Below are 72,089 nucleotides of genomic sequence, written 5' to 3' on the forward strand. Positions count from 1 at the left end.
ACTATACTGACACTTCACACAGACTATAAGTTACTATACTGACACTTCTTCACACAGGCTATAAGTTACTATACTGACACTTCACACAGACTATAAGTTACTATACTGACACTTCTTCACACAGGCTATAAGTTACTATACTGACACTTCACACAGGCTATACGTTACTATACTGACACTTCACACAGACTATAAGTTACTATATTGACACTTCACACAGACTATAAGTTACTATATTGACACTTCACACAGGCTATAAGTTACTATACTGACACTTCACACAGGCTATAAGTTACTATACTGACACTTCACACAGACTATAAGTTACTATACTGACACTTCACACAGGCTATAAGTTACTATACTGACACTTCACACAGACTATAAGTTACTATACTGACACTTCACACAGACTATAAGTTACTATACTGACACTTCACACAGGCTATGAGTTACTATATTGACACTTCACACAGGCTATAAGTTACTATACTGACACTTCACACAGGCTATAAGTTACTATACTGACACTTCACACAGACTATAAGTTACTATACTGACATTTCACACAGACTATAAGTTACTATACTGACATTTCACACAGACTATAAGTTACTATACTGACACTTCACACAGGCTATGAGTTACTATGACACATCTTCACTCATGCATTCATAAAACTTCACAGCCAAATATCAAACGTAAACATGACATGTAAGGCCTACCTCTACAGTTTTGAAGGAGCTGTACTGAAGCAGGTTGATGGCCACGATGACATCACAGGCGCTGTGTGGAAGGCCCGCCCACTTCTCCCAGGGTTCGCTGACGTCCAGGTGCACAGGCTGCAGCACAGACTTCACTTTGGTTGCCACTATGTAGGATCTGATACTGCAAAATAACATCACACCCACTGGAGCCTTAACTCCATATTTTCCATAGATAGTATGAAATGTATGAACAAGTGCAGCTATGCAAAATATGACATCTCATGGCTTGATAATAATAAACGCTCACGGTCAGAAAATAGCATTATTATTACATTGTAATTACCTCATAGAAAATGTAATTACAATGTGAGCCTATTTAGTGCGTTGGGATATAATATGGATATGAGGAATGCATATACGAAAGCATGTGGCAACAACTACCTTTTATATAGAATCAGAGATGAGAGGGTCCAGAGTAATGTATAGTTCTAGTATCTACCTCTATATCATGGTATACAGTTGAAGTCGGAAGTTTACATACACCTTAGCCAAATACATTTAAACTCAGTTTTTCACAATTCCTGACAATTAATCCTAGTAAAAATTCCCTGTCTTAGGTCAGTCAGGATCACCACTTTATTTTAAGAATGTGAAATGTCAGGATAATAGTAGAGAGAATGATTCATTTCAGCTTTTATTTATTTCATCACATTCCCAGTGGGTCAGACGTTTACATACACTCAATTAGTATTTGGTAGCATTGCCTTTAAATTGTTTAACTTGGGTCAAACGTTTCGGGTTGCCTTCCACAAGCTTCCCACAAGCGCCGTGCTCAGCTGGTAGAGCACGGCGCTTGTAACGCCAAGGTAGTGGGTTCGATCCCAGGGACCACCCATACACAAAAATGTATGCACGCATGACCGTAAGTCGCTTTGGATAAAAGCGTCTGCTAAATGGCATATTATATTATTATATTATATTATAATGAGTTGGGTGAATTTTGGCCCATTCCTCCTGACAGAGCTGGTGTAACTGAGTCAGGTTTGTAGGCCTCCTTGCTCGCAGGCGCTTTTTCAGTTCTGCCCACAGAATTTCTATAGGATTGAGGTCAGGGCTTTGTGATGGCCACTCCAATACCTTGACTTTGTTGTCCTTAAGCCATTTTGCCACAACTTTGGAAGTATGCTTGGGGTCATTGTCCATTTGGAAGACCCATTTACAACCAAGCTTTAACTTCCTGACTGATGTCTTGAGATGTTGCTTCAATATATCCACATAATTTTCCTTCCTCATGATGCCATCTATTTTGTGAAGTGCACCAGTCCCTCCTGCAGCAAAGCACCCCCACAGCATGATGCTGCCACCCCTGTGCTTCACGGTTGGGTAGGTGTTCTTTGGCTGGCAAGCAACCCCCTTTTTCCTCCAAACATAACGATGGTCATTATGGGCAAACAGTTCTATTTTTGTTTCGTCAGACCAGGGGATATTTCTCCAAAAAGTAAGATCTTTGTCCCCATGTGCAGTTGCAAACCGTAGTCTGGCTTTTTTTATGGCGGTTTTGGAGCAGTGGCTTCTTCCTTGCTGAGCGGCCTTTCAGGTTATGTCGATATAGGACTCGTTTTACTGTGGATATAGATACTTTTGTACCCATTTCCTCCAGCATCTTCACAGGGTCCTTTGCTGTTGTTCTGGGATTGATTTGCACTTTTCGAACCAAAGTACGTTCATCTCTAGGAGACAGAACGCGTCTCCTTCCTGAGCGGTATGACGGCTGCATAGTCCCATGGTGTTTATACTTGCATACTATTGTTTGTACAGATGAACGTGGTACCTTCAGGCGTTTGGAAATTGCTCCCAAGGATGAGCCAGACTTGTGGAGGTCTACAATTGTTTTCTGAGCTCCTGGCTGATTTCTTTTGATTTTCCCATGATGTCAAGCAAAGAGGCACTGAGTTTGAAGGTAGGCCTTGAAGTACATCCACAGGTACACCTCCAATTGACTCAAATTATGTCAATTAGCCTATCAGAATTGTGATACAGTGAATTATGAGTGAAATAACCTGTCTGTAAACAATTGTTGGAAACATTTCTTGTGTCATGCACAAAGTAGATGTCCTAACCGACTTGCCAAAACTATAGTTTGTTAACAAGACATTTGTGGAGTGGTTGAAAAACGAGTTTTAATGACTCCAACCTAAGTGTATGTAAACTTCCGACTTCAACTGTATATATAAATATAGACTACCAGTCAAAAGTTTGAACACACCTACTCATTCAAGGGTTTTTCTATATTTTTACTATTTTCTACATTGTAGAATAATAGTTAAGACATCAAAACGATGAAATAACACATATAGAATCATGTAGCAACTAAAAAAGTGTTAAACAAATCAAAATATATTTTATATTTGAGATTCTTCAAATAGCCACCCTTTGCCTTGATAACAGCTTTGCACACTCTTGGCATTCTCTCAACCAGCTTCACCTGGAATGCTTTTCCAACAGTCTTGAAGGAGTTCCCACATATGCTGAGCACTTGTTGGCTGCTTTTCCTTCACTCTGCCGTCCGACTCGTCCCAAACCATCTCAATTGGGTTGAGGTCGGGGGATTGTGGAGGCCAGGTCACCTGATGCAGCAGTCCATCACTCTCCTTCTTGGTCAAATAGCCCTTACACAGCCTGGAGGTGTGTTGGGTCATTGTCCTATTGAAAAACAAATGATAGTCCCACTAAGCCCAAACCAGATGGGATGGCGTATCGCTGCAGAATGCTGTGGTAGCCATGGTGGTTAAGCGTGCCTTCAATTCTAAATAAATCACAGACAGTGTCACCAGCAAAGCACCCCCACACCATAACACCACCTCCTCCATGCTTTACAGTGGGAACTACACATGCGGAGATCATCCGTTCACCCACACCGCATCTCACAAAGACACGGCGGTTGGTATCAAAAATCTCAAATTTGGACTCCAGACCAAAGAACACATTTCCACCGGTCTAATGTCCATTGCTCGTGTTTCTTGGCCCAAGCAGGTCTCTTCTTCTTCTTGGTGTCCTTTAGTAGTGGTTTCTTTGCAGCAATTCGACCATGAAGGCCTGATTCACACAGTCTCCTCTGAACAGTTGATGTTGAGATGTGTCTGTGACTTGAACTCTGTGAAGCATTTATTTGGCCTGCAATTTCTGATGCTGGTAACTCTAATGAACGTATCCTCTGCAGCAGAGGTAACTCTGGGTCTTCCATTCCTGTGGTGGTCCTCATGAGAGCCAGTTTCATCATAGCGCTTGATGGTTGTTGCTACTGCACTTGAAGAAACTTTCAAAGTTCTTGAAATGTTCCGTATTGACTGACCTTCATGTCTTAAAGTAATGATGGACTGTCGTTTCTCTTTGCTTATTTGAGCTGTTCTTGCCATAATATGGACTTGATCTTTTACCAAATAGGGCTATCTTCTGTATACCCCCCCTACCTTGTCACAACACAACTGATTGGCTCAAACGCATTAAGGAAAGAAATTCCACAAATTAACTTTTAAGAAGGCACACCTGTTCATTGAAATGCATTCCAGTTGACTACCTCATGAAGCTGGTTGAGAGATTGCCAAGAGTGTGCAAAGCTGTCATCAAGGCAAAGGGTGGCTATTTGAAGAATCTCAAATCTCAAATATATTTTAATTTGTTTAACACTTTTTTTGGTTACTACATGTGTTATTTCATAGTTGTCTTCACTATTATTCTACAATGTAAAAAATAGTAAAACTAAAGAAAAACCCTTGAATGAGTAGGTGTACTTTTGACTGGTAGTGTATATATTAGACTTCATATAGTTGTAGTATCTACCTTTATATCATGGTATATATATATACATACACAGTGCTATGAAAAAGTATTTGCCCCCTTTCTAATTTTCTCTACTTTTGCATATTTGTGATACTGAATTATCAGATCTTCAACCAAAACCTAATATTAGATAAAGGGGACATAAGTGAACAAATAACACAACAATTACATATTTATTTCATAAACAAAGTTACGCAACACCCAATTCCCCTGTGTGAAAAAGTAATTGCCCCCTTACACTCAATAACTGGTTGTACCACCTTTAGCTGCAATGACTCCTACCAAATGCTTCCTGTAGTTGTTGATCAGTCTCTCACGTTGCTGTGGAGGAATTTTGGCCCACTCTTCCATGCAGAACTGTTTTAACTTAGTGATGTGTGGGTTTTCAAGCATGAACTGCTCGTTTCAAGTCCTGCCACAATATCTCAATTGGGATTAGGTCTGGACTTTGACTAGGCCATTCCAAAACTTCCAATTTGTTGCTTTTTTAGCAATTTTCATGTATACTTGATTGTGTGTTTTGGATCATTGTCTTGCTGCATGACCCAGCTGCGCTTCAGCTTCAGCTCACAGACGGATGGTCTGACATTCACCTGTAGAATTCTCTGATACAGAGCAGAATTCATGGTTCCTTCTATTAAGGCAAGTCGTCCAGGTCCAGAGGTAGCAAAGCATCCCCAAACCATCACACCACCACCACCATGCTTGACCTTTGGTATGATGTTCTTACTGTGGAATGCAGTGTTTGGTAGTTCTAGTATCTACCTCTACATCATGGTATATATATATATATATATATATATATATATATATATATATATATATATATATACAGTGAGGGAAAAAATTATTTGATCCCCTGCTGATTTTGTACGTTTGCCCACTGACAAAGAAATGATCAGTCTATAATTTTAATGGTAGGTTTATTTGAACAGTGAGAGACAGAATAACAACAAAAAAATCCAGAAAAACGCATGTAAAAAATGTTCTAAATTGATTTGCATTTTAATGAGGGAAATAAGTATTTGACCCCCTCTCAATCAGAAAGATTTCTGGCTCCCAGGTGTCTTTTATACAGGTAACGAGCTGAGATTAGGAGCACACTCTTAAGGGAGTGCTCCTAATCTCAGCTTGTTACCTGTATAAAAGACACCTGTCCACAGAAGCAATCAATCAATCAGATTCCAAACTCTCCACCATGGCCAAGACCAAAGAGCTCTCCAAGGATGTCAGGGACAAGATTGTAGACCTACAAGGGGCTACAAGACCATCGCCAAGCAGCTTGGTGAGAAGGTGACAACAGTTGGTGTGATTATTCGTAAATGGAAGAAACACAAAATAACTGTCAATCTCCCTCGGCCTGGGGCTCCATGCAAGATCTCACCTCGTGGAGTTGCAATTATCATGAGAACGGTGAGGAATCAGCCCAGAACTACACGGGAGGATCTTGTCAATGATCTCAAGGCAGCTGGGACCATAGTCACCAAGAAAACAATTGGTAACACACTACGCCGTGAAGGACTGAAATCCTGCAGCGCCCGCAAGGTTCCCTGCTCAAGAAACCACATATACATGCCCGTCTGAAGTTTGCCAATGAACATCTGAATGATTCAGAGGAGAACTGGGTGAATGTGTTGTGGTCAGATGAGACCAAAATGGAGCTTTTTGGCATCAACTCAACTCGCTGTGTTTGAAGGAGGAGGAATGCTGCCTATGACCCCAAGAACACCATCCCCACCGTCAAACATGGAGGTGGAAACATTATGCTTTGGGGGTGTTTTTCTGCTAAGGGGACAGGACAACTTCACCGCATCAAAGGGACGATGGACGGGGCCATGTACCGTCAAATCTTGGGTGAGAACCTCCTTCCCTCAGCCAGGGCATTGAAAATGGGTATTCCAGCATGACAATGACCCAAAACAGACGGCCAAGGCAACAAAGGAGTGGCTCAAGAAGAAGCACATTAAGGTTCTGAAGTGGCCTAGCCAGTCTCCAGACCTTAATCCCATAGAAAATCTGTGGAGGGAGCTGAAGGTTCGAGTTGCCAAGCATCAGCCTCGAAACCTTAATGACTTGGAGAAGATCTGCAAAGAGGAGTGGGACAAAATCCCTCCTGAGATGTGTGCAAACCTGGTGGCCAACTACAAGAAAGGTCTGACCTCTGTGATTGCCAACAAGGGTTTTGCCACCAAGTACTAAGTCATGTTTTGCAGAGGGGTCAAATACTTATTTCCCTCATTAAAATGCAAATCAATTTATAACATTCTTGACATGCATTTTTCTGGATTTTTGTGTTGTTATTCTGTCTCTCGCTGTTGAAATAAACCTACCATTAAAATTATAGACTGATCATTTCTTTGTCAGTGGGCAAACGTACAAAATCAGCAGGGGATCAAATACTTTTTTCCCTCACTGTATATATATATATATTAGACTTTATATAGTTCTAGTATCTACCTCTGTGTCATGGTATCTATCTATCTATCTATCTATCTATCTATCTATCTATATATATATATATTAGACTTTATATAGTTATAGTATCTACCTCTGTATCATGGTATCTATATTTTAGACTTTATATAGTTCTAGTATCTACCTATATATCATGGTATCTATATATATATATATTAGACTTTATATAGTTATAGTATCTACCTCTATATCATGGTATACATATATATACTGTATTTGGTCCTAGCAGGCCCCACCTGTCACGGGACTCCTCTTTGATGTCTGACGGTTGCCAGGTGATGAAGGGCATGGCCATGGCGAAGTTGACCACATGCTGTCCGGTGCCAGAGCCAAGCTCTAAGGCAAACAGTTCCCTGTGAGACTGCTCCTCCAACACATCACTCAACACTGAACACAACTCCTTCTGGTTCCTGTCTGCTAGAGGAGAGATTAGCATGGTCTGGAGGGGGGGGGAGATGGAGAGACAGATAGAGGGGGGGAGGGGGGGGGGAGATGGAGAGACAGATAGGGGGGGGAGATGGAGAGACAGATAGAGGGGGGGGGGGGAGATGGAGAGACAGATAGAGGGGGGGAGATGGAGAGACAGATAGAGGGGGGGGGGGGATGGAGAAAGAGAGGGAACAGATAGAGGGGGGAGATGGAGAGAGATATTATAATGCATAGACTTATCAACCCACACAGTCCAATATGTGCTACACGAGCGAAGAGGAAGGGAGAGAGAGAACCTACAACAATTACGGACTAATGTATATCATCATTATACAGCTGTTGTTATGGTGTAAATAGTACTGTTTGACACTCACCTTTTCTTCAGCTGGCTAAGGACATTACATATTGGTGTAGGCTGGGACTGGGAGGTGGCTGATGGGTAATAGCCGATAGCCTATAAGGCAGATGGGTTATGAGATTACCTGGTTAAGAGGATTCGGAAAGCACTAGTGAACAACACTCCTCCCCAAAATGGGAGATATTTTTAGACAGAAGGCTATAACTTTGAGCACTCGGGGAAAAGAACAGACCAACAGACCGACACACACACACACACACACACACACACAAACACACAAACACACACACACACACACACACACAGACACACACACACAGACACAAAAATTGACAAAAGCTCCTTTGTTAATAAAGTTATGTAGTCCAACTACAAAGCGTTTGTGGCGCAATGCATTGTGGGTAGGTCAGTAACAGAGAGTGGAGGACGCCATGTGCTTTTGAGGGAGAAGGTCCAGGACTGACAGGCTGCATTGTGACTGTGAATTGGACGTATCTCGAGGAGATCCGGGGGCACAAATAATAAACATGTACTGCACAAGACATTGCATTCGGACCGCACTGCGGATTACCGCACAGACGCATCGGTAAGCGGGTGTCATAACCGGGGAGCGCGGCTGGAACTGTGCTTGTGTAAATTCTAGAACAGTGGGACACGGGAGTTAGATGGTTTGCTAGCTCTAAAAGACTGAAGGGCAGAGAATTGCTAGCTAATTTGCCATGCATTAACCATTCATGTTCCCCAAATAGTCTGAATCACATAGTCACATAGAAATGTTAACATAACCCTTGGCTCATTCATTTGCTTTGTGAAGGAACGGATTTTATGATCAGCCGGCTAACTATGCTAGCTAGCAACCGCAATGCCACCAATTCCTCGTTAGTTAGTGAGGAACAATCTTGCAGCCAAATGGATTCATCTGTCACGGGGAGTTAGTTATAAAACCAGCTAACTAGCTTGTTAACTAGAGCGAGTAGGCTCAGCTAGTAGGAAATAACGTTAGCTAGTTCCATGGACCGAATGCCCGCTGTTCGTTCATTCCTTATGAGATGTGCCAGCCAAGGTCATGTGTTTCTGGTATGGCATGCGTGTTTAACTTTGACAAATGATTGTCATCTCCTGCACCTTGCTAAAGATTTCCTCCTGGTTCTGATTGCTGATTTGTATAGATTTTCCCCATTGTATAATGATCTTGTCAACCTTACGGTGGCAGTTGTACAACTGATTCAGAGGGGTTGGGTTAAATGCGGAAGACACATTCTGGTTGGATGCGTTCAATTGTGCAACTGACTAGGTACCCCCTTTCTCAATTGAACCAGGCGGAAAATTAGGATGAGGAATAGTAGCTAGCTAGTGCTAGATTACTAGCTGGTGGGGGATTTGAAGAATCTTTGAGAGATCTATGAGAACATTGAATCAGTCATTCCCCTAGGCCTAGATGTTTTTCCAGATGGGACTCAAAAGGCCCCTAAAGCAACATCCAGGCCCTCTGAATGTGTAGCGGCACAAAGGAGCCTGAGTCTTATAAACTGGTGCATAGTTGCAAATGAACTGGCACCAAAATGGTCAATTTAAACCAATAGAAACCAAACTATCTTAGGCGGACTGCCTGCCCCCTCTATACAATGGCAGAGGAAACACTGCATTGAATGATACGTAAGTCTTAACCGTATGACACGTTTCCACAGGCAGGCGCTCCAGACACCAACGCTATGTGCCCTCATCCGAACACTTGGGACCAGCCCAGCCAACCTTTCTGATGTCATCGCTGCCCCCGCTCTGGATGGAGCCCCTAAACAGTACCCCCCCAAAATCACCCAGCTGGTAAACGACATCACCAGCCTCACCTTGTTAGAGGTGTCAGACCTCAACGAGCTGCTCAAGGTATGGAACTGGAACATGTAGATTTACATTAGGCCACATTTACATTTGACATTTTAGTCATTTAGCAGACGCTTTTATCCAGAGCGACTTACAGTTAGTGAGTGCATACATTTTCATACTGGCCCCCGTGGGAAACAAACCCACAACCCTGGTGTTGCAAGCGCCCTTGCTCTACCAACTGAGCTAGTCATTTAGCAGACGCTCGTATCCAGTGCCACTCAGTCAGTGCCATAAATTATAGCACATTGGTCTATATATAACACATAGTACATAGCCATGCATATAGCACATTGGCCTGTACTTGAGTATAATTAGGCAAATCTGACAACACATTTTTTTATTTATTTAGCACACACTCTTATCCAGAGCGACTTACAGGAGCAATTAGGGTTAAGTGCCTTGCTCAAGGGCACATCAGCAGATTTTTCACGTAGTCGGCTCAGGGATTCAAACCGGCGACCTTTCGGTTACTGGCCCAGCGCCCTTAACTGCTAGGCTACCTGTACAATAGGCTACAACTCCATTTGTCCAACTGTTACATCGAGGGTTGTGCGTACGGCCCAGTACATCACTGGGGTCGAGCTCCCTGCCATCCAGGACCTCTATACCAGGCGGTGTCAGAGGAAGGCCCTAAATGTAACTGTCTGCCTTGACCCTTTTTACACTATCTCTTTTGATTCATCACATGCTGCTGTACTGTTTATTATCTATCCAGTTGCCTAGTCACTTTGTTCCTAGTTATATGTACATATCTACCTCCATTACCTCGTACCCCTGCACATCGACTCGGTACTGGTACCCCTTGTATAAAGCCAAGTTATCGTTACTCATTATATATCTATTATTACATGTTTTACTTTTCTATTATTTCTCTATTTTTCTCTCTGTATTGTTGGGGAGGGCCCGTAAGTAAGCGCTTCACTGTTGGTCTACACCTGTTGTTTACGAAGCATATGGCGAATAAAATTAGATTTGACTTGAACACTTATCTTGTTGAATGACTTCTATATAAAGTATGTTTAATTTTTGTCCCAGAAAACCCTGAATATCCAGGATGTTGGGATGATGCCAATGGGAGCCATGGCTGCAGGAGCAGCACCTGCAGCTCTGGTAAAACAGGGATTATTTCAGTGTGTTTAGGTGTTCTATTCAATAGGTTAATAAAGCTTATTTCTTTACCTGTATTGGTTAGCCTGCCCTTACATGATGCCCCATGGTTACCCCTTACCCCACCCTTACATGATGCCCCATGGTTACCCCTTACCCCGCCCTTACATGATTCCCCATGGTTACCCCTTAACCCGCCCTTACGTGATGCCCAATAGTTACCCCTTTCCCCGCCCTTACATGATGCCCGATGGTTACCCCTTACCCCGCCCTTACGTGATGCCCAATAGTTACCCCTTACCCCGCCCTTACATGATGCCCCATGGTTACCCCTTACCCCGCCCTTACATGATGCCCCATGGTTACCCCTTACCCCGCCCTTACATGATGCCCCATGGTTACCCCGCCCTTACATGATGCCCCATGGTTACCCCTTACTCCACCCTTACATGATTCCCCAATAGTTACCCCTTACCCCGCCCTTACATGATGCCCCATGGTTACCCCTTACCCCGCCCTTACATGATGCCCCATGGTTACCCCTTACCCCACCCTTACGCGATGTCCCATGGTTACCCCTTACCCCGCCCTTACATGATGCCCCATGGTTACCCCTTACCCCACCCTTACGTGATGCCCAATAGTTACCCCTTACCTGCCCTTACATGATGCCCCATGGTTACCCCTTAACCCGCCCTTACGTGATGCCCAATAGTTACCCCTTTCCCCGCCCTTACATGATGCCCGATGGTTACCCCTTACCCCGCCCTTACGTGATGCCCAATAGTTACCCCTTACCTGCCCTTACATGATGCCCCATGGTTACCCCTTAACCCGCCCTTACGTGATGCCCAATAGTTACCCCTTTCCCCGCCCTTACATGATGCCCGATGGTTACCCCTTACCCCGCCCTTACGTGATGCCCAATAGTTACCCCTTACCCCGCCCTTACATGATGCCCCATGGTTACCCCTTACCCCGCCCTTACATGATGCCCCATGGTTACCCCTTACCCCGCCCTTACATGATGCCCCATGGTTACCCCTTACCCCACCCTTACATGATGCCCCATGGTTACCCCTTACCCCACCCTTACGTGATGCCCAATAGTTACCCCTTACCCCGCCCTTACGTGATGTCCCATGGTTACCCCTTACCCCACCCTTACGTGATGCCCAATAGTTACCCCTTACCCCGCCCTTACATGATGCCCCATGGTTACCCCTTACCCCGCCCTTACATGATGCCCCATGGTTACCCCTTACCCCACCCTTACATGATGCCCCATGGTTACCCCTTACCCCACCCTTACGTGATGCCCAATGGTTACCCCTTACCCCACCCTTACGTGATGCCCAATAGTTACCCCTTACCCCACCCTTACATGATGCCCCATGGTTACCCCTTAACCCACCCTTACGTGATGCCCTATGGTTACCCCTTACCCCGCCCTTACATGATGCCCCATGGTTACCCCTTACCCCACCCTTACATGATGCCCCATGGTTACCCCTTACCCCGCCCTTACATGATGCCCCATGGTTACCCCTTACCCCGCCCTTACATGATGCCCCATGGTTACCCCTTACCCCGCCCTTACATGATGCCCCATGGTTACCCCTTACCCCGCCCTTACATGATGCCCCATGGTTACCCCTTACCCCACCCTTACATGATGCCCCATGGTTACCCCTTACCCCACCCTTACATGATGCCCCATGGTTACCCCTTACCCCACCCTTACGTGATGCCCCATGGTTACCCCTTACCCCGCCCTTACATGATGCCCCATGGTTACCCCTTACCCCACCCTTACGTGATGCCCTATGGTTACCCCTTACCCCGCCCTCATTGGCCTTCTATCAAAAAATGCTTTAACCTGGTTTAGTTTCAATGGAAAATGTAAGCTTCTTTACTGCAATGCAATCTTTCTGCTTGACTGTACACATAAGGATGTAATACAGTGGCCTCAGGGTTGTAACCTTCCATTGTATTCATTCTGCTCCTATAGGCAGTGGAGGAGGAGATGGCGCCAGTCAAGAAAGAGAAGACTCACTTCACAGTAAAACTGACAGAACTGAAGGCAGCAGAGAAAGTCAAACTCATAAAGGAAGTGAAGAACTGCATCCAAGGCTTGAACCTGGTGCAGGTAAGATGCTGTTCTGTTTTTTTCTCTATGATGTCACAGCCAGACAATGTATTATTTTGTTCTTTCCTGTCTTTGTAATCGTTTGTCCTTTCCACCTATTACCACACATGCTCCAGTGTCCGCGCTTAAAGGACACACAGTCAAATCAATCTGCGACGTAGGATAGCTTTGCATTGGGTTGGAGGCCTTTCACTCTGTGATACTGCACTCTTTATGTATATGATCGTCTTAAGAAGTTGGTTGACTTCTCTGTTCTCTCTATAATCATCCTTCTGTTTCTTACTCTAGAAGACATCAAGTCATGTCCGTCTAGGAGGTCACTTTGTGTTAATGTTACTATAGGTCACTGATCCCCTCTCCTCTGTCCTCCACCAGGCTAAGAAGTTGGTGGAGTCCCTCCCCCAGGAGATCAGAGCCAATGTGTCTAAAGAGGAGGCGGAGAAGCTGAAGGCCGCCCTGGAGACAGCAGGAGGCACTGTGGTGTTGGAGTAGAGACCTGGAGGAGACCATCCCTGCCTCCACCCGACTGACCCCATCTCCATCCATCCACCGTCTGGCTGCGGTTACTCCTCCTCTCCCCGTTCTGTCTATTCTTCTGTTTTATACAGCAGTATAAATGGAAGAAAGGAACCAATACCTTGGAAAAGGAAACTAAAATATTGCCTTTTGACAACGTTGCTGTACTAGCTACCAACTGGACGGTGTGAGGCGGGTCGGGAGAAACTAACTCAGACTGAACTCCTCAGGCTCAGAGCCTGAACACACCCGCCGGCCGCTCATCAATCTGCTCGTCCATTTGTCGTGTTTGTCTGTCTGTCTGTCTGCGTCCCGATTCTCCAATCCTTCTCCCGAAGTGTGCACTTGTCTTGCGTTCTTTTTTCACATTGATTTAACAACGGTGGAAACTCAAACTCTCTAAAGCCAATGTTTACGTCAACCCTATGCTTTTAAGTCCATGACGTGGAGTATGAGGGCACAGTACGGGAGAAGGGTGGAGAATGGAAACCAGCCTGTCTATCAGCCTGGTACTTTTGCCCATTGGGCTGCAGTCAAGCTGGCCCTGGGCCAGTCTGTCTCTGTCAGTCTGTTTGTCTGGGGGTGAGTTGCCCTGAAAGCCTCGTTGCTAACGTGGCATGTTATTTCTCCTGACAACCCAGCCTCCACAGTGACCATTACAATATCTATGTTTGACTGTCTGTATTCGCCAGTGGAAGCTGGTGGGAGGAGCTATAGGAGGACGGGCTCATTGTAATGGCTGGAATGGAATTATGGAACGGAGTCGAACAGGTGGTTTCCATATGTTTGTGTTTGATACCGTTCCATTGGGCTCCCGAGTGGCGCAGCGGTCTAAGGCACTGCATCTCAGTGCTTGAAGCGTCACTACAGACCCCCTGGTTCGATTCCAGGCTGTATCACAACCGGCCGTGATTGGGAGTCCCGTTGGGCGTCGTCCGGGTTTGGCCGGTGTAGGCCGTCATTGTAAATAAGAATTTGTTCTTAACTGACTTGCCTAGTTAAATAAAGGTAAAATAAAAAATTCCATTCCAGCCATTACAATGAGCCTGTCCTATAGCTCCTCCCACCAGCCGCCACTGGTATTTTATGTGCGTTAATGAACCAAATTCGTCAAATTAAGCACTTTGCTCGTTGTTCTGTGAGTGGTGTGAGTCTGGGTCATTGAGAGGAGTGAGGTACCACGTTCGCGACAAAGCTTTTTGAGAAACCCTCCTGTGTATGGAGACATGGTTACCAAGGTTACCATGTTATCTAGTACCAGGGTAACTGAGCTGTGTCCTCCATTAGGGGTTGGAACCGATTCAGAGAACAGATCCATTTTTCAAGGAACAGAAACGGAAACGGAACGAAAGTGATCCATGGTGTTCTGGAACAGAACCATTATTTTAAACGCATGGGAACCGGTTAATAACGTTCTTTTACATTCCAGGTGTTTTTTCTACTCCCACAAACAAAACGCAACAAAGTGCTTATGCAAAGCCCTCCCTCTGTCACTCAAAGCCCTCCCTCTGTCACTCAAAGCCCTCCCTCTGTCACTCAAAGCCCTCCCTCTGTCACTCAAAGCCCTCCCTCTGTCACTCAAAGCCCTCCCTCTGTCACTCAAAGCCCTCCCTCTGTCACTCAAAGCCCTCCCTCTGTCACTCAAAGCCCTCCCTCTGTCACTCAAAGCCCTCACTCTGTCACTCAAAGCCCTCCCTCTGTCACTCAAAGCCCTCCCTCTGTCACTCAAAGCCCTCCCTCTGTCACTCAAAGCCCTCCCTCTGTCACTCAAAGCCCTCCCTCTGTCACTCAAAGCCCTCCCTCTGTCACTCAAAGCCCTCCCTCTGTCACTCAAAGCCCTCCCTCTGTCACTCAAAGCCCTCCCTCTGTCACTCAAAGCCCTCCCTCTGTCACTCAAAGCCCTCACTCTGTCACTCCAACTTATTCCAGCGTCTGCCTGCCAGCTGAAAGTCTTTACCAGTGGGTGTGTTTAGGCTACCTGCCCCTTCCCTCTCTGAAGCAGAGGCTACTGTACTGACCTTACAATTGTGATTCAGAAGATGGGCAGAGAGATTTGTAATTAGCTAGAGAAGAATAGATTAACTTTTTTGATGCTAGTTAAGGATACTATTGACCTAGTTATCACATTTAACATTGGGTTTATTAACTACAAAATGGTAAGACGTGTTTTTAGTTCTGGTGCAGCTCTGCACACACAAGCTTGTTAGCCAGCTAGCTCAAAGGACATTCAAAGTTCCTCCAAGTCGTTCATCCTAGGTATAATCCTGTGGACCTAATTCAGATAAGGCATGTCATAACAAGATGCCCAGTGCTTCAAGCCTCCTCCTCAACCCTCTCTTGCTCTCTCCCCACCCTCAAAATGTCAGTCACATCTTGTGCCATAGGCTACACTTGTCTGTCCAACACCCATGGAAACAACTAGCTAGCCTGCTCTATCCACACTGATTGTTGAAGTCATTTATTGCGCTAAATGTACAAAGAAACTAACAGATTTCAGGTTAAAAAAGGAACCTAAAGGAATGATATACAGTGAGGGAAAAAAGTATTTGATCCCCTGCTGATTTTGTATGTTTGCCCACTGACAAAGACATGATCAGTCTATAATTTTAATGGTAGGTTTATTTGAACAGTGAGAGACAGAATAACAACAAAAAATAACAGAACAACGCATGTCAAAAATGTTATAAATTGATTTGCATTTTAATGAGGGAAATAAGTATTTGACCCCTCTGCAAAACATGACTTAGTACTTGGTGGCAAAACCCTTGTTGGCAATCACAGAGGTCAGACGTTTCTTGTAGTTGGCCACCAGGTTTGCACACATCTCAGGAGGGATTTTGTCCCACTCCTCTTTGCAGATCTTCTCCAAGTCATTAAGGTTTTGAGCCTGACGTTTGGCAACTCGAACCTTCAGCTCCCTCCACAGATTTTCTATGGGATTAAGGTCTGGAGACTGGCTAGGCCATTCCAGGACCTTAATGTGCTTCTTCTTGAGCCACTCCTTTGTTGCCTTGGCCGTGTGTTTTGGGTCATTGTCATGCTGGAATACCCATCCACGACCCATTTTCAATGCCCTGGCTGAGGAAAGGAGGTTCTCACCCAAGATTTGACGGTACATGGCCCGTCCATTGTCCCTTTGATGCGGTGAAGTTGTCCTGTCCCCTTTGCAGAAAAACACCCCCAAAGCATAATGTTTCCACCTCCATGTTTGACGGTGGGGATGGTGTTCTTGGGGTCATAGGCAGCATTCCTCCTCCTCCAAACACGGCGAGTTGAGTTGATGCCAAAGAGCTCGATTTTGGTCTCATCTGACCACAACACTTTCACCCAGTTCTCCTCTGAATCATTCAGATGTTCATTGGCAAACTTCAGACGTCCTGTATATGTGCTTTCTTGAGCAGGGGGACCGTGCGGGCGCTGCAGGATTTCAGTCCTTCACGGCGTAGTGTGTTACCAATTGTTTTCTTGGTGACTATGGTCCCAGCTGCCTTGAGATCATTGACAAGATCCTCCCGCGTAGTTCTGGGCTGATTTCTCACCGTTCTCATGATCATTGCAACTCCACGAGGTGAGATCTTGCATGGAGCCCCAGGCCGAGGGAAATTGACAGTTCTTTTGTGTTTCTTCCATTTGCGAATAATCGCACCAACTGTTGTCACCTTCTCACCAAGCTGCTTGGCGATGGTCTTGTAGCCCATTCCAGCCTTGTGTAGGTCTACAATCTTGTCCCTGACATCCTTGGAGAGCTCTTTGGTCTTGGCCATGGTGGAGAGTTTGGAATCTGATTGATTGATTGCTTCTGTGGACAGGTGTCTTTTATACAGGTAACAAACTGAGATTAGGAGCACTCCCTTTAAGAGTGTGCTCCTAATCTCAGCTCGTTACCTGTATAAAAGACACCTGGGAGCCAGAAATCTTTCTGACTGAGAGGGGGTCAAATACTTATTTCCCTCATTAAAATGCAAATCAATTTATAACATTTTTGACGTGTTTTTCTGGATTTTTTTGTTGTTATTCTGTCTCGCACTGTTCAAATAAACCTACCATTAAAATTATAGACTGATCAGTTCTTTGTCAGTGGGCAAACGTACAAAATCAGCAGGGGATCAAATACTTTTTTCCCTCAATGTAAACCGGTTCAGAACTGTTGCTGGTCGGAACAGTGGAACGAAAATGTTTGTTCTGTTCAGAACGAAACGATTGGAAAATAATTTTGGTTCCAACCCCTGGTCTTTATTCTGTATGGCTGATATAGGATCAATGATGAAGTGATTAAAATAAATAAAAATACAAGTTACATTTCTTTGGTTGTTTGAATATGTTCTTACATTGGATCACATTTGTCAGATTAGAAGGTGCTGTAAAGACTATGAAGGATTATTAAATAGTACCTATGAAAAAAGTATTAATAATGTTGAGATTACATATTTATATTTGATGTAAAGCTTTGTTTGGTGTTAGAAATCCATATTTTGAATTAATTCGAATTTGAAACAAGTGGAGTTTAATAAGTAAAAGAGCCACTAGGAGGCAGAAGAGAGCTGTGCTGATTCTCCCAGACCAGGGACTGGCAACTGGTGGCCCCACCCCGCTTTTGTAGTCCCACGGATCAATTTCCCCCCCACGCTTTTATCCAGAGTTATAATAGTAGAATACACAAGGTACAATTTAGAAATGGGGTTTTGCATCAGCAGTTTTTCTCATGTCGGTCACTGACATTCACTCAATTAGCCATGTCAACTAACATTTCTTAGATGGGTAAATTAGTCTAGAGGCCAGCTAGTAATCATGGTCAAATTACCGACTGGGGGCCTCCTTGATTTTGTTAGTTACTCTCACTCAAATATATTAAAAACTGCAAACATTTCTCTATACACTATGGCAAAATCTGCAGAATTGTAGGAAATCAGCTTTTAAAAACAGCACGTTTCTCTCTCCAACTAGAGCTGTTGTGTTGAGCATATTACTGCCCCACCAGCAGTCATGAGTCAAGAAGACCACAGTCAAATTCCATGTGAGTCACGGTAAATCTCCTCTTATGCGCTCTGGACATGCCTTGGTTGTACCCAAAACATGGTATTTGTGGATGTTGTTTCAAAGCCTAACACAACAAAATGGACAGCGCTTTCTAAGGTGGTTATTAATTCAAAACACCCATAAGCATATTAGAGCTAATGTATACGGATAGGGCTATATATGTAAGATGTCTTTGCTACATAATTGGGATAGCCTATACAAATTCTAGTAATAGCCTCTTGAGTGTGGACAGTATTATTATTATGCATAATGGATGGACTGCTTTCCTTATGCTGTGTTCCAAACGTTCTATCCATGAGTCTGGGAGGGAACGTGTAGGCTATCCTGTTGATTCATTGATTGTGCAGGGTGGCTTGATTTTGAATAGCCTAGTGATAGGGCATTTAAAAAATATATTTTCATGATTGATAGGCTAACATATTACCTTTAGCTACAGAATATCTCACCATCGTGTGTTTCCATCTCATCCTCTCCTTCAATCCTTTATTGAGCGCGCAGAGAGAGGGGCTGTCAACAGTTTCATTATGTTTCGTGAAAACATTTTACTGTCAATGGGCGGAAAATCACTTGTCGAACAACTAGGGGCTGCGTGCATGGAGTGACGTAACCGGCGGAGCCTACCAGGCATGATTGAAAAGCGGCCTCAGTTAGCTATTCCAGTGCATACAGATCCCTGTTCCTGCCCATTTGATTATGGGCCATTCTAAATCTAAACGCATTTTACATATTAGTAAAGATAAGATTAAATTGAGAATAGCCTGATGGGTGAAAATATGATCACTTGATGAGAGAACAGGGTGTGTAGCCTGAGGCAAGGAACTGAGCACAAGCTTTTTTTGCTACAATCTCAAATCATCAATAGCCTATAGCCGCACCATGCAGCCCATATATGTTTTGATTTCTAAGACATTCTAATGTTTGTATCATTCACTACTAAAGTTGCCAAATAACTCTAAATGTAGGATATTATAGTCCCTGTTTCAAATGATCACTTTTACGTTCAACATGGCCACTTCATATGAGCACTCGCTCTGGAATGTGAAAAATATCCTTTCTATTTTATTCAACCAAGTTCAGTTATATTCTTCTAACTATGAAATCATATAAAATAATGGCATGGGATTTATAGGCCTATCTTGTCTGCTTAATGAACAAGCCTACAGCCTATGGCACGGAGCATAGAGAGATAACATACAGTAGGCCACTCATATTCTGTTCTTCAGAAATACATTTTCTTCATATCATAATGTATCTTTAGACCTGCCTAAAATAATATAAATAATCAGTTGGTAGAGCGTGGCGCTTGCGTCGCCAGGGTTGTGGGTTCGATTCCCACAGGGGACCAGTGTGAACATGTATGTACATTTTAGTCATTTAGCAGACGCTCTTATCCAGATTGGCCCCCTGTGGGAATCAAACCCACAACCCTGGCGTTGCAAGCACCATGCTCTACCAACTGAGCTACAGAAGGCCTGTACTCACTACTGTAAGTCTCTGGATAAGAGCGTCTGCTAAATGACTAACAATGTAAATAATATTTGTGATTTTGTTATTACTCTCATTGCGCGTGTGCAACCCCAACAGAGCTCCCCAGCTGGAGGGAGGCGGTGTTTCACTGTGTTTGGTTCAAGGCTCAGGTAGAACTCTACCCTCCTGTAGGATCCTCTTGTCACCCGCACACAGAGCCCCAGCCTCTCTCTCTCTCTCTCTCTCTCAGGCCAGGCTAGGGTAGGCTAGGGTGGGGAGGAGTGGTGTGGTGTGGTGTGTCACTGCTCTTCATACAGTGACAGTCAGTGGTGGGAGAGAAGGAGTGGGTGTCTAGTTACTGTTCCTGCCCTGCTCTCCTGCCCTGCTCTCCTGCTGCCCTCTGATTCAGCAGAACTGCCGAGTCGCCCCATACTACTGACAGCTCAGGGAAACCATATTAGTCTTAACCAGATGGGCTCCAACCCCAATTCAACACGGATCGATGACATGTTGCAGTTGTATTAAATCTAAACACAATATAGTCATAGCTGTGTAAGAATATGAGAAGTGACAGTTGTTGTTTGCGATAACATTTGACCTCTGTCAAGCCGGGTTCAGAATGTTTTTCTGAACCCTTGACATCTTTGGGTCCACAGTCTGACCGGAAACAAAAATTGATAAATTGGTTAATAGGTTTAAGTTACAGTGGGGAAAAAAAGTATTTAGTCAGCCACGAATTGTGCAAGTTCTCCCACTTAAAAAGATGAGAGAGGCCTGTCATTTTCATCATAGGTACACGTCAACTATTACAGACAAAATGAGGAAAAAAATTCCAGAAAATCACATTGTAGGATTTTTTATGAATTTATTTGCAAATTATGGTGGAAAATAAGTATTTGGTCAATAACAAAAGTTTCTCAATACTTTGTTATATACCCTTTGTTGGCAATGACACAGGTCAAACGTTTTCTGTAAGTCTTCACAAGGTTTTCACACACTGTTGCTGGTATTTTGGCCCATTCCTTCATGCAGATCTCCTCTAGAGCAGTGATGTTTTGGGGCTGTCGCTGGACAACACAGACTTTCAACTCCCTCCAAAGATTTTCTATGGGGTTGAGATCTGGAGACTGGCTAGGCCACTCCAGGACCTTGAAATGCTTCTTACAAAGCCACTCCTTCGATGCCCGTGCGGTGTGTTTGGGATCATTGTCATGCTGAAAGACCCAGCCACGTTTCATCTTCAATGCCCTTGCTGATGGAAGGAGGTTTTCACTCAAAATCTCACGATACATGGCCCCATTCATTCTTTCCTTTACACGGATCAGTCGTCCTGGTCCCTTTGCAGAAAAACAGCCCCAAAGCATGATATTTCCACCCCCATGCTTCACAGTAGGTATGGTGTTCTTTGTCCTCCAAACACGACAAGTTGAGTTTTTACCAAAAAGTTCTATTTTGGTTTCATCTGACCATATGACATTCTCCCAATCCTCTTCTGGATCATCCAAATGCACTCTAGCAAACTTCAGACGGGCCTGGACATGTACTGGCTTATGCAGGGGGACACGTCTTGCACTGCAGGATTTGAGTCCCTGGCGGCGTAGTGTGTTACTGATGGTAGGCTTTGTTACTTTGGTCCCAGCTCTCTGCAGGTCATTCAGTAGGTCCCCCCGTGTGGTTCTGGGATTTTTGCTCACCGTTCTTGTGATCATTTTGACCCCACAGGGTGAGATCTTGCGTGGAGCCCCAGATCGAGGGAGATTATCAGTGGTCTTGTATGTCTTCCATTTCCTAATAATTGCTCCCACAGTTGATTTCTTCAAACCAAGCTGCTTACCTATTGCAGATTCAGTCTTCCCAGCCTGGTGCAGGTCTACAATTTTGTTTCTGGTGTCCTTTGACAGCTCTTTGGTCTTGGCCATAGTGGAGTTTGGAGTGTGACTGTTTGAGGTTGTGGACAGGTGTCTTTTATACTGATAACAAGTTCAAACAGGTGCCATTAATACAGGTAACGAGTGGAGGACAGAGGAGCATCTTAAAGAAGAAGTTACAGGTCTGTGAGAGCCAGAAATCTTGCTTGTTTGTAGGTGACCAAATACTTATTTTCCACCATAATTTGCAAATAAATTCATTAAAAATCCTACAATGTGATTTTCTGGATTTTTTTTTCTCAATTTGTCTGTCATTGTTGACCTGTACCTATGATGAAAATTACAGACCTCTCTCATCTTTTTAAGTGGGAGAACTTGCACAATTGGTGGCTGACTAAATACATTTTTTCCCCACTGTATGTTGAAGCCCTCTTACAGGTCAGAGCCCAGTACCATAGGTCAGCTACAACTATGCTGAGGTCGGCTTTATTCCACAACACTACAGCAGCAGGAAGAGTCTTGGCTACTATTTTTACATCAGTCACGTAGGCCACACTTCCACTCAGGATGGAACCAGCTGCATCCAGTCTTGGCACGAGACGGTGGAGCACTGAGAATTCTCTCACACCCTCAAGACACATGGGCATGTTGGACCAGCAGACTGAGCCACAGTGCAGAACGTTCTGATCTAATATCCATTCTAACAAGTATTTGTACAGAGGAATATTTAATACAGAGTAGCCGAGAAAACCTCCATCTACTCATACAACCTAGGCTACTGAATAGGGTCAGAACTGGTCAGTGGCCATCGTGAGGCAAGTTCAGTGACGTGCACTTGTTTTCGTTGCTGTGGAAGATTGACACAAAACAAAAGCCTCTTTTCTGGTAAATGTGGCAGTGTAAGCTTGGCCCATGCTGTATATCAAAGTTGTGGAAAACCTACGTGCCTATGTCAATCATGTTTCCAGTGTGGGCTGGTTTATAAAAAGAGCACTCCCACTTGAACACCGGCTGGCAAGGCAAATTAGGCTGCGTTTACACAGGCAGCCCAATTCAGATCTTTTGACAATTATTTGCACATCTGATACCTATCTGATCTTTTCCCTAGTGTGTAAACAGCAACAAAACATATGGAATCTGATCTTTTGACTTCCGATTTATACCTGCGTTTACACAAGCAGCCCAAATTCTGATATTTCTTCCACTAATTGGTCTTTTGACTAATCAGATAATCCCAGGTTGTGTCATTACCGGCCGGCCGTGACCGGGAGTCCCATAGGGCGGCGCACAATTGGCCCAGCGTCGTCCGGGTTAGGGGAGGGTTTGGCCGGGGGGGCTTTACTTGGCTCATCGTGCTCTAGTGACTCCTTGAGGCGGACTGGGCGCCTGCAGGCTGACCTCGGTCGTCAGTTGAACGTGTTTCCTCTGACACATTGGTGCAACTGGCTTCCGGGTTAAGCGAGCGGGTGTTAAGAAGCCCGGTTTGGCGGGTCATGTTTCGGAGGACGCATGAATCGACCTTTGCCTATCCCGAGCCCGTTGGGGAGTTGCAGCGATGAGACAAGATCGTAATCACGAAATTTGGGAGAAAAGGGGGGGTAAAAAACCCCAAAGAGACCAGTTAGTGGAAAAAACGATCAGAATTGTGCTCCCTGTTTGAACGCAGCCTAAGTGGATCTCAACCCTGATACAAACCCCCTCCTCCATTTGTGATCTCTGTCTGGATGCTCATGGTTTTTTTCACGACCTGCCATTACCATGACAACCACCCCAACATTTGTAGGAACAGTGACTTTAAATGAGCATGGCATCTGTTTGCTACTTCAGAGGCTACATCAGTGAAAATGCGCAAATCTGATATGGGTCAGATGTAAAACTGAGTGTGGACAGTCAGAAAAAAATCAGATATAGAAAGAAAATCAGATTTTTGGTTCTTAGAGCGGTTGTGTAACTAGGGAGGCTTTTGAATGTCTACTTCAGCTCAGCTGTTGCGAAACGAGATACTGGGCGGATTCGATTATGCTGAGCCGCGGGGCACCAGTCTATGGGCTGTGACGTGGGAGGAGCGCATTTCTCAAATCAAACAGTAATCTGCACAGCTCGATCATGTTGTCAACAATGCAGCATGTTGCATCATCCAGAAACATACAACATCTCTTTACCATTAAATACATGTTTGAATTTTCTAATTAGTTTTCGCAAGGCAGATAAAGCGTTTTTATCAAAAGCAATCACGTTTGCATGTGAAAATACAGAATCCTACTCATTACTTCACGTGCTAATTACGTCACTCTAGTTTTGATCCGACTTCGTCGTGGGCTTTGAACAGTGCACCTGGTTCACGCCCGGGAGGTAGCCCGGTTCCAAAAGGAATGCAATCAACTTTCACCCGGTGGGAAACACGCCTACCCGGGCCAGATTAATCGAATCCTCTCATTGGTCTAGAGGCACCTTCGTTCCATAGTAGGTCCATACTAGTTTGAAAGACGTTGGTGTAGCCTGCTAACACTAAACTTGTAAATTGCGTCAGCCAGGCTAACAGCCTTCATAGTTAATACAGGCAACGTTAAGCCATGCGCGTTGTATGAAATGCCGCGGAAAGAACGGTGCAAGAACCGGGAAACATTTACTACTAATCGTCAGTCACCAGTTTTGGAGATTATCTGACACATGCCAATAATTCTCTAGCTAGGGAGTTGAAAGAAGGTAGTGTGAAGCCACGCAGGTGTCCTGAGTAGGCTAACACAAGACGCCCCAGACACGGTTTCTAGGGTTTGACTGACCAACAGGACACCTGGAAACATGTCGGAGAAACGCAGGTCGCGATGGTATTTCGGTGGACTATCCTCAAGTGCTGCTGCCTGCATTACACACCCCTTGGATCTGATCAAGGTAAGATATGTAGAGGGGATCTGATTAATTTAAGATGCTGTATGTAGAGTGGATCTGATCAAGGTAAGATACACTACTGGTCAAAAGTTTTAGAATACCTACTCATTCAAGGGTATTTCTTTATTTTTACTATTTTCTACATTGTAGAATAATAGTGAAGACATCAAAACTATGAAATAACACATGGAATCATGTAATAACCCAAAAAGTGTTAAACAAATCAAAATATGTTATATTTGAGATTCTTCAAATAGCCACCCTTTCCCTTGATGACAGCTTTGCACACTCTTGGCATTCTCTCAAGCAGCTTCACCTGGAATGCTTTTCCAACAGTCTTGAAGGAGTTCCCACATATGCTGCCCACATATGCTGAGCTGCTTTTCCTTCACTCTGTGGTCCGATTCATCCCAAACCATCCCAATTTGGTTGAGGTCGGGGGATTGTGGAGGCCAGGTCATCTGATGCAGCACTCCATCACTCTCCTTCTTGGTGAAATAGCCCTTACACAGCCTGGAGGTGTGTTGGGTCATTGTCCTGTTGAAAAACTAATGATAGTCCCACTAAGCCCAAACCAGATGGGATGGCGTATCGCTGCAGAATGCTGTGGTAGCCATGCTGGTTAAGCGTGCCTTGAATTCTAAATAAATCACAGACAGTGTCACCAGCAAAGCACCCCCACACCATGACACCTCCTCCTCCATGCTTAGCTTTTTTTCATCCGTTCACCCACACTGCGTCTCACAAAGACACGGCGGTTGGAACCAAAAATCTCAAATTTGGACTCCAGACCAAAGGACAAATTTCCACTGGTCTAATGTACATTGCTCGTGTTTCTTGGCCCAAGCAAGTCTCTTCTTCTTATTGGTGTCCTTGAGTAGTGGTTTCTTTGCAGCAATTCGACCATGAAGGCCTGATTCACACGGTCTCCTTTTAACAGTTGATGTTGACAAGTGTCTGTTACTTGAACTCTGTGAAGCATGTGATTTCTGAAGCTGGTAACTCTATTGAACTTATCCTCTGCAGCAGAGGTAACTCTGGGTCTTCCATTCCTGTGGTGGTCCTCATGAGAGCCAGTTTCATCATAGCGTTTGATGGTTTTTGCGACTGCACTTGAAGAAACTTTCAAAGTTTTGAAATGTTCCGTATTGACTGACCTTCATGTCTTAAAGTAATTATGGACTGTCGTTTCTCTTTGCTTATTTGAGCTGTTCTTGCCATAATATGGACTTGGTCTTTTACCAAATAGGGCCATCTTCTGTATAACTGGTTGAGAGATTGCCAAGAGTGTGCAAAGCTGTCATCAAGGCAAAGGGTGGGTATTTGAAGAATCTCAAATATAAAATATATTTTGATTTGTTTAACACTTTTTTGGTTACTATATGATTCCATATGTTATTTCATAGTTTTGATGTCTTCACTATTATTCTACAATGTCGAAAATAGTTAAAATAAAGAAAAACCCTTGAATGAGTAGGTGTTCTAAAACTTTTGACCGGTGGTGTATGTAGAGGGGATCTGATCAAGGTACGATGCTGTATGTAGAGTGGATCTGATCAAGGTAAGATATGTAGAGTGGATCTGATCAAGGTAAGAGACAGTACATTCAGAAAGTATTCAGACCCCTTGACTTTTTCCACATTTATTTACCTTACAGCCTTATTCTAAAATGGATTACATTATTTTTTCCCCTCCTCAATCTACACACCATACCCCATAATGACAAAGTGAAAACAGGTTTTTATACATTTTTATAAATGTATTACAAATAAAAAACAGAAATACCTTTATTTACATAAGTATTCAGACCCTTGCTATGAGACTAGAAATTGAGCTCAGGTGCATCTTGTTTCCATTGATCATCCTTGAGATGTTTCTACAACTTGATTGGAGTCCACCTGTAGTAAATTCAATTGATTGGACATGATTTGGAAAGGCACACACCTGTCTATATAAGGTCCAACAGTTGACAGTGCATGTCAGAGCAAAAACCAAGCCATGAGGTCGAAGGAATTGTCCATAGAGCTCAGAGACAGGCACAGCTCTGGGGAAGGGTACCAAAACATTTCTGCAGCATTGAAGGTCCCCAAGAACACAGTGGCCTCCGTCATTTTAAAATGGAAGTTTGGAACCACCAAGACTCTTCCTAGAGCTGGCCGCCCGGCCAAACTGAGTAATCGGGGGAGAAGGGCCTTGGTCAGGGAGGTGACCAAGAACCCAATGGTCACTCTGACAGAGTTCCTCTGTGGAGATGGGATAACCATCCAGAAGGACAACCTTCTCTGCAGCACTCCACCAATCACAGCTTTATGGTAGAGTGGCCAGACGGAAGCCATTCCTCAGTAAAAGGCACATGACAGCCCGCTTGGAGTTTGCCAAAAGGCACCTAAAGACTCTCAGACCATGAGAAACAAGATTCTCTGGTCTGATGAAACCAAGATTGAACTCTTTGGCCTGAATGCCAAGCATCACGTCTGGAGGAAACCTGGCACCATCCCTATGGTGAAGCATGGTGGTGGCTGAATCATGCTGTGGGGATGTTTTTCAGCGGCAGGGACTGGGAGACTAGTCAGGATTGAGGGAAAGATGAACGGAGCAAAGTACAGAGAGATCCTTGATGTAAACCTGCTCCAAAGCGCTCAGGACCTCAGACTGGGGCGAAGATTCACCTTCCAACAGGACAACGATCCTAAGTACACAGCCAAGACAATGCAGGAGTGGCCTCGGGACAAGTCTCTGAATGTCCTTGAGTGGCCCAGCCAGAGCCCAGACTTGAACCCGATCGAACATCTCTGGAGAGACCTGAAAATAGCTGTGCAGCAACGCTCCCCATCCAACCTGACTGAGCTTGAGAGGATCTGCAGAGAAGAATGGGAGAAACTCCACAAATACAGATGTGCCAAGCTTGTAGCGTCATATCCAAGAAGAATTGAGGCTGAAATCGCTGCCAAAGGTGCTTCAACAAAGTACTGAGTACAGGCTCTGAATACTTACGTAAATTTGATATTTCAGTTTTTAATTTTTTCTAAATCTGCAAAAAATTCTGAACAGCTGTTTTTACTTTGTCATTCTGTGGTATTGTGTGTAGATTGATGAGGAAAAAGTACAATTTAATAACATTTTAGAATAAGGCTGTAACGTAAAATGTGGAAAAAGACAAGGGATCTGAATACTTTCCGAGTGGATCTGATCAAGATAAGATATGTAGAGTGGATCTGATCAAGGCAAGATATTGTAATAAAACATGCAGGGTGCGGCTCGAACCCTCAACCTTTTGTCCTGAAGCCCAGCGCGCAATTGAATGTGCCACAAAAGTATGCTCAAGTGGCAGAGTCAATATCCGCATTTATATATATATATATTATGCCATTTAGCAGACGCTTTTATCCAAAGCGACTTAGTCATGTGCGCATACATTTTTACGTATGGGTGGTCCCGGGGATCGAACCCACTACCCTGGCGTTACAAGCGCCATGCTCTACCAATTGAGCTACAGAGGACCACATAGTTGAGGTGTCATAATACCCATCAAACCAAGGGGTCAAACAGGGAAATGGTTCAAATAGTTTTTCCACCATTCATTTTTCCCATGGGGGATTTTTAGAAACACTTAAAATAAGGGCTGTGTTTAGTGTAGGCTTACCCTGGCGTGACGTTTTGATAACCATGTAAATCTCTCTCAGACAAGGTGACTTTTATCAATATATTTGGCTCTATTTATTCTTAGATTGGAAAATGCTAATTTGCATAAAAGTAGACATCATGAAAGACTACAAATCCCTGCAAGCTCCTGCACATCATCTCTAGCTGACACCTTTGCTAACAGGTATTGTGTCAATTTAAAACTTGCACAAGACAGTTCACAGAATTGTCCATTTAAAGAAATGTAGCCAATTTATTCATTAGTACATGTAGCTGATATTAGATAGTTATTCCAGAGATTCTTACCTTTGCCTTGATTCGGCAGTCTCGTCCAGATCATCATGGCATTTGTAGTTCTTCATGATTGCCACATTAGCAGCTAATTAGCATATTCTCTTTTTTGTGGGGGGGTAAATACAGACCAATGATATGATTATTAATTGACAGTTCTTTGATAGGGCTGCTTTTGAATGCCAGAGCATGTAAGTGGGCCAACGAGCTATCAGTTTTACCAATTTCACTTCAGATTCTGACGCTTATCCACGTTTCTCCAAACATCACATTTCTACGTGTTTTTGGCACACTGGGTTGCTCCTCCTGCTCAGCATCATCCTTCATTAATTCTGAATGCTTAATTAAGGGTTAAGGTTTTGGATAGTTTTCCAAAAAACGACTGCAATGTTAAATTTAGACATTCATTCATTCATTCATTCAGAATGGTTAAGGGATAGGGTTGAAACAAAACAATTAAAAACGTGTGACTACCATTGGGATTGAACACACAACCTCCTATGCTGAGCGCTAGAAGCAACCCAGGGTGTCAAACATCAGAATCTGAAGTAAAATTTGTAAAATCGTGAGATCTTGTTGACCCACTTACATGCTCTGGCATTCAAAATCAGCCCTGCTTTAGGCTATCAAATAACTGTCAATGAATAATCATATCAATGGATGGAATCAGTAAATACATGGCTGCAACAACGGTCTGACAAGCACAACTGGCACTGCATATCAAAAGAGGCCTAATTAGACAAAATAACAATTAAGTAATTCTAACAAAATAAGTTGTTCAAACGACTCAGTATCTTGTTTCAATGACTTAGTATCTGGTTTGAACGACTTAAAAAAATAAGTCGTTCGGGCGAGATTATTCCAACAGTCTTCAGGGCTTCCGTAAATAGCAAATGGGCTGAATTGTACCAATGGTATGGTGTTTCTATTAATTAGGCCTAATAGTTCACTTCATCAGACTCCTAGTAGCCAAATATTCAATAATAGTGAATTATACAGTTCACTTTACTGGTTGTGTTGGTAGACTTCCTTTTCTTGGTGGTGGAGAAAGTTGGAGTTAACTCCTATGACATCATCACCTCCACCAGCTGTCATATACACATTTAGACCTTGGGCCTTTGACTGTTATTGTTCTCTGTGTACTTTAAATTCCAGTTGATGCATTTTAACTTGACATTGCCATAACTCCTCTCTACTGTTTGTCTTCCTGGTATGTAATATGTGTTCCCCTCCAGGTGCACCTCCAGACGCAGCATGAGGTGAGGATGAGGATGGTGGGGATGACTATGAGTGTGGTGCAGAGAGACGGTGTTCTGGCTCTCTACAGCGGCCTCAGCGCCTCCCTCTGCAGACAGGTGGGTAGATGCACACACACACCTCCACCACCATTACCCATCACCTCCACCTCCATCACCACCACCACCACCATTACCCATCACCTCCACCTCCATCACCACCACCACCATTACCCATCACCTCCACACACACCACCACCACCACCATTACCCATCACCTCCACCACCTCCATCACCACCACCACCACCATTACCCATCACCTCCACCTCCACCACCACCACCACCATTACCCATCACCTCCACCACCTCCATCACCTCCACCACCACCATTACCCATCACCTCCACCTCCATCACCACCACCATTACCCATCACCTCCGCCTCCATCACCACCACCATTACCCATCACCTCCACCACCACCACCACCATTACCCATCACCTCCACCACCACCACCACCACCATTACCCATCACCTCCACCACCACCACCACCACCATTACCCATCACCTCCACCACCACCACCACCACCACCATTACCCATCACCTCCACCTCCATCACCACCACCACCACCACCATTACCCATCACCTCCACCACCACCACCACCACCACCACCACCATTACCCATCACCTCCACCTCCACCACCACCACCATTACCCATCACCACCACCACCACCATTACCCATCACCTCCACCTCCATCACCACCACCACCACCATTACCCATCACCTCCACCACCACCACCACCACCACCACCATTACCCATCACCTCCACCACCACCACCACCACCATTACCCATCACCACCACCACCACCACCATTACCCATCACCTCCACCTCCATCACCACCACCACCACCACCATTACCCATCACCTCCACCTCCATCACCACCACCACCACCATTACCCATCACCTCCACCTCCACCACCACCACCATTACCCATCACCACCACCACCACCATTACCCATCACCTCCACCTCCATCACCACCACCACCACCATTACCCATCACCTCCACCACCACCACCACCATTACCCATCACCTCCACCACCTCCACCACCACCACCATTACCCATCACCTCCACCACCACCACCACCATTACCCATCACCTCCACCACCACCACCACCACCATTACCCATCACCACCACCACCACCACCACCACCATTACCCATCACCACCACCACCACCACCACCACCATTACCCATCACCTCCACCACCACCACCACCACCATTACCCATCACCACCACCACCACCACCATTACCCATCACCTCCACCTCCACCACCACCATTACCCATCACCACCACCACCACCACCACCACCACCATTACCCATCACCTCCACCACCACCACCACCACCATTACCCATCACCACCACCACCATTACCCATCACCTCCACCACCACCACCACCACCACCATTACCCATCACCTCCACCACCACCACCACCACCATTACCCATCACCTCCAAGAGCAAGAGTATTATGTTAAATACACTTCTTGTCATTTACTGTAAGTTCTAATGTCTCTATGATCAATAGTCAGTTATTATCCTCTCTCTCTCTCTCTCTCGCTCTCTGTCTCTCTCTGTGTCTGTCTCTGTCTCTCTCTCCCCCAGATGACATATTCTCTGTCCCGCTTCGCCATCTATGAGACAGTGAGTGATCAGATGAAGGACAGGACCCATGGTCCCATGCCCTTCTACCAGAAGGTCCTTCTGGGGTTGGTTGGAGGTACACACTATTTTCACACTGTGTTTTAACCACAGACCTAAACCGGCTGGCTCTAATGACAACATGATTAGTTCTGTAATGCTCTGTCATACACTTTTCACACTACTGACCTGGGCCAAGATTATACATCCACCATATGTCACGTTCATTGTGTAAAGGATTGGACCAAGGTGCAGCGTGGTATGCGTACATGTTTAATGTTAATAATAAACACTCGACAAAATAACAAAGCAACTGAACGTGAAGTTTTAAAGGCTATACAGTGAGGGAAAAAGTATTTGATCCCCTGCTGATTTTGTACGTTTGCCCACTGACAAAGAAATGATCAGTCTATAATTTTAATGTTAGGTTTATTTGAACAGTGAGAGACAGAATAACAACAAAAAAATCCAGAAAAACGCATGTCAAAAATGTTATAAATTGATTTGCATTTTAATGAGGGAAATAAGTATTTGACCCCCTCTCAATCAGAAAGATTTCTGGCTCCCAGGTGTCTTTTATACAGGTAACGAGCTGAGATTAGGAGCACACTCTTTAAGGGAGTGCTCCTAATCTCAGTTTGTTACCTGTATAAAAGACACTTGTCCACAGAAGCAATCAATCAATCAGATTCCAAACTCTCCACCATGGCCAAGACCAAAGAGCTCTCCAAGGATGTCAGGAAAAAGATTGTAGACCTACACAAGGCTGGAATGGGCTACAAGACGGTGAAGGTGAAGAAGGTGACAACAGTTGGTGCGATTATTCGCAAATGGAAGAAACACAAAATAACTGTCAATCTCCCTCGGCCTGGGGCTCCATGCATGATATCACCTCGTGAAGTTGCAATGATCATGAGAACGGTGAGGAATCAGCCCAGAACTACACGGGAGGATCTTGTCAATGATCTCAAGGCAGCTGGGACCATAGTCACCAAGAAAACAATTGGTAACACACTATGCCGTGAAGGACTGAAATCCTGCAGCGCCCGCAAGGTCCCCCTGCTCAAGAAAGCACATATACAGTGGGGAGAACAAGTATTTGATACACTGCCGATTTTGCAGGTTTTCCTACTTACAAAGCATGTAGAGGTCTGTAATTTTTATCATAGGTACACTTCAACTGTGAGAGACGGAATCTAAAACAAAAATCCAGAAAATCACTTTGTATGATTTTTAAGTAATTAATTTGCATTTTATTGCATGACATAAGTATTTGATACATCAGAAAAGCAGAACTTAATATTTGGTACAGAAACCTTTGTTTGCAATTACAGAGATCATATGTTTCCTGTAAGTCTTGACCAGGTTTGCACACACTGCAGCAGGGATTTTGGCCCACTCCTCCATACAGACCTTCTCCAGATCCTTCAGGTTTCGGGGCTGTCGCTGGGCAATACGGACTTTCAGCTCCCTCCAAAGATGTTCTATTGGGTTCAGGTCTGGAGACTGGCTAGGCCACTCCAGGACCTTGAGATGCTTTTTACGGAGCCACTCCTTAGTTGCCCTGGCTGTGTGTTTCGGGTCGTTGTCATGCTGGAAGACCCAGCCACGACCCATCTTCAATGCTCTTACTGAGGGAAGAAGGTTGTTGGCCAAGATCTCGCGATACATGGCCCCATCCATCCTCCCCTCAATACGGTGCAGTCATCCTGTCCCCTTTGCAAAAAAGCATCCCCAAAGAATGATGTTTCCACCTCCATGCTTCACGGTTGGGATGGTGTTCTTGGGGTTGTACTCATCCTTCTTCTTCCTCCAAACACAGCGAGTGGAGTTTAGACCAAAAAGCTCTATTTTTGTCTCATCAGACCACATGACCTTCTCCCATTCCTCCTCTGGATCATCCAGATGGTCATTGGCAAACTTCAGACGGGCCTGGACATGCGCTGGCTTGAGCAGGAGGACCTTGCGTGCGCTGCAGGATTTTAATCCATGACGGCGTAGTGTGTTACTACTGGTTTTCTTTGAGACTGTGGTCCCAGCTCTCTTCAGGTCATTGACCAGGTCCTACCGTGTAGTTCTGGGCTGATCCCTCACCTTCCTCATGATCATTGATGCCCCAGACCAAGGGTGATTGACCATCATCTTGAACTTCTTCCATTTTCTAATAATTGCGCCAACAGTTGTAGCCTTCTCACCAAGCTGCTTGCCTATTGTCCTGTAGCCCATCCCAGCCTTGTGCAGGTCTACAATTTTATCCCTGATGTCCTTACACAGCTCTCTGGTCTTGGCCATTGTGGAGAGGTTGGCGTCTGTTTGATTGAGGTTGTGGACAGGTGTCTTTTATTCAGGTAACGAGTTCAAACAGGTGCAGTTAATACAGGTAATGAGTGGAGAACAGGAGGGCTTCTTAAAGAAAAACTAACAGGTCTGTGAGAGCCGGAATTCTTACTCGTTGGTAGGTGATCAAATACTTATGTCATGCAATAAAATGCAAATTAATTACAGTAATCCCTCGTTTATCGCGGGGGTTACGTTCCGAAAATGACCCGCGATAAGTGAAATCCGCGAAATAGAAAACTTTTTTTTTTTACAATTAGCAACTATTACATGTATACAAATACAGTGACTCACGTGTAGGCCGTTTCACTGCTCTTCAGACTGGGCCGCTGCATCCTGACTGCGCTCTGCAGTGTTCTCTTCTTCTGAAGCCCGCGGTGCAGGTGTGTTTGTTCGGGAGAAGAACATAGTGATAGGCAGCTGTTGTCGCTCTTTTTTCTTCTTTGCAAAAAGATCCTTGTACACCGACATGCCACCATCGATTACGTTGGAGAACTGTAATGAACGGCTCATCAAAGGGTCCCATTCCTCAGCTACTCGCTTAAGTTCAGTGGCCATTCGCACCATGGTTGCTAAGCGACCAAGCGTTAGTCCTTCCTCCTCATCTCTCGATTCATTGATTCCGTAATGGCGAGCAACGGCTGCATAGCTTTTACCTTCCCTTAGCATGTCCAGAAGTTTAACTTTATCTGAGATAGGTAGCATCTTCCGCCGTTTGGGCCCATCCGCAGGTGCTTTTGTCGGTCCAGGCCGTTTCGTCGACATTATGGGTTTAGGAGATGTTCGAAATTACAAGATAATTTGGCCAATTTAATGTAAATTTGCCAAGCTGTTTTATGTACGTACACATAACTGCACGAGACGACAAAATGATAGCACAATTCGTAGCATGTTTTGATACAAGAAGCGGGAGTGAGTTTTTAGCGAATCAGAATGCAGAGCACAATGCACCAAAAAAAAAAAAATGCATTATGAAAATCCGCGAAATAGCGAATCCGCGATAAGTGAACCGCGAAGTGGCGAGGGATCACTGTACTTAAAAATCATACAATGTGATTTTCTGGATTTTTGTTTTAGATTCCGTCTCTCACAGTTGAAGTGTACCTATGATAACAATTACAGACCTCTACATGCTTTGTAAGTAGGAAAACCTGCAAAATCGGCAGTGTATCAAATACTTGTTCTCCCCACTGTACATGCCCGTCTGAAGTTTGCCAATGAACATCTGAATGATTCAGAGGAGAACTGGGTGAAAGTGTTGTGGTCAGATGAGACCAAAATCGAGCTCTTTGGCATCAACTCAACTCGCCGTGTTTGGAGGAGGAGGAATGCTGCCTATGACCCCAAGAACACCATCCCCACCGTCAAACATGGAGGTGGAAACATTATGCTTCGGGGGTGTTTTTCTGCTAAGGGGACAGGACAACTTCACGCATCAAAGGGACGATGGACGGGGCCATGTACCGTCATCTTGGGTGAGAACCTCCTTCCCTCAGCCAGGGCATTGAAAATGAGTCGTGGATGGGTATTCCAGCATGACAATGACCCAAAACACACGGCCAAGGCAACAAAGGAGTGGCTCAAGAAGAAGCACATTAAGGTCCTGGAGTGGCCTAGCCAGTTTCCAGACCTTAATCCCATAGAAAATCTGTGGAGGGAGCTGAAGGTTCGAGTTGCCAAACGTCAGCCTCGAAACCTTAATGACTTGGAGAAGATCTGCAAAGAGGAGTGGGACAAAATCCCTCCTGAGATGTGTGCAAACCTGGTGGCCAACTACAAGAAACATCTGACCTCTGTGATTGCCAACAAGGGTTTTGCCACCAAGTACTAAGTCATGTTTTGCAGAGGGGTCAAATACTTATTTCCCTCATTAAAATGCAAATCAATTTATAACATTTTTTACATGCATTTTTCTGGATTTTTTTGTTGTTATTCTGTCTCTCACTGTTAAAAAAAACCTACCATTAAAATTATAGACTGATCATGTCTTTGTCAGTAGGCAAACTTACAAAATCAGCAGGGGATCAAATACTTTTTTTCCCTCACTGTACATCAAACAAGCCAAACACACAGAAACAAGATCCCACAACATAGGTAGGCAAAATGGCTACCTAAGTATGAACCCCAATCAGAGACAACGATCGACAGCTGCCTCTGATTGGGAACCACACCTGGCCAACATAGAAATACACATTCTAGAATTTTCACATAGATATTCACATACTAGATATTCACACCCTGACCAAACCAACTAGAGATCTCTATGTCAGGGCGTGACAGTATCCCCCCCCCCCCCCCCAAAGGTGCAGACTCCGGCCGCAAAACTGACTCATTAGGGGAGTGTCCAGGTGGGCATTAAGCCTCGGTGGCGGCTCCGGGCACGACGTCAACCTTACTGTCCTCTCCTTTTCTGGCTCCCCGTTGCACATCTGGTCCCCGGCGCAATGCTTCCCCTCTGTCCTCCCACGATGCACCAAGCCCTGTCTGGACCCTGGTGTGGGAGGCCCCGACCCTGGAGAGGGGCTGATGTCTGCGCCTGGACCGGCAATCCCCCCCGCGATGCACCAAGCCCTGTCTGGCCCTGGTGTGGGAGGCCACAACCCTGGAGAGGGGCTGATGTCTGGGCCTGGACCGGCAATCCCCCCGCAATGCACCAAGCCCTGTCTGGACCCTGGTGTGGGAGGCCCCGACCCTGGAGAGGGGCTGACGTCTGGGCCTGGACCGGCAATCCCCCCGCGATGCACCAAGCCCTGTCTGGACCCTGGTGTGGGAGGCCCCGACCCTGGAGAGGGGTTGACGTCTAGTTCTGGAGTGGAGCCACTGACCGGCGCTGAACTGGACCCCGGTGGAGCGGACTGCTCTGGCTCTGGACTGGAGCAGCTGACCGGGGCTGGACTTGGCACCGGTGGAGCGGACTGCTCTGACCCTGGACTGGACCGTACCGGGCTGGGGACACGCACCACTAGTCTGGTGCGAGGAGCAGGCACGGGCTGTGCCGGACTGGAGACACGCACCACTGGTTTGGTGCGAGGAGCAGGCACGGGCCGTGCCGGACTGGAAACACGCACCACGGGTCTGTGAAGGTGCCTTGGCGGCACAGTACGCAACGCCGGCGCATAGCCTGGTGCCTGCACGGTCACACGCTCCTCAAAGCGAGTGCGGGGAGTTGGCTCTGCAACCTGGCTTCGCCAGCCTCTGCTCTAAGTACTGAGCTCTCTGTTAATAACAAAGCAACTGAACGTGAAGTTCTAAAGGCTATACATCAAACACACAGAAACAAGATCCCACAACATAGGTAGGCAACATGGCTACCTAAGTATGATCCCCAATCAGAGACAACGATCGACAGCTGCCTCTGATTGGGAACCACACCCGGCCAACATAGAAATACACATTCTAGAATTTTCACATAGATATTCACATACTAGATATTCACACCCTGACCAAACCAACTAGAGATCTCTATGTCAGGGCGTGACAATCTGTCTGTTTGTCTGTAGGATTTGCAGGTGGATTTATTGGGACCCCAGCAGACATGGTTAATGTCAGGTGAGTCATATCTAGAAATATAATTACTGATTGTATATTTAAGAATTGTATTGCAGTCGTCCATGGTTGATTATGTCCACTAGATGTCAGTGATGACATGCAGTATATTGCTTTACTCAACCATTCAATAGATCATAAGAATTGTATTGCAGTCGTCCATGGTTGATTATGTCCACTAGATGTCAGTGATGACATGCAGTATATTGCTTTACTCAACCATTCAATAGATCAGGAATGGACAACAGCCCTCGGGGGGGGGAGTGGCTGGAGTGATGTCACATTAGCAAACACAGCTGATTAAACTAATTGCATTCTAAACTGAAGATCATGATTAGTTGATTATTGGAGTCAGGTGTGTTAGCAGGGACCAAAGTGTGACACCGATCAGGCCCCCGAGGACTGGAGTTGCCCATCCCTGCTATAGACTAACCAAATGTACAGGGAAAAACATTCATACTTGCCATATATTTTCCCCATCCAGAATGCAGAATGATGTTAAAGTACCGCTAGAACTCAGGAGAAAGTGAGTTAAATATAGTAAAATCATATGATAACTTACAAAATGCTATTAAGTATTTGGTATCATGTTTTGAGAGATTTTGACCTCCACAATTGTTTCTTCCCCATCTCTTACAGTTATGCCCATGCACTGGATGGACTGTTCCGGGTATGGAAAGAGGGTAAGTACGTTTTAATTGATGGGGATCATTGGGATCAGGGCGAGATTGAAGTTACTGGACGATTTGAAGGGACGCAGTTGCACTCATGACACAGTATTTCTCCATAGAGGGAATGAAGAAGCTGTTCTCTGGAACCACAATGGCATCCACTAGAGGAGCACTGGTCACTGTTGGACAGGTGAGGTCCTATGGTGGTTGTGTGTGTCTGTGGGGGGTGTTAGTGGGTGTTAATGTGTGTGTGTCTTTGTCCAAAATGTTTCAACTAGATTTGACTTATATTTGATCTGTCTGTAGCTGGCCTGTTATGACCAGGCCAAGCAGCTGGTTCTGGGGACTGGAGCCATGCAAGACAACATTCTCACACACTTCCTGGCCAGCCTCATCGCAGTGAGTGTCCAGTTTACTCTTTAGTAAAGCAATGATACGGGAGATGTGGGTTAGTGTTGTGTGGACTCTCTCTCTCTGTAGGGAGACTGGAGATGTGGGTTAGTGTTGTGTGGACTCTGTCTCTCTGTAGGGAGACTGGAGATGTGGGTTAGTGTTGTGTGGACTCTGTCTCTCTGTAGGGAGACGGGAGATGTGGGTTAGTGTTGTGTGGACTCTGTCTCTCTGTAGGGAGACTGGAGATGTGGGTTAGTGTTGTGGACTCTCTCTCTGTAGGGAGACTGGAGATGTGGGTTAGTGTTGTGTGGACTCTGTCTCTCTGTAGGGAGACTGGAGATGTGGGTTAGTGTTGTGTGGACTCTGTCTCTCTGTAGGGAGACGGGAGATGTGGGTTAGTGTTGTGTGGACTCTGTCTCTCTGTAGGGAGACTGGAGATGTGGGTTAGTGTTGTGTGGACTGTCTCTCTGTAGGGAGACTGGAGATGTGGGTTAGTGTTGTGGACTCTGTCTCTCTGTAGGGAGACTGGAGATGTGGGTTAGTGTTGTGGACTCTCTCTCTGTAGGGAAACTGGAGATGTGGGTTAGTGTTGTGGACTCTCTCTCTCTGTAGGGAGACTGGAGATGTGGGTTAGTGTTGTGTGGACTCTGTCTCTCTGTAGGGAGACTGGAGATGTGGGTTAGTGTTGTGGACTCTCTCTCTCTGTAGGGAGACTGGAGATGTGGGTTAGTGTTGTGTGGACTCTGTCTCTCTGTAGGGAGACTGGAGATGTGGGTTAGTGTTGTGTAATGCCCTCTGCTTCTCTCTGTAGGGAGACTGGAGATGTGGGTTAGTGTTGTGTGGACTGTCTCTCTGTAGGGAGACGGGAGATGTGGGTAGTGTTGTGTAATGCCCTCTGCTTCTCTGTGTAGGGAGGCTGTGCCACTGTCCTGTGCCAACCACTGGATGTCTTGAAGACCAGGCTGATGAACTCAAAAGGGGAATATGTGGTAAGTGTGTGTGTATGTACTGTAGATCAGGGTTTCTCAATTCCAGTCCTAGGTACTCGCAGGACTGTAGCCCAACACTATACCACCCCTGATTCAACTAGTCAAAGGCTATTGAATCAGGTGTGTTGCTACAGGGATAGAGTAAACATGTGCATTCATGTGGGTTCTGACTCCACAGGACTGGTGTAGATGTTGTCTAGGGATATCACTGTGTGAATCTAACCCTTCTCCACCTCTGGCAGCTGCTGTTCTGATGTTGTCAAGTACATGGAGCCTTTATCTGTCAGGCTGCTGCTTGTCATTGCTCTGACAGTTCTGTTGTTGACGGTCAGGGATTGAGAGGAAGGGAAATGAGGGGAGGGATGGAGGTATTGGGAGGGAGGGAAATGAGGGATTGGGAGGATGGGCAATTAGGGGAGGGACGGAGGGATTGGGAGGAAGGGAAATGAGGGAAAGGATGGAGGTATTGGGAGGGAGGGAAATGAGGGGAGGGATTGGGAGGATGGGAAATGAGGGGAGGGACGGAGGGATTGGGAGGAAGGGAAATGAGGGGAGGGGCGGAGGGATTGGGAGGATGGGAAATGAGGGGAGGGACGGAGGTATTGGGAGGGAGGGAAATGAGGGGACGGAGGTATTGGGAGGGAGGGAAATGAGGGGAGGGATTGGGAGGATGGGAAATGAGGGGAGGGACGGAGGGATTGGGAGGAAGGGAAATGAGGGGAGGGACGGAGGCATTGGGAGGATGGAAAATGAGGGGAGGGACGGAGGGATTGGGAGGGAGGGAAATGAGGGGAGGGACGGAGGGATTGGGAGGGAGGGAAATGAGGGGAGGGATTGGGAGGATGGGAAATGTCTGGGGGGATTGGGAGGGAGGGAAATGAGGGGAGGGACGGAGGGATTGGGAGGAGGAGGAAATGAGGGGGAGGGATTGGGGAGGATGGGAAATGAGGGGAGGGACGGAGGGATTGGGAGGATGGGAATGAGGGGAGGGACGGAGGGATTGGGAGGAAGGAAATGAGGGAGAGGGATTGGGAGGGAGGGAAATGAGGGGATGGGAGGATGGGAAATAGGGGAGGGACGGAGGGTGGGATTGGGAGGATGGGAAATGAGGGGAGGGACGGAGGCATTGGGAGGAAGGGAAATGAGGGGAGGGATTGGGAGGGAGGGAAATGAGGGGAGGGATTGGGAGGATGGGAAATGAGGGGAGGGAGGGAGGGATTGGGAGGATGGGAAATGAGGGGAGGGACGGAGGGATTGGGAGGATAGGAAATGAGGGGAGGGACGGAGGGATTAGGAGGATGGGAAATGAGGAGAGGGATGGAGGGATTGGGAGGATAGGAAATGAGGGGAGGGACGGAGGGATTAGGAGGATGGGAAATGATGGGAGGAATGGAGGGATTGGGAGGATGGGAAATGAGGGGAGGGACGGAGGGATTGGGAGGAAGGGAAATGAGGGGAGGGATTGGGCGGAAGGGAAATGAGGGGAGGGATTGGGAGGAAGGGAAATAAGGGGAGGGACAGAGGCATTGGGAGGATGGGAAATGAGGGGAGGGACGGAGGGATTGGGAGGAAGGGAAATGAGGGGAGGGACGGAGGGATTGGGAGGAAGGGAAATGAGGGGAGGGACAGAGGGATTGGGAGGGAGGGAAATGAGGGGAGGGATTGGGAGGATGGGAAATGAGGGGAGGGACGGAGGGATTGGGAGGATGGGAAATTAGGGGAGGAAGGGAAATGAGGGGAGGGACGGAGGGATTGGGAGGATGGGAAATGAGGGGAGGGACGGAGGGATTGGGAGGGAGGGAAATGAGGGGAGGGATTGGGAGGATGGGAAATGAGGGGAGGGACGGAGGGATTGGGAGGATGGGAAATGAGGGGAGGGACAGAGGGATTGGGAGGGAGGGAAATGAGGGGAGGGATTGGGAGGATGGGAAATGAGGGGAGGGACGGAGGGATTGGGAGGATGGGAAATGAGGGGAGGGACGGAGGGATTGGGAGGGAGGGAAATGAGGGGAGGGATTGGGAGGATGGGAAATGAGGGGAGGGACGGAGGGATTGGGAGGAAGGGAAATGAGGAGAGGGACGGAGGCATTGGGAGGATGGGAAATGAGGGGAGGGACGGAGGGATTGGGAGGGAGGGAAATGAGGGGAGGGATTGGGAGGATGGGAAATGAGGGGAGGGATTGGGAGGAAGGGAAATGAGGAGAGGGACGGAGGCATTGGGAGGATGGGAAATGAGGGGAGGGACGGAGGGATTGGGAGGGAGGGAGTTAGGCATGGGTTGTTTTCAACCATCAACCATCAGCTTGCAATAAGAAGTGTCATTTCTTGACTTGGATTCTGATTCTTCTGTTTCAGGGGCTGCTACACTGTATGACAGATACAGCTAAACTGGGACCCAATGCCTTCTACAAGGTAACTGTTATCATACACTGCTCAAAAAAATAAAGGGAACACTGAAACAACACAATGGAACTCCAAGTCAATCACACTTCTGTGAAATCAAACTGTCCACTTAGGAAGCAACACTGATTGGCAATAAATGTCACATGCTGTTGTGCAAATGGAATAGACAACAGGTGGAAATTATAGGTAATTAGCAAGACACCCCCAATAAAGAAGTGGTTCTGCAGGTGGTGACCACAGACCACTTCTCAGTTCCTATGCTTCCTGGCTGATGTTTTGGTCACTTTTGAATGCTGGCGGTGCTTTCACTCTAGTGGTAGCATGAGACGGAGTCTACAACCCACACAAGTGGCTCAGGTAGTGCAGCTCATCCAGGATGGCACATCAATGCGAGCTGTGGCAAGAAGGTTTGCTGTGTCTGTCAGCGTAGTGTCCAGAGCATGGAGGCGCTACCAGGAGACAGGCCAGTACATCAGGAGACGTGGAGGAGGCCGTAGGAGGGCAACAACCCAGCAGCAGGACTGCTACCTCCGCCTTTGTGCAAGGAGGAGCAGGAGGAGCACTGCCAGAGCCCTGCAAAATGACCTCCAGCAGGCCACAAATGTGCATGTGTCTGCTCAAACGGTCAGAAACAGACTCCATGAGGGTGGTATGAGGGCCCGACGTCCACAGGTGGGGGTTGTGCTTACAGCCCAACACCGTGCAGGACGTTTGGCATTTGCCAGAGAACACCAAGATTGGCAAATTCGCCACTGGTGCCCTGTGCTCTTCACAGATGAAAGCAGGTTCACACTGAGCACGTGACAGACGTGACAGAGTCTGGAGACGCCGTGAAGAACGTTCTGCTGCCTGCAACATCCTCCAGCATGACCGGTTTGGCGGTGGGTCAGTCATGGTGTGGGGTGGCATTTCTTTGGGGGGCCGCACAGCCCTCCATGTGCTCGCCAGAGGTAGCCTGACTGCCATTAGGTACCGAGATGAGATCCTCAGACCCATTGTGAGACCATATTCTGGTGCGGTTGGCCCTGGGTTCCTCCTAATGCAAGACAATGCTAGACCTCATGTGGCTGGAGTGTGTCAGCAGTTCCTGCAAGAGGAAGGCATTGATGCTATGGGACTGGCCCGCCCGTTCCCCAGACCTGAATCCAATTGAGCACATCTGGGACATCATGTCTCGCTCCATCCACCAACGCCACGTTGCACCACAGACTGTCCAGGAGTTGGTGGATGCTTTAGTCCAGGTCTGGGTCTAGGTCTACAGTCTGTGGGGGGCTTAAGACATTAACTGACCTGAATCAGATTTGTTACAGAAAAGGCTGGAGACAAAGCCCTCACACCCAGCAGCCCTCTAAAAGGAGCGCTGCTCTCTACTTTAAACACACTGCTCACCTTGAAAAAGCACACACAGTGCACCACCTGCCATACAGACTGGTAAACCTATGGTCTCTCTCCTCTTCAGGGTCTGGCTCCAGCAGGGGTCCATCTCATCCCTCACACTGTTACCTAGTAACTGTCTGAACCATTAATCATACATATATTAACTGTCCTGTCCTGCTTCTCTTCAGGGTCTGGTTCCAGCAGGGATCCGTCTTATCCCTCACACGGTCCTCACCTTCATCTTCCTAGAGCAGCTCAGGACCTGCTGCGGCATCAGGATCGTCACCTGAGAATGGTTAGGGGTCACCACCTGATCACCTTTTGAGTAGTCTGAAATGTGACCTCTGTGTCAGGACTGCCAGGCCACACCTACTCCCTTTGTTCCCTGTTTTGTTCTACGTGAGCAGGCAGCTTTAATCCACCTGCAACCTCCCACCTCCCCATCCTAAATCCCACCGTCTGGATACAGCCTAGTGAATGACTGAAAGGGGGGTTTCTGGATATAACCTAGTGACTGACTGAAGGGGGGGTTTCTGGATACAGCCTAGTGAATGACTGAAAGGGGGGTTTCTGGATATAACCTAGTGAATGACTGAAAGGGGGGTTTCTGGATACAGCCTAGTGACTGACTGAAGGGGGGTTTCTGGATACAGCCTAGTGACTGACTGAAGGGGGGTTTCTGGATACAGCCTAGTGAATGACTGAAGGGGGGTTTCTGGATACAGCCTAGTGAATGACTGAAGGGGGGTTTCTGGATACAGCCTAGTGAATGACTGAAGGGGGGTTTCTGGATACAGCCTAGTGAATGACTGAAGGGGGGTTTCTGGATACAGCCTAGTGAATGACTGAAAGGGGGGTTTCTGGATACAGCCTAGTGAATGACTGAAAGGGGGGTTTCTGGATACAGCCTAGTGAATGACTGAAGGGAATAGATCCATTTGGGACACCGATTTAAGTAATCCATCTGAACTGGAACAGCCTCTGTAGAATTAACCTGCTAGAGGGCACCGTTACACTGGTCTATGCGTACTCTGCAGACGTCTATGATCGCTGTACCAGGTCTTAACGTGTATAAGTGGGTCGGTTGTTTGGGAGTGTGTTTGAGGAGTTTTGTTATTCACGCCACTGCCAAAGATCCATATGTTTTTGTATTGTAAAATACATGTTGCAAGCTGTTTTTAAATGCCGATAGGACGAGTGCATATTTCACATTGATGATGGCAAGATGGCTACTTCCTGCTTCATTTATGCTCGGTCAGTTGACTGTCAAAACAACAATGGTAAGAAGCCAGTTTATTTGTCCAATGAATGGACTGAGAAATAAAGGAATGTCTGTATAGTAATAAAACCAATATGTCAATAAATATGCTTGTTACAGAGATTATTTCATGTCTGCCTGCTTGCTTGCCTGCCTCCCTCCCTGCCTATCTCTGTTCTATATGGTAATAGCTTTAACTCTAGTACTAAGCGACTGTATAGGTCTCCCACAAGGTTAGGTGTCTGGCTGTGTTTAATGTTCTCTGTTTTACATCATCCACCGACGTCACTCTGTAGTTCCCCAACTCTCTAAAACACTGGAAACTCTGGACTGGATCAACACTTCCAAGTGATGGACAGCTTGCAACACCTAGTTACATATGTTAAATGGATATTAACACCTAGTTACATATGTTAAATGGATATTAACACCTAGTTACATATGTTAAATGGATATTAACACCTAGTGACATATGTTAAATTGATATTAATACCTAGTTACATATGTTAAACACCTAGTTACATATGTTAAATGGATATTAACACCTAGTTACATATGTTAAATGGATATTAACACCTAGTTACATATGTTAAATTGATATTAACACCTAGTGACATATGTTAAATTGATATTAATACCTAGTTACATATGTTAAACACCTAGTGACATATGTTAAATGGATATTAATAGCTAGTTACATATGTTACATGGATATTCAACAGGCCCTAGTTTTGTTTTTGTTATAAGAAAAGTAGAGATCTTCAGAAAGGATTTTCAAACTTGATGCTGAATGTTGTGGTTCTAGTTCAGTTCCTGCCAACATTCTCAGCTGTAAGACAGTGTTCTGACTCCGGGGGGGGGGGGGGATCAGGATGTGGTTTTGCATGAGTGTGCACTATACAGCGAGGTGTCATCAATCATGCTCTGCTTTCAGATGGTGTTGATCATTTGCCATCCCACATATTTAACCTGCTGCTCTGCCTCAGTCTAGCTGGCTCTGGGCTTCTGCAGTACAGGACTATACAAGGCTAACTGAACGTCAAACTTCTGGCTTGGTGCTTCTGCAGTACAGGGACCGTATGCATCAAGCATGTAGAAGACTATAGGAGCTAGAAGACTACATGCTATAGGAGCTAGAAGACTACATGCTACGGGAGCTAGAAGACTACATGCTATAGGAGCTAGAAGACTACATGCTATAGGAGCTAGAAGACTACATGCTATAGGAGCTAGAAGACTACATGCTACGGGAGCTAGAAGACTACATGCTATAGGAGCTAGAAGACTACATGCTATAGGAGCTAGAAGACTACATGCTATAGGAGCTAGAAGACTACATGCTATAGGAGCTAGAAGACTACATGCTATAGGCGCTAGAAGACTACATGCTACGGGAGCTAGAAGACTACATGCTACGGGAGCTAGAAGACTACATGCTATAGGAGCTAGAAGACTACATGCTATAGGAGCTAGAAGACTACATGCTATAGGAGCTAGAAGACTACATGCTATAGGAGCTAGAAGACTACATGCTATAGGAGCTAGAAGACTACATGCTATAGGAGCTAGAAGACTACATGCTATAGGAGCTAGAAGACTACATGCTATAGGAGCTAGAAGACTACATGCTATAGGAGCTAGAAGACTACATGCTAATAGGAGCTAGAAGACTACATGCTATAGGAGCTAGAAGACTACATGCTACGGGAGCTAGAAGACTACATGCTATAGGAGCTAGAAGACTACATGCTATAGGAGCTAGAAGACTACATGCTATAGGAGCTAGAAGACTACATGCTATAGGAGCTAGAAGACTACATGCTATAGGAGCTAGAAGACTACATGCTATAGGAGCTAGAAGACTACATGCTACGGGAGCTAGAAGACTACATGCTATAGGAGCTAGAAGACTACATGCTATAGGAGCTAGAAGACTACATGCTACGGGAGCTAGAAGACTACATGCTATAGGAGCTAGAAGACTACATGCTATAGGAGCTAGAAGACTACATGCTATAGGAGCTAGAAGACTACATGCTACGGGAGCTAGAAGACTACATGCTATAGGAGCTAGAAGACTACATGCTATAGGAGCTAGAAGACTACATGCTATGGGAGCTAGAATACTACATGCTATAGGAGCTAGAAGACTACATGCTATAGGAGCTAGAAGACTACATGCTATAGGAGCTAGAAGACTACATGCTACGGGAGCTAGAAGACTACATGCTATAGGAGCTAGAAGACTACATGCTATAGGAGCTAGAAGACTACATGCTATAGGAGCTAGAAGACTACATGCTATAGGAGCTAGAAGACTACATGCTATAGGAGCTAGAAGACTACATGCTACGGGAGCTAGAAGACTACATGCTATAGGAGCTAGAAGACTACATGCTATAGGAGCTAGAAGACTACATGCTATAGGAGCTAGAAGACTACATGCTATAGGAGCTAGAAGACTACATGCTATAGGAGCTAGAAGACTACATGCTATAGGAGCTAGAAGACTACATGCTATAGGAGCTAGAAGACTACATGCTATAGGAGCTAGAAGACTACATGCTATAGGAGCTAGAAGACTACATGCTACGGGAGCTAGAAGACTACATGCTATAGGAGCTAGAAGACTACATGCTATAGGAGCTAGAAGACTACATGCTACGGGAGCTAGAAGACTACATGCTATAGGAGCTAGAAGACTACATGCTATAGGAGCTAGAAGACTACATGCTATAGGAGCTAGAAGACTACATGCTACGGGAGCTAGAAGACTACATGCTACGGGAGCTAGAAGACTACATGCTATAGGAGCTAGAAGACTACATGCTATAGGAGCTAGAAGACTACATGCTACGGGAGCTAGAAGACTACATGCTACGGGAGCTAGAAGACTACATGCTATAGGAGCTAGAAGACTACATGCTATAGGAGCTAGAAGACTACATGCTATAGGAGCTAGAAGACTACATGCTACGGGAGCTAGAAGACTACATGCTATAGGAGCTAGAAGACTACATGCTATAGGAGCTAGAAGACTACATGCTACGGGAGCTAGAAGACTACATGCTATAGGAGCTAGAAGACTACATGCTACGGGAGCTAGAAGACTACATGCTATAGGAGCTAGAAGACTACATGCTATAGGAGCTAGAAGACTACATGCTATAGGAGCTAGAAGAGTACATGCTATAGGAGCTAGAAGACTACATGATATAGGAGCTAGAAGAATACATGCTATAGGAGCTAGAAGACTACATGCTACGGGAGCTAGAAGACTACATGCTACGGGAGCTAGAAGACTACATGCTATAGGAGCTAGAAGAATACATACTATAGGAGCTAGAAGACTACATGCTATAGGAGCTAGAAGACTACATGCTATAGGAGCTAGAAGACTACATGCTATAGGAGCTAGAAGACTACATGCTATAGGAGCTATAAGACTACATGCTATAGGAGCTATAAGAGTACATGCTATAGGAGCTAGAAGACTACATGCTATAGGAGCTAGAAGACTACATGCTATAGGAGCTAGAAGACTACATGCTATAGGAGCTAGAAGACTACATGCTATAGGAGCTAGAAGACTACATGCTATAGGAGCTAGAAGACTACATGCTACGGGAGCTAGAAGACTACATGCTATAGGAGCTAGAAGACTACATGCTACGGGAGCTAGAAACTACATGCTATAGGAGCTAGAAGACTACATGCTACGGGAGCTAGAAGACTACATGCTACGGGAGCTAGAAGACTACATGCTATAGGAGCTAGAAGACTACATGCTACGGGAGCTAGAAGACTACATGCTACGGGAGCTAGAAGACTACATGCTACGGGAGCTAGAAGACTACATGCTACGGGAGCTAGAAGACTACATGCTACGGGAGCTAGAAGACTACATGCTACGGGAGCTGCTCTGTTCGGTGGTGTAACAGGGTCGACCTGAACCAATGCTCTGTTCGGTGGTGTAACAGGGTCGACCTGAACCAATGCTCTGTTCGGTGATGTGACAGGGTCGACCTGAACCAATGCTCTGTTTAGTGGTGTGACAGGGTCGACCTGAACCAATGCTCTGTTTAGTGATGTGACAGGGTCGACCTGAACCAATGCTCTGTTCGGTGATGTGACAGGGTCGACCTGAACCAATGCTCTGTTCAGTGGTGTGACAGGGTCGACCTGAACCAATGCTCTGTTCAGTGGTGTGGCAGGGTCGACCTGAACCAATGCTCTGTTCGGTGATGTGACAGGGTCGACCTGAACCAATGCTCTGTTCGGTGATGTGACAGGGTCGACCTGAACCAATGCTCTGTTCAGTGGTGTGACAGGGTCGACCTGAACCAATGCTCTGTTCAGTGGTGTGGCAGGGTCGACCTGAACCAATGCTCTGTTCGGTGATGTGACAGGGTCGACCTGAACCAATGCTCTGTTCAGTGGTGTGACAGGGTCGACCTGAACCAATGCTCTGTTCGGTGATGTGACAGGGTCGACCTGAACCAATACTCTGTTCAGTGGTGTGACAGGGTCGACCTGAACCAATACTCTGTTCAGTGGTGTGACAGGCGTCACTGTGCAGTATAGCTTCCTTCTCTGTCCCTTTACAGGGCTCTGACCAGGGATCCTCTGCCTCGCAAGCACATATGACCTGGTGACGAATCGTGACACAGTACACGGTCAGTCTGCTTTCTTCTCACAATATTGTAGCCGGCAGTGGGACAGATCTGCAGTTCTGTCATCTGCAGTCAAGGCCTGGGAAGAATTGAGACGTGGCTGACGTGCAAACCGATATTACATTTTCAAATTGGTTCAAATTAGGTTAGGGTTAAGGTTAGGGGTTCGGTTAGGGTTAAGGAAAGGGTAAGTTATAGATTTTGGCCAGTCGGGCTGTCAATGGGATGCAGGCCAGAAAAGTCCCCCTAGTCTCCATATTTCCAGCTCTCTCAGAAGTCCATTTAGATAGTGGAGGGGTTCCATATTTCCAGCTCTCTCAGAAGTCCATTTAGATAGTGGAGGGGTTCCATATTTCCAGCTCTCTCAGAAGTCAAATTCATTCACAGCAGCATGGAGAGAGTTATCACTTGATTTAGTCCCATGGCGTGACCTGTCATACAGTGCACACAAGAATGACATTTTCAATATAAACGGTCAACTCCCTCCACCCGGGAGATACAACAATGTTAAATTGTACTGGGGAGAAGAAAAAAAACATGTTGTTCAAATCAAACACTTCTGAAAGAGCTATCTGGAAAGTAATTGTCTGCGATGGGATCCTGGCCGGATTACATTCATCTGCTTCTTGTCCCCAGAGCTTGGCCACTGAGACAGTTGATTCCTGGCCTGATTACATACATCTGCTTCTGGTCCCCAGAGTCCGGCCACTGAGACAGTTAATTCCTGGCCTGATTACATTCATCTGCTTCTTCTCCCCGGAGTCCGGCCACTGTGGCAGGTTTTACATATGTGGCTTGTTTTTTATGGGAGTGGGGACTTGATATAGAAATGTGCAGTAGTCCCATGGTGTGACTCAGATCTGAAGGTAAATCTGAGTGAGCATGCTAGCAGATACCCATAGATTTTCAGTCATTGTGCTAACGCTAGTTAGCATTGGCTCGCGAAACTACCTTTAACTTCCTTCATACTGGACGCAGAGACATAAACATGGTATCCACGAGTTCATCTGACTTTGCCAAAAATGTCCCTTTAAGAATTGGTCCAAAGATCAGAATTGGGCTGCCTGTGTAAACACAGGCACTGCTGTGCAAATTAAATATACTTCTGAAATCAGCGATCTGCAATTGATTGCATCCCGGCCTGAGTTTATATTCATCCATTCCCCAAAGCCTGGTCACAGTGAGGCAGGTTTATATTAGTGGTTTGTCTTTTATCAAGCACTATGTCGCAGATAAAATACATGAGAATGTTCAAAGTTGAGTTGTAAAATACCACACAGGTCAACTCACTCCTCTTTTCTCTATCTCTCTCAATACGGACCGGGACATGGAAATATGTCTGTCTGTCTGTCTGTCTGTCTGTCTGTCTGTCTCTGTCTCTGTCTCTGTCTCTGTCTCTGTCTCTGTCTCTGTCTCTGTCTCTGTCTCTGTCTCTGTCTCTCTCTCTCTCTCTCTCTCTCTGTCCTCATGGTGTGTGGTCTGGTCTTAACAATTTAGAGATGATACATGGGAGCATAATCACATTAGTATTAACCCCAGACTGGAGGGTAATCACATTAGTAGTAACCCCAGACTGGAGGGTAATCACATTAGTATTAACCCCAGACTGGAGGGTAATCACATTAGTATTAACCCCAGACTGGAGGGTAATCACATTAGTATTAACCCCAGACTGGAGGGTAATCACATTAGTATTAACCCCAGACTGGAGGGTAATCACATTAGTATTAACCCCAGACTGGAGGGTAATCACATTAGTATTAACCCCAGACTGGAGGCTAATCACATTAGTATTAACCCCAGACTGGAGGGTAAAGTGGACACTGGGCAAAGTGCATCTCTCTTTGAGACAGCTGGACAGTTGGTGCTTGTTTCAAACATCTAGACCAGGGGTGTCAAACTCATTTTAGCTCAGGGGCCACATGGAGGAAAATCTATTCCCAAGTGGGCCGGACCGGAAAAATCATGGTATATATAACTTAAAAACAACAACTTCAGATTGTTTTCTTTGTTTTAATACGATCAACATACAACATAAAGCTGGAGCCTGAGGACAGTGTGTCCAAAATAGTACAAGCACAACATCACTATTAATCATAAAACACGTCAAGTTTATTTGAAAATTCTAAAGAAAAAGAACACAAACACACAATGCCTCAGTGATTAACAGAACTGTTTCACAGATCACAGAACTATATCAGGGGGTCATTTCTCAGGCAGAAATGTAGATAAAAAGAATGAAATCCTGTTCCCCAAACAAGTGCAAGAACCACAGAGTCAAGAATAGGTTAAATATACAAATAAAATAAAATCAATTAAAAACAATAGCACATCAACATAAAAACATATAAACATAAAGCTGGAGCCTGAGGACAGTGTGTCCAAAAGCACAACATCACTATTAATCATAAAACACCTCAAGTTATTTGAAAGTTCTGAGGACAAAGAACACACAAACACACAATGCCTCAGTGATTCACAGAAGTATATCACAGATCACAGAACTATATCAGGGTGTCTCATGCAGCACTTTAAGTGGGGTTGCATAGTTTATTTGACTCCTGATACCTGGCATCTTTTAGCTTTCACCAGCGCATCAATATCAGGCGTCACATCCTGAGTGGCAGCCAACTTCAGGATGTGATTCAAGTGCTTGTGCGTGAGCCTTGAGCGCAGCTTTGTTTTATTTATGCTCATTACATAGAAAACTTGCTCACAAAGATATGTGGTTCCAAACATGCACAACAGTTTTGCAGCGAGGGCTGTCAAGTTGGGGTAACCTGGCAAGAGATTCTGATTAAATGTGTCCAAGCCAGCTGCGGCAAATTTGCCCTTCAAATCCGAGTCACACTGCAAGTCTATTATTTCAAGTTGGATGCTGACGGGCAGATCAAAGGGATTCACAGTGAATGGCGAGCAAAAAACTTTGAAGTCTTTTTCCAGTTCACCAAAAATCTGAAAGCGTTGCTCAAACTCCCGTAACAGTCCCGTTATTTTATCTTTGAACCGCTTCATGTCTGCCACATGTTGGGTCGCGCACAAATTTTTCAGACAGGGGAAGTGAGCTGCATCACCACCGGCAAGTTGCGTCTCCCACAATGACAGCTTCAACTTGAAAGAACGTATGCTGTCATAATACTGCGTGACAACTTTGTTGCGCCCTTGCAGCTGTTTGTTCAAGTTATTCAGGTGCTCTGTAACATCCACCATAAATGCAAGGTCCTGCATCCATTCTGCGGAATGGAATTCTAACACTGGTTTGCCCTTTTCTTCCATGAACTGTTCAATTTCTTCTCGTAAATCAAAGAAACGCCTCAGCACCTCGGCTTAACCATCTTACCTCAGTGTGGTATGGCAGGCCATAGATGTGGTCTTTCTCTCTGAGAAGGCTGTCAAACTGACGGTGATTCAGGCTTCTGGATCGGATGAAATTAACAGTTTGGATGACCACCTTCATGACGTTATCCATCTTTATTGACTTGCAACAAAAAGCCTCCTGGTGCAAAATACAGTGAAAAGTCAAAAAATCACGTCCTCCATTTGCAGATTGCACTTTCTCTCTGAACTTTGTCACAACGCCTGCTTTTTTCCCGATCATTGAGGGCGCACCATCTGTAGCCAGGCTGACAGCGCGGGACCAGTCCACTCCGACCCTGTCCAGCGCACCGACGAGTGCGGTAAAAATATCAGCTGCTGTCGTTGTATCTGTCATCGGCACCAACTCCACGAACTCCTCGGTGACGGTCAATGTGTCATCAACTCCGCGGATGAAAATGGCCAGTTGTGCAACATCTGTAATGTCCGTGCTTTCATCAATTGCAACCGAAAACGCAATAAATGACTTTATTTTTTGCTTCAACTGGCTGTCCAAATCCACTGAAAGATCGGAAATCCTGTCTGCAACTGTGTTTCTTGTCAGGCTGATATTTACAAAAGCCTGACGCTTTTCAGGGCACACAATCTCCGCTGCCTTCATCATGCATGTTTTTACAAATTCACCCTCACTAAATGGTTTTGAAGCCACTGCGATTTCATTAGCAATGAGGTAGCTAGCTTTCACTGCAGCGTCACTGATGTCTCGGCTGTGAGTAAACACAGACTTGACCTACTTGCTCTGCCCCGGTATAAACAGTTTGCTTGCTTAACACAATTGCTATTGCGCCATCCAGTGGACGCAATTGGAACAGCAGTTTATTTTATTGAAAAATTGCAGCGCATTTTTATACTTTACAAAATCTTCTCGCGGGCCGGATTAAACCCGTTTGCGGGCCTGATCCGGCCCGCGGGCCGGACGTTTGACACCCCTGATCTAGACAGAGGGTTGCTTCAAAAGCCAACAAACAAATAGGTTTGTAATTTGTGATGTTTGAGGTTGTCTGACTGTTTGTACATTTGAATGCACTTTTAGGAGTTTCTCCTCATGTGATCCTCTGTCTGGAACCGGGAATCAAAACATGACAGTGTGAGGAGACCTCATCGCTTCCTACACATTTTCTCTCACACAGCCAATCCAAACAACACACAGAAAGAAAGAAGCTGTTTGAGGAGAAACACACAACTTCAGTTATCCGAACGCTATGAATGTTGAGAAATAGGAGCGACAGTTAAAATGAAAATTCCCTGCAAAGTTGGAAAACAAATGAAGTGTTCTGAATTCCCCCGAATTCTGGGCTGTGGAGATGGAGGGAGGATGCCAAGTAGGCTGACAGATGCTCCCTCTATCTGTCCCTGTTGTGCAGTCATACCCTCTATCAGGCTTTATGGTAATGCTGATGTGCCTATCAATCTCTATGTTCCACTATAGAACAGACAGGCACTTTATTTTCTATTCGGGTCCTTCCCACAAACCAAGACAGGTGAGCAAAACCAAAACGACTGACGTGAAACTCTACACACCAAAGAAAAAGTTTGCGTCCGTGAAGAAGTGAGTACAAATAAATCTAATAACGTTGATAATAAGAATGTGTAACCTACTCACCAATAATATTTTATTTGTGTAGCATTCAGGCGCTAATGGCCACTGCTATGCTAACTAGTCCAAGGTCAAGCAGTTCTTTTGATCAAGCAATTATGTAATCAGAATGCTGAGAGACATATTAATTATTAGATTTATGTAATTTGTTATATTTATTTAATAATTGATTAACTGACACACGAATGATCGATTGCATCTTAAAGGAAAATTCCAGCCCAAAACTATATTTTGGTATTTGTTTATTAATTAGTCCATTGTTGACATGGTGCCAAACTGTTTTGCCTGTCAGCAATCACATTTTCCAAGATATTTTGGCTTGCTCTTTCATTTCTGCTTCTTTGCTTGTCTGCTATCTTTTATGAGATGTATTTGTTTGTTACTCGCTATGCTATAGCCCCAGAATGTACTTTTATGGAGCGTAGCCTCCCATTACTCCTTGAGGTCCAAGGACCTTATATATTATTGTCAGAGGTAGCTCTGGCAACCAAATACTCCTTCTAAACGTTATTAGATTCTCAATTGCGATAAGGTTCTTAACTATCTTTATGCAAAATATACACATACTGTACACTGTTTTAACTGTCTTTATGCAAAATATACACGTACTGTACACTGTTTTAACTGTCTTTATGCAAAATATACACGTACTGTACACTGTTTTAACTGTCTTTATGCAAAATATACACGTACTGTACACTGTTTTAACTGTCTTTATACAAAATATACACGTACTGTACTCTGTTTTAACTGTCTTTATGCAAAATATACACGTACTGTACACTGTTTTAACTGTCTTTATGCAAAATATACACGTACTGTACACTGTTTTAACTGTCTTTATGCAAAATATACACGTACTGTACACTGTTTTAACTGTCTTTATACAAAATATACACGTACTGTACTCTGTTTTAACTGTCTTTATGTGAAATATTGTCACGAATTCGGCCGAGACTGCTCCTCCTCCTTGCTCGGGCAGGCTTCGGCGTTCGTCGTCCCCCGAGTACTAGCTACCACCGTTGGATGTTTCGATGTTTGTTTGGTTTGGTCTGTCTGTTGCACCTGTGTCCGTTTGTGTCTAATTATGTGACCTATAAGTTTCCTGCTTTGTGTATGTGAGATTGTGTGTTATTGTCCGCCTGTCCGTTGGTGCTGTGTATTTTGCTCTAATCTATTTTGTTTATTTACGCACAGTTTACGTAATCGCTCGCCTCCGTTTTGTTGAGGCCCGTTTTTGTATTGTCGTGTTTCTGTCCAGTAAAGTCTGTTGGACTAAGCTTCTGTGTCCTGCGCCTGACTCCACACCACATCCACATCAGCCATTGACAGAATAACACACCACCATGGAGTCAGCAGGAGCAGCGGCGGCACCCAAGTCGCTGGAGGAACGGATCAGCGATCAGGACACCATGATCCGGCAACTTGGGGCCGCCATGAACGAGGTGTCAAACACTCTGCGCCGATTGGTCACTGGAGAGGTGCCCACACCTCCGCACACCTTACCATCACCATCGGCCAGTCCGCCTATCCCAGCACCGGAACCCAGTGGTATTCGGCTCTCGCTCCCGAGGGCATATGATGGTACCGCAGCCGGGTGTCAGGGGTTCCTCCTGTAGGTGGAACTCTACCTGGCCACCATACACCCGGCGCCCTCGGGATACGAGAGCGTCTCCGCCCTCATCTCCTGTCTCTTCGGCAAGGCATTGGAGTGGGCCAACGCCAAATGGAGGGGAATAGACGCCGCCACCATCACCTACGCGGAGTTCTCCCGCCGCTTCAGGGCAGTATTCGACCATCCACCTGAGGGGAAGGCGGCGGGGGAGCGTCTGTTCCACCTCCGACAGGGGAAGAGGAGTGCACAGGAGTTCGCTCTGGAGTTCCGGACTCTAGCGGCGGATGCGGGGTGGAATGAGAGGGCCCTCATCGACCACTATCAATGCAGCCTACGTGAGGACGTTCGTCGTGAGCTGGCCTGCAGGGACACCAACCTATCTTTCGACCAGTTGGTGGACATGTCCATCCGTCTCGACACCCTGCTGGCTACCCGCGGACGTCCCGAATGGGGGCCGTCCATTCCATCCTCCAGCGCCTCCGAGCCGATCCCTATGGAGCTCGGGGGTGCTGGCGCTAGAGAGAGGAGGAGAGAGAACCCGAGGGGGGCCGTCCCCTGCACCAACTGTGGCCGTGGAGGGCACACTGCGGCTAGGTGCTGGGGAGGGTCTTCTGGGAGAGGGGACAACAGGTCACGCACTGGGGAGTCATTTCAGGTGAGTAGGCGCCCCACTTACCCAGAGCTCTCTGTTGTTCACCTGTGTATACCTGTGAGATTTCCACAGGTGGCACCTCATTCCCAGCATAAGGCGCTAGTAGATTCAGGCGCACCTGGGAATTTTGTTGATCGTACATTTTGTTCAAGGTTAGGAATTCCCCTCCGGCCGGTGGAAGCCCCCTTCCCTGTCCATGCCCTAGACAGCCGGCCGCTGGGGTCGGGGTTGATTAGAGAAGTCACAGCACCACTTACGATGACTACGCAGGGGGGTCATGAGGAGTCCATTCAGTTATATCTGATCGACTCTCCTGCGTATCCCGTGGTGCTGGGGCTTCCCTGGTTAATCGCCCATGATCCTACCATTTCGTGGCAACAGAGGGCTCTTATGGAGTGGTCGGCCCAGTGTGTAGGGAGATGTCTAGGTGTTTCCGTAGGGGACAGGGAGCTGTTAGCCGTGGTTCAGGCCCTAAAGGTGTGGAGGTATTGGCTTGAGGGGGCTCAACACCCTTTCCTCATTCTGACTGACCACCGTAACCTGGAGTACATCCGGGCAGCTAGGAGATTAAGCCCTCGTCAGGCTAGGTGGAATATGTTTCTAACCCGGTTCATTTTTTAAATAACGTACATCCCAGGGTCCCAGAACGGTAAGGCAGACGCCCTGTCCCGGCGGTATGACACAGAGGAGAGGTCCATTGAGCCCACTCCCATACTGCCGGAGTCTTGTCTGGTGGCTCCGGTGGTGTGGGAGGTCGATGCGGAGATCGAGCGGGCGTTACGCACCGACCCTACTCCCCCAGAGTGTCCTGTGGGGCGGACGTACGTTCCGCTCGAGGTTCGTGATCGGCTTATTTATTGGGCTCATACGTCACCCTTCTCTGGACATCCAGGTATTGGCCAGACAGTGCACTGCCTTAGCGTGAAATACTGGTGGCCAACGTTAGCTAGGGATGTGAGGGTTTATGTCTCCTCCTGCTCGAAGTGCGCCCAGTGTAAGGCGCCTAGACACCTGCCCAGGGGGAAGTTACATCCCCTGCCCGTTCCACAACGACCATGGTCTCACCTCTCGGTGGACTTTGTGACCGACCTTCCCCCCTCCCAGGGGAATACCACCATTTTGGTCATTGTGGATCGGTTTTCTAAGGCCTGTCGTCTCCTCCCAATGCCGGGTCTCCCTACTGCCCTACAGACCGCTGAGGCACTATTTACCCACGTCTTCCGGCACTACGGGGTCCCCGAGGATATAGTGTCTGACCGAGGTCCCCAGTTCACCTCCAGAGTCTGGGGGGCGTTCATGGAACGCTTGGGGGTCTCGGTGAGCCTTACCTCGGGTTACCACCCAGAGAGCAATGGGCAGGTAGAACGAGTTAACCAGGATGTGGGTAGGTTTCTGAGGTCCTATTGCCAGGGCCGGCCGGAGGAGTGGTCAAGGTATATCCCCTGGGCAGAGATGGCACAGAACTCTCTCCGCCACTCCTCCACCAATCTAACCCCTTTCCAGTGTGTGTTAGGGTATCAGCCGGTTCTGGCACCATGGCACCAGAGCCAGATCGATGCTCCTGCGGTGGATGAGTGGGTTCGGCGCTCGGAGGAGATGTGGAACGCTGCACACGTCCATCTGCACAAGACCTAAGGAGTTGAGAGGACGTGTTTCTCTCTGGCTGGAGGTAAGTAGGGGTAAGCTACATGTAGTGTTGAGTAAAGCTTAACCATGTATTAGATCGTAGGTAGGTAGTTAGCTGTAGTTAGGTATTGTATTTATTGTAGGTTAGTATTGTTGTTATTGTAGCTTTCCGTGGGTAATTTGTGGGTTAGTATCGAGGCATGAGGCTAGCTAGCTAGCGGGTAGCTATTGGTAACGATTAGCAACGCTGGAGAGCTGGTTCCAACGGTAATGTACTCCTACCCAACGTTTAACTTTTGCTTAACCATGTATTAGATCGTAGGTAGGTAGCTAGCTGTAGTTAGGTATTGAATTTATTGTAGGTTAGTATTGTGGTTGTAGTAGCTTTCCATAGGTAATTGTGGATTAGTATCGAGGCACGAGGCTAGCTAGCTAGCGGGTAGCTATTGGTAACGATTAGCAACGCTGGAGAGCTGGCTCCAACGGTAATGTAGTCCTACCCAACGTTTAACTTTTGCTTAACCATGTACTAGATCGTAGGTAGGTAGTTAGCTGTAGTTAGGTATTGTATTTATTGTAGGTTAGTATTGTTGTTATTGTAGCTTTCCGTGGGTAATTGTGGGTTAGAATTGAGGCACGAAGCTAGCTAGCTAGCGGGTAGCTATTGGTAACGATTAGCAACGCTGGAGAGCTGGTTCCAACGTTTAATTATTATTATTATTATTATTATTATTTTTTTTTTTGCTGCGTTGTGAAGGGAACTCGACACGGACTTGAATTGTCTGTTTGGTGTGCTGACACACTCTTGGCAGTTTGTTGTGGCCAGGTGTTGATGCTAAGTTGTGTGTTAATGGATGCTAGCTTGCAGGTTGGCTACGGCGTCATAGCTAGGCTTCGTGGGTTGTTGTGGGTAGTTACTGTGTCTTGGCAGTGTCCTCGGCCGTGCCAGCTGTAGCACGAAGCTAGCTAGCTAGCCGTTCTTCAAACAGAGTCGACACAGTGGCCATTGCTAGCTACCCAACATGACCATTTGGCTGTACTGAAGTAGCTAACCACAATTTACTTGTCCTAGCTAGCCAACGTCTAATCATCGCTGCGTCATGTAAGGAACTTGACACAGACACGAATGATCTGTTTAGTGTGTTATCACAATATTGGTGGTTTGTTGTGACCAAGTGTTGGCGCTAAACGGTGTGTTATTGTTATTGGATGCTAGTCTGCTAGTTGGCTATGGAGTCATAGTTGGCTAGCTGAACAAAGTGGGTTGAGTCTACTCCTTTAAACATTGAACCGCTGTGGTTCACAACAATTCTGATTTCCAAAGGCGGAAGTTGGGAGAGTTTTTTCTTCGGGTGGTTCAGTGAAACAATTTTAGTTTCCGAGGTAGAAGTTTTGGTGAGGGAGGCCCTGCTCTCTCCACTCCCAGATGCTTAGCCCATTTCATTCCGATCTCCTCTGCATTTTTGTAGCCATTTGCTACAGCCTGTCAACTATGCCTCTGCCTATCCCTGTTCTCTCCTCTCTGCACAGGCTACACAAACGCACCACACCGCGTGGCTGCTGCCTCTCCAATCTGGTGGTCCCTGCACGCACCACCCACGTGGAGTTCCAGGTCGCAGGCAGCCTCTGGAACTGCCGTTCTGCTGCCAACAAAGCTGACTTCATCCCAGCCTATGCCAACCTCCAGTCCCTCGACTTCCTGGCGCTGACGGAAACATGGATCACCACTGAAAACACCGCTACTCCTACTGCTCTCTCCTCGTCTGACCATGTGTTCTCGCATACCCCGAGAGCATCTGGTCAGAGGGGTGGTGGTACAGGAATCCTCATCTCTCCCAAGTGGACATTCTCAATTTTTCCCCTAACCCATCTGTCTATCTCCTCATTTGAATTCCATGCTGTCACAGTCACTAGCCCATTTAAGCTTAATATCCTTGTCATCTATCGCCCTCCAGGTTCCCTTGGAGAGTTCATCAATGAGCTTGACGCCTTGATAAGTTCCTTCCCTGAGGATGGCTCACCCCTCACAGTTTTGGGGGATTTCAACCTCCCTATGTCCACATTTGACTCATTTCTCTCTGCCTCCTTCTTTCCACTCCTCTCCTCTTTTGACCTCACCCTCTCACCGTCCCCCCCTACTCACAAGGCAGGCAATACGCTTGACCTCATCTTCACTAGATGCTGCTCCTCTACTAATCTCACTGCAACTCCCCTCCAAGTCTCCGACCACTACTTTGTTTCCTTTTCTCTCTCACTCTCCTCCCACACTACTCACTCTGCCCCTACACAGATGGTAATGCGCCGCCGCAACCTTCGCTCTCTCTCTCCCACTACTCTCTCCTCTTCCATCCTATCATCTCTTCCCTCTGCTCAATCCTTCTCCCTCCAATCTCCTGATTCTGCCTCCTCAACCCTCCTCTCCTCCCTTTCTGCATCCTTTGACTCTCTGTGTCCCCTATCCTCCCGGCCGGCTCGGTCCTCCCCTCCAGCTCCGTGGCTTGATGACTCATTGCGAGCTCACAGAACAGAGCTCCGGGCAGCGGAGCGGAAATGGAAGAAAACTAAATTCCCTGCCGACCTGGCATCTTTTCACTCCCTCCTCTCTACATTTTCTTCATCTGTTTCTGCTGCTAAGGCCACCTTCTACCACTCTAAATTCCAAGCATCTGCCTCTAACCCTAGGAAGCTCTTTGCCACATTTTCCTCCCTCCTGAATCCTCCCTCCCCCCCCCCCCCTCCTCTCTCTCTGTGGATGACTTCGTCAACCACTTTGAAAAGAAGGTTGACGACATCCGATCCTTGTTTGTTAAGTCTAATGACACTGCTGGTCCTGCTCACACTGCCCTACCCTATGCTTTGACTTCTTTCTCCCCTCTCTCTCCAGATAAGATCCTGCGACTTGTGACTGCAGGCCGCCCAACAACCTGCCCGCTTGACCCCATCCCCTCCTCCCTTCTCCAGACCATCTCCGGTGACCTTCTCCCCTACCTCACCTCGCTGATCAACTCATCCTTGACCGCTGGCCATGTCCCTTCCGTCTTCAAGAGAGCGAGAGTTACTCCCCTTCTCAAAAAACCAACACTCGACCCCACTGATGTCAACAACTACAGACCAGTATCCCTTCTTTCTTTTCTTTCCAAAACTATTGAGCGTGCCGTCTTTAGCCAACTCTCTTGCTATCTCTCTCAGAATGACCTTCTTGATCCAAACCAATCAGGTTTCAGGACTGGTCATTCAACTGAGACTGCTCTTCTCTGTGTCACAGAGACTCTCCGCACTGCTAAAGCTAACTCTCTCTCCTCTGCTCTTGTCCTTCTAGACCTGTCTGCTGCCTTTGATACTGTGAACCATCAGATCCTCCTCTCCACCCTCTCCGAAATGGGCATCTCCGGCGCGGCTCACTCCTGGATTGCGTCCTACCTGACCGGTCGCTCCTACCAAGTGGCGTGGCGGGAAGCTGTCTCCGCACCACGTGCTCTCACCACTGGTGTCCCCCAGGGATCGGTTTTGGGCCCTCTCCTTTTCTCCCTATACACCAAGTCACTTGGCTCTGTCATATCCTCACATGGCCTTTCCTATCATTGCTACGCTGACGATACACAACTAATCTTCTCCTTTCCCCCTTCTGATAACCAGGTGGCGAATCGCATCTCTGCATGTCTGGCAGACATATCAGTATGGATGACGGATCACCACCTCAAGCTGAACCCTGGCAAGACGGAGCTGCTCTTCCTCCCGGGGAAGGACTGCCCGTTCCATGATCTCGCCATCACGGTAGACAACTCCGCTGTGTCCTCCTCCCAGAGTGCGAAGAGCCTAGGCGTGACCCTGGACAACACCCTGTCGTTCTCCGCCAACATCAAGGCGGTGACCCGCTCCTGCAGGTTCATGCTCTACAACATTCGGAGAGTGCGACCCTGCCTTACACAGGAAGCGGCGCAGGTCCTGGTCCAGGCACTTGTCATCTCCCGTCTGGACTACTGCAACTCGCTGTTGGCTGGGCTCCCTGCCTGTGCCATTAAACCCCTACAACTCATCCAGAATGCCGCAGCCCGTCTGGTGTTCAACCTTCCCAAGTTCTCTCACGTCACCCCCCTCCTCCGCACACTCCACTGGCTTCCAATTGAAGCTCGCATCCGCTACAAGACCATGGTGCTTGCCTTTGGAGCAGTGAGGGGAACGGCACCCCTGTACCTTCAGGCTCTGATCAGTCCCTACACCCAAACGAGGACATTGCGTTCATCCACCTCTGGCCTGCTGGCTCCCCTTCCTCTGCGGAAGCACAGCTCCCGCTCAGCCCAGTCAAAACTGTTCGCTGCTCTGGCACCCCAATGGTGGAACAAGCTCCCTCACGACGCCAGGACAGCGGAGTCACTCACCACCTTCCGGAGACATTTGAAACCCCACCTCTTTAAGGAATACCTGGGATAGGCTAAAGTATTCCTTCTAACCCCCCCCCCCCCCCCCCCCCCCCCCCCCAAATTGTAAAGTGGTTATCCCACTGGCTATAGGGTGAACGCACCAATTTGTGAGTCGCTCTGGCTAAGAGCGTCTGCTAAATGACGTTAATGTGCCCTTGAGCAAGGCACTTAACCCTAATTGCTCCTGTAAGTCGCTCTGGTTAAGAGCGTCTGCTAAATGACTAAAATGTAAATGTAATCTGCAGCGGGCCATCCGTCGACAGAAGGCGAGCGCCGATCTCCACCGCAGTGAGGGTCCAGTGTACGCACCGGGAGATCGAGTCTGGCTCTCGACTCGAAACCTGCCCCTCCGCCTGCCCTGCCGGAAGCTGGGTCGGCGGTTTGTGGAGCCTTTTAAAGTCCTGAGGAGATTGAACGAGGTGTGTTACAGGTTACAACTGCCTATTGATTATAAGAATATTAACCCCTCGTTCCATGTGTCTCTTCTCAGGCCAGGGGTAGCTGGTCCACTCCAGGAAGGTGAGATAGGAGAGACCCCTCCGCCCCCACTGGACATCGAGGGAGCTCCGGCGTACACGGTCCGGACCATCTTGGATTTGAGACGTCGGATGGGGGGTCTCCAGTATCTCGTGGAGTGGGAGGGGTACGGCCCGGAGGAACGGTGCTGGGTGCCTAGGAGGGATATCCTAGATCCATCCCTCCTGACTGAGTTCCACCGTGGTCATCCCACGTGCCCTGCTCCGCGTCCTCCTGGTCGTCCCCGAGGCCGGGGTACTGTCACGAATTTGGCCGAGACTGCTCCTCCTCCTTGCTCGGGCAGGCTTCGGCGTTCGTCGTCCCCGGAGTACTAGCTACCACCGTTGGATGTTTCGATGTTTGTTTGGTTTGGTCTGTCTGTTGCACCTGTGTCCGTTTGTGTCTAATTATGTGACCTATAAGTTTCCTGCTTTGTGTATGTGAGATTGTGTGTTATTGTCCGCCTGTCCGTTGGTGCTGTGTATTTTGCTCTTATCTATTTTGTTTATTTACGCACAGTTTGCGTAATCGCTCGCCTCCGTTTTGCTGAGGCCCGTTTTTGTATTGTCGTGTTTCTGTCCAGTCTGTTGGACTAAGCTTCTGTGTCCTGCGCCTGACTCCACACCACATCCACATCAGCCATTGACAAATATACACATACTGTACACTGTTTTAACTGTCTTTATGCTAAATATACACATACTGTACACTGTTTTAACTGTGTTTATGCGAAATATACACATACTGTACAGTATTATTCACTTACAACACGTTTCTGAAGGCCTTCAGTTGTTACGCACAGCTGTTCAGAGCATGCTAGATAGCTAATAACCACAGGTGGTCGCCTCTGTCTTTCGTCTTGTCTTCCGCTGTAACATGGCGATATGGCCGTGTGGAAACTTGATGTTTTATTGAAAATCATTTCTCCCTGATATGAAAGGTACGTTCCTTAAGTTTCCAAAACCGTACCGCAAGCAATGTGTTCACGTTCAGATACCTTCATCAATAAACACTAACTGCAGTTTGCGTCTATGAATGGGGTAGCTATGCTGTAACCAATGTAGTGATTTTACTGAACCAACACCATTACACTAGCAGCAGCCTTGTTCCATCTCACCATCTCTCTATATTGCATGTAGCTTCTCTTACGGCCAGTCTGTCTCTATATTGCATGTAGCCCCTCTTACGGCCAGTCTGTCTCTATATTGCATGTAGCTTCTCTTACGGCCAGTCTGTCTCTATATTGCATGTAGCTTCTCTTACGGCCAGTCTGTCTCTATATTGCGTGTAGCCCCTCTTACGGCCAGTCTGTCTCTATATTGCATGTAGCTTCTCTTACGGCCAGTCTGTCTCTATATTGCATGTAGCTTCTCTTACGGCCAGTCTGTCTCTATATTGCATGTAGCTTCTCTTACGGCCAGTCTGTCTCTATATTGCATGTAGCTTCTCTTACGGCCAGTCTGTCTCTATATTGCATGTAGCTTCTCTTACGGCCAGTCTGTCTCTATATTGCATGTAGCTTCTCTTACGGCCAGTCTGTCTCTATATTGCATGTAGCTTCTCTTACGGCCAGTCTGTCTCTATATTGCATGTAGCTTCTCTTACGGCCAGTCTGTCTCTATATTGCATGTAGCCCCTCTTACGGCCAGTCTGTCTCTATATTGCATGTAGCTTCTCTTACGGCCAGTCTGTCTCTATATTGCATGTAGCTTCTCTTACGGCCAGTCTGTCTCTATATTGCATGTAGCTTCTCTTACGGCCAGTCTGTCTCTATATTGCATGTAGCCCCTCTTACGGCCAGTCTGTCTCACTATTGAGTGGCTCATCCTTCTGGACATCTCTAGTCACTTCTGGGTAGAAACGAATCTCGTCCACCAGCCGGGTCTCTCGCTCTCTGTGCAGTAACAATTGAGCCTGAGGTTAGGTAGAAACACTAGTAAAGATGAGGTAGAAACACCAGTGAGGATGAGGTTAGGTAGAAACACTAGTGAAGATGAGGTAGAAACACCAGTGAGGATGAGGTTAGGTAGAAACACTAGTGAAGATGAGGTAGAAACACCAGTGAGGATAAGGTTAGGTAGAAACACCAGTGAGGATAAGGTTAGGTAGAAACACTAGTGAGGATGAGGTTAGGTAGAAACACCAGTGAGGATGAGGTTAGGTAGAAACACTAGTGAGGATGAGGTAGAAACACTAGTGAAGATGAGGTAGAAACACCAGTGAGGATAAGGTTAGGTAGAAACACTAGTGAGGATGAGATTAGGTAGAAACACCAGTGAGGATGAGGTTAGGTAGAAACACTAGTGAGGATGAGGTTAGGTAGAAACACTAGTGAGGATGAGGTTAGGTAGAAACACTAGTGAGGATGAGGTTAGGTAGAAACACTAGTGAGGGTGAGGTTAGGTAGAAACACTAGTGAGGATGAGGTAGAAACACTAGTGAGGATGAGGTAGAAACACTAGTGAGGATGAGGTTAGGAGGAAAAACTAATGGTTTGATGATGCACTCAACATCTTCCCAATAGACCATTGATGATCAACATCTTCCCAATAGTTTATTGTGTGTGTGTTGTCTTCCAGGGTTGTTGTCGCTCCTCCGTCTCCTCACATCCCTTTTTCTACCCCATTCTAGGTCTACAGAGTCTCTGATCCTTCTGATGGAAGAAGAGTGGTCTCCTAGGTCAATCCCTGTTGCACAGAATGCTGGGTAGAAACGTGTACCTTCAATGATGCACTCAACAACTCCCCTAAAGGCCATTGTGTGTCTTGTCTTCCTAGATTGTTATTGATGTGAGAGAAACACAGATTTACTCAGTCAGGCCCATCTCTGGCCACAGAGAATATAGGCCATCAGGACCGTCCATCACTGGCCACAGAGAATACAGGCCATCAGGACCGTCCATCACTGGCCACAGAGAATACAGGCCATCAGGACCGTCCATCACACTCTGTTCTGGGCTGTCTTCTCCACCTTGTCCCACCCGATGATGGACCTTTTGGTGTCAGCTTCAAGCTTTGAAAAATACTAATTGGAACACACTCTGAAATGTTTCCTGTCCTCAGCTCGGGTTTCTACCTGAGCAGAGCACTGAAGAGCCTTGGCATCCAGTCCTTTGTTGTGGCTGAAATGTTTCCTGTCCTCAGCTCGGGTTTCTACCTGTCTGTGATGGCACTACACGGATGCGTACTTGAGGTTGAATACTGTCTGAGAGGTTGCTTAATGAATGGACTCCACTGCAGGCCCCATATTCATTGTGTGTGTTTGTGTGTGTGTGTCTTTAGAAGTGTTTCATTCAGGTTTTAGGAGTCAGGGCCCATATTCATGAAGCTTTTCAGTGTAAGGGCCACCTGGGACCCCTGGCCATATAATTATGAAATAAAAGGCAAAACTAATCCTAGATCAGCGCTCCAACTCTGAGACGCTCTGTGAATACGGGCCCAGACTCCTAAAATCCCGAAAGCAACAATAAAACCATGTAATTTAGTGAACAGTTCTAAGCTTTGAATATAAGTAGCCCCCAGACACTCTGAAAACGGAACACACGTTGTTCTAATAACTCTTCTTCTACTTCATACTCTCTCCATCTCTCTCAAAGTGCCTATTCATTAACGGGTAAATAATGCATTTCCATGAAGACGAGTTTTATTGAGCTACGGTAGAATAAGTCTTCCCTAAAAGACCCTTCGAGCATAAAAAAGCTTTTTCATGGTTCCATAGTTTTATCACGCTTAAAGCCAAACTCTTTGGCAGTTTGAGTTGTTTATTTGATTTTGAAATACATTTTGTTCACTTCAAACACAGAAGTTGAAGAAGTTCCTTGAGGCTCAATGCTCTGTAATCACAAAAAGTACACATTCTGGAAAATGCTGAATAGTTTACCAACAACACAGCCAATCAAATCGTTTTCTGTGATAGTGTGATAGTGATTCATATTGTTTGCCAGACACCCTCAGTCTAGAGCAGGGGTAGGCAAACCTGGTCCTGGAGTGCCGCAGGTACTTCATGTTTTCAGTGGTGTAAAGTACTTAAGTAAAAATACTTTAAAGTACTTCTTAAGTCTTTATTTTTATTTTTTTTTGGGGGGGGGGTATGTGTATTTTACTTTACTATTTATATTTTTGACAACTTTTACTTCACTACATTCCTAAAGAAAACGATGTAGTTTTTACTCCATACATTTACCCTGACACCCAAAAGTACTCATTATATTTTTAATGCTTAGCAGGCCAGGAAATTGGTCCAATTCACGCACTTCTCAAGAGAACATCCTTGGTCATCCCTACTGCCACTGATCTGGAGGACTCACGAAACGCAAATGCTTAGTTTGTAAATTATGTCTGAGTGTTGGAGTGTGCCCCTGGCTATCCGTGAATTTAAAACAAACAAGGAAATTGTGTTGTCTGGTTTGCTTAATATAAGGAATTTGAAATTATTTATACTTTAACTTTTGATATACAGTACCAGTCAAAACTTTGGACACACCTACTCATTCAAGGGTTTTTCTTTATTTTTACTATTTTCGACATTGTAGAATAATACTGAAGACATTAAAACTATGAAATAATACACATGGAATCATGTAGTAACCAAAAAAGTGTTAAACAAATCAAAATATATTTTAGATTCTTCAAAGTAGCCACCCTTTGCCTTGATGACAGCTTTGCACACTATTGGCATTCTCTCAACCAGCTTCATGAGGTAGTCACCTGGAATGCATTTCAATTAACAGGTGTGCTTTGTTAAAAGTTAATTTGTGGAATTTCCTTCCTTCTTAATGCATTTGAGCCAATCAGCTGTGTTGTGACAATGTATACAGAAGATAGCCCTATTTGGTAAAAGACCAAGTCCATATTTTGGCAAGAACAGCTCAAATAAGCAAAGAGAAACGACAGTCCATCATTACTTTAAGACATGAAGGTCAGTCAATTGGGAAAATTTCAAGAACTTTTAACATTTCTTCAAGTGCAGTTGCAAAAACCATCAAGCGCTATGATGAAACTGGCTCTCATGAGGACCAACACAGGAAAGGAAGACCCAGAGTTACCTCTGCTGCAAAGGGTAAGTTACCAGCCTCAGAAATTGCAGCCCAAATAAATGCTTCACAGAGTTCAAGTAACAGACACATCTCAACATCAACTGTTCAGAGGGGACTGTGTGAATCAGGCCTTCATTGTTGATTTGCTGCAAAGAAACCACTACTAAAGGATACCAATAAGAAGAAGAGATTTGCTTGGGCCTAGAAACACGAGCAATGGACATTAGACCAGTGGAAATCTGTCCTTTGGTTCCAACTGCCATGTCTTTGTGAGACGCAGGGTAGGTGAACGGATGATCTCTGCATGTGTAGTTCCCACCGTGAAGCATGGAGGAGGAGGTGTGATGGTGTGGGGGTGCTTTGCTGATGACACTGTTGGTTCATTTAGAATTCAAGGCACATTTAACCAGCACAGCTACCACAGCATTCTGCAGCGATACGCCATCCCATCTGGTTTGCGCTTAGTGGTACTATCATTTGTTTTTCAACAGGACAATGACCCAACAAACCAGGCTGTGTAAGGTCTATTTGACCAAGAAGGAGAGTGATGGATTGCTGCATCAGATGACCTGGCCTCCACAATCACCCGACCTCAACACAATTGAGATGGTTTAGGATGAGTTGGACCACAGAGTGAAGGAAAAGCAGCCAACAAGTGCTCAGCATATGTAGGAACTCCTTCAAGACTGTTGGAAAAGCATTACAGGTGAAGCTGGTTGAGAGAATGCCAAGAGTGTGCAAAGCTGTAATCAAGGAAAAGGGTGGCTACTTTGAAGAATCTAAAATGTAAAATATATTTTGATTTGTTTAACACTTTTTAGCTTACTACATGATTCTATATGTGTTATTTCATAGTTTTGATGTATTCACTATTATTCTACAATGTAAAAAATAGTAAAAATAAAGAAAAACCCTTGAATGAGTAGGTGTGTCCAAACTTTTGACTGGTACTGTATATATATATATATATATTTTGCTTTTACCCCTTTTCCTCCCCAATTTCGTGGTATCCAATTGGTAGTTACAGTCTTGTCCCATCGCTGCAACTCCCCTACGGACTCGGGAGAGGCGAAGGTTGAGAGCCATGCGTCTTCCGAAACACGACCCTGCCAAGCCACACTGCTTCTTGACACACTGCTCGCTTAACTCGGAAGCCAGCCGCACCAATGTGTCGGAGGAAACACAAGAACATCCCGGCCGGCCAAACCCTCCCCTAACCCGGACGACGCTGGGCCAATTGTGCGCCGCCACATGGGTCTCCCGTGTCATGGCCGGCTGCGACACAGCCTGGGATCGAACCCGGGTCTGTAGTGACGCCTCAAGCTTACTTCTGATACTTAAGTATATTTTAAACCAAATAGTTTTAGACTTTTACTCAAGTAATATTTTGCTGGGTGACTTTCACTTTTACTTGAGTAATTTTCTATGAAGGTATCTTTACTTTTACTCAAGTATGACAATTGGGTAATTTTTCCACCACTGCATGTTTTTGATTTAACTGACCTGGAGGACCAGGTGTGTTGAATTTAGTCAATCACCGAACTGATCAATGAACTCAGTAGCTCAGTGTGCTGACTAGTTGGTACCTGCGGCACTCCGGGAACAGGGTTGCCCTCCCCTTGTAGCGTCTACAGTAGACCTATACATCATCTCCATGGTGACACAACAGATTCACATTTACACACACTTTAATACCATGATAGATTATTGTCCATTCCTCTCTTGGTTGTCTTAAGTGAATTATGTCCCCTTTCTGATTTAAAAGGCTTCCAAAAAGGGTTCCCTGGTAGTCTGTGTGTGCTATCATCACGCCAACTCATTGTCACTCGTTGTCATGCCAACCAATCCTTTGTTTGAAAACCATGCCAACCGTAGGCACGACAACACTCAGACTACTTTCTTGACTCCTTGGCTAGGAGAGAAGAGAAGAGAGGAGAAATAAACTCTCTCCACTCTCTCTGAAGGCCTTTGTTTTGAATACCTGAGGATTGTAGTTTACCCAGCCTTTACTACTTCACACTAGAAAATTACTGTGTTGAATCATCTCAGAGGCAGCTATCTTACCTAACAAAAAGTTACTATTTACCCACTGGGTGAAAATATGTCTCTCTCTTAGGATGTGTTCATTAGTATGTGTTCATTAGTATGAATTCATTTACATTTACGTCATTTAGCAGACACTCTTATCCAGAGCGACTTACAAATTGGTGCATTCACCTTATAGCCAGTGGGATAACCACTTTACAATATTAAAGGGGGGGGGGTAAGGGGGGGTAGAAAGATTACTTTATCCTATCCCAGGTATTCCTTAAAGAGGTGGGGTTTCAAGTGTCTCCGGAAGGTGGTGAGTGACTCCGCTGTCCTGGCGTCGTGAGGGAGCTTGTTCCACCATTGGGGTGCCAAAGCAGCGAACTGTTTTGACTGGGCTGAGCGGGAACTGTGTTTCCGCAGAGGTAGGGGGGCCAGCAGGCCAGAGGTGGATGAATGCAATGCCCTCGTTTGGGTGTAGGGACTGATCAGAGCCTGAAGGTACGGAGGTGCCGTTCCCCTCACAGCTCCATAGGCAAGCACCATGGTCTTGTAGCAGATGCGAGCTTCAACTGGAAGCCAGTGGAGTGTGCGGAGGAGCGGGGTGACGTGAGAGAACTTGGGAAGGTTGAACACTAGACGGGCTGCGGCATTCTGGATGAGTTGGTGGGGTTTAATAATAATAATAATAATAATATGCCATTTAGCAGACGCTTTTATCCAAAGTGACTTACAGTCGTGCGTGCATACATTTTTTTGTGTATGGGTGGTCCCGGGGATCGAACCCACTACCTTGGCGTTACAAGCGCCGTGCTCTACCAGCTGAGCTACAGAGGACCACAGGCAACAATGGCACAGGCAGGGAGCCCAGCCAACAGCGAGTTGCAGTAATCCAGACGGGAGATGACAAGTGCCTGGATTAGGACCTGTGCCGCTTCCTGTGTAAGGCAGGGTCGTACTCTCCGAATGTTGTAGAGCATGAACCTACAGGATCGGATCACCGCCTTGATGTTAGCGGAGAACGACAGGGTGTTGTCCAGGGTCACGCCAAGGCTCTTCGCACTCTGGGAGGAGGACACAACGGAGTTGTCAACTGTGATGGCGAGATCATGGAACGGGCAGTCGTTCCCCGGGAGGAAGAGCAGCTCCGTCTTGCCGAGGTTCAGCTTGAGGTGGTGATCCGTCATCCACACTGATATGTCTGCCAGACATGCAGAGATGCGATTCGCCACCTGGTTATCAGAAGGGGGAAAGGAGAAGATTAGTTGTGTGTTGTCTGCGTAGCAATGATAGGAGAGGCCATGTGAGGATATGACAGAGCCAAGTGACTTGGTGTATAGCGAGAATAGGAGAGGGCCTAGAACTGAGCCCTGGGGGACACCAGTGGTGAGAGCACGTGGTGCAGAGACAAATTCTCGCCACGCCACCTGGTAGGAGCGACCTGTCAGGTAGGACGCAATCCAAGAGTGAGCCGCGCCGGAGATGCCCAACTCGGAGAGGCTGGAGAGGAGGATCTGATGGTTCACAGTATCAAAGGCAGCAGATAGGTCTAGAAGAACGAGAGCAGAGGAGAGAGAGTTAGCTTTTGATTCAAATGTGTGTACCAAACTACCTCTCAGTAGTTTGGAGTAGAAGTCAATATGTAATGGTCTCTCTCAGCATCCTCTCTCAGTAGGTTGGAATAGAAGTCAATATGTAATGGTCTCTCTCAGTTGGTTGGAATAGAAGTCAATATGTAATGGTCTCTCTCAGTAGGTTGGAATAGAAGTCAATATGTAATGCTCTCTCTCAGTAGGTTGGAATAGAAGTCAATATGTAATGCTCTCTCTCAGTAGTTTGGAGTAGAAGTCAATATGTAATGGTCTCGCTCAGTAGGTTGGAATAGAAGTCAATATGTAATGCTCTCTCTCAGTAGTTTGGAGTAGAAGTCAATATGTAATGCTCTCTCTCAGCATCCTCGCT

General features: G+C 46.2%; 3 protein-coding genes across 3 annotated transcripts in view; 2 read left to right on the forward strand and 1 right to left on the reverse strand.

The window, feature by feature from the left end:
* Positions 1-8,048, reverse strand: part of LOC311103581 (methyltransferase-like 26 B) — a 9,377-nt gene extending 1,329 nt beyond the window's left edge. Inside the window, exons 1-3 of the mRNA XM_084145171.1 lie at positions 7,826-8,048; positions 7,259-7,461; positions 726-888 (exon numbers count right to left, since the gene is read on the reverse strand). Coding sequence (XP_084001297.1) covers positions 726-888; positions 7,259-7,458 — 363 coding nt within the window. The 5' untranslated portion in view covers positions 7,459-7,461; positions 7,826-8,048. The remainder of the gene's footprint in view (positions 1-725; positions 889-7,258; positions 7,462-7,825) is intronic.
* Positions 8,049-8,232: 184 nt separating this feature from the next.
* On the forward strand, positions 8,233-16,027 carry mrpl12 (mitochondrial ribosomal protein L12). The gene is made up of 5 exons (XM_084145198.1): positions 8,233-8,395; positions 9,498-9,693; positions 10,729-10,803; positions 12,812-12,949; positions 13,325-16,027. The coding sequence occupies exons 1-5, from the start codon at positions 8,337-8,339 to the stop codon at positions 13,439-13,441; spliced, it is 585 nt and encodes a 194-aa protein (XP_084001324.1). The 5' UTR covers positions 8,233-8,336; the 3' UTR covers positions 13,442-16,027.
* Positions 16,028-24,308: 8,281 nt separating this feature from the next.
* Positions 24,309-44,713, forward strand: LOC311104334 (mitochondrial dicarboxylate carrier-like). Its single transcript, XM_084146147.1, has 11 exons — positions 24,309-24,729; positions 29,895-30,014; positions 31,580-31,694; positions 37,453-37,501; positions 37,983-38,024; positions 38,138-38,181; positions 38,289-38,359; positions 38,476-38,568; positions 39,474-39,551; positions 41,907-41,963; positions 43,520-44,713. Exons 1-11 carry the CDS (start codon positions 24,640-24,642, stop codon positions 43,619-43,621), a joined length of 861 nt encoding a protein of 286 aa, XP_084002273.1. The 5' UTR covers positions 24,309-24,639; the 3' UTR covers positions 43,622-44,713.
* Positions 44,714-72,089: the final 27,376 nt, after the last annotated feature.

The sequence above is a fragment of the Coregonus lavaretus genome (genome assembly GCF_964263955.1).
Source record: "Coregonus lavaretus genome assembly, chromosome: 28".
Taxonomy (NCBI): domain Eukaryota; kingdom Metazoa; phylum Chordata; class Actinopteri; order Salmoniformes; family Salmonidae; genus Coregonus; species Coregonus lavaretus.

Bases quoted from the DNA above. Each gene is read 5' to 3' on its own strand.
- mrpl12 (XM_084145198.1), top strand. From the start codon at position 8,337: ATGTACTGCACAAGACATTGCATTCGGACCGCACTGCGGATTACCGCA. The intron at 8,396-9,497 runs GTAAGCGGGTGT...ACGTTTCCACAG, and splicing joins ATTACCGCACAGACGCATCG to GCAGGCGCTCCAGACACCAA. The intron at 9,694-10,728 runs GTATGGAACTGG...TTTTTGTCCCAG, and splicing joins ACCTCAACGAGCTGCTCAAG to AAAACCCTGAATATCCAGGA.
- LOC311104334 (XM_084146147.1), top strand. From the start codon at position 24,640: ATGTCGGAGAAACGCAGGTCGCGATGGTATTTCGGTGGACTATCCTCA. The intron at 30,015-31,579 runs GTGGGTAGATGC...TCTCTCCCCCAG, and splicing joins GCGCCTCCCTCTGCAGACAG to ATGACATATTCTCTGTCCCG. The intron at 38,025-38,137 runs GTGAGTTAAATA...CATCTCTTACAG, and splicing joins CCGCTAGAACTCAGGAGAAA to TTATGCCCATGCACTGGATG.